This window comes from Mauremys mutica, chromosome 4 (genome assembly GCF_020497125.1).
Source record: "Mauremys mutica isolate MM-2020 ecotype Southern chromosome 4, ASM2049712v1, whole genome shotgun sequence".
Taxonomy (NCBI): Eukaryota; Metazoa; Chordata; order Testudines; family Geoemydidae; genus Mauremys; species Mauremys mutica.
In genome coordinates this window covers 124,613,882-124,685,653 of record NC_059075.1, presented here as the reverse complement: position 1 = coordinate 124,685,653, position 71,772 = coordinate 124,613,882, and the positions used below count along the sequence as shown (strand labels likewise).

General features: G+C 46.7%; 1 protein-coding gene across 2 annotated transcripts; it reads left to right on the top strand.

Moving 5' to 3' along the window:
* The first annotated feature begins 12,950 nt into the window (after positions 1 to 12,950).
* Positions 12,951 to 71,072, top strand: LMOD1 (leiomodin 1). 2 transcript variants are annotated; one of them, XM_045016866.1, is made up of 4 exons: positions 49,899 to 50,071; positions 55,602 to 55,756; positions 66,200 to 67,630; positions 68,717 to 71,072. In XM_045016866.1, the coding sequence occupies exons 2-4, from the start codon at positions 55,733 to 55,735 to the stop codon at positions 68,741 to 68,743; spliced, it is 1,482 nt and encodes a 493-aa protein (XP_044872801.1). In that variant the 5' UTR covers positions 49,899 to 50,071; positions 55,602 to 55,732; the 3' UTR covers positions 68,744 to 71,072. The 2 variants fall into 2 exon arrangements, with proteins under 2 accessions (XP_044872800.1, XP_044872801.1); XM_045016865.1 differs by lacking the exons at positions 49,899 to 50,071; positions 55,602 to 55,756 and adding an exon at positions 12,951 to 13,339.
* Positions 71,073 to 71,772: the final 700 nt, after the last annotated feature.

The following is a 71,772-nucleotide window of genomic DNA, read 5'->3' as shown; positions in this document are numbered from 1 at the left end:
AGTTTGTGGATCCCCAGGGAGCCGCAGACAAAAGGGTGAAAACACTGTTCTGTGGTCATGACAATCTTTTGCGGACCCCTTAGATATGGTCTGCAGAACACAAGTTGAAAACCACTGAGGTAACAGATCCCCCTGAGGACTGAGTTTTCAGTGCAAGCAAAGCAATCAACTGCTCAAGGAAATCACTGAGACAATGGGGAAAAAAACCTTTTTCTTTATTTTGCTGTTTACAGAGGTGTTAAAAGGCGGTCTTGTAAACGTAAAGATTTATTCTTATCACTGAATGCAGCAAGTTCATATTTGTCTTCATTGAGAAGAGGATAGTAGCTTTATTTCACATGTATTGTTGTGCTGCAATAATGAAGGCTGCCAGAAGGCTACATTTAGGTAGGACCCTGAGGGGAAAAAGAAGGGTAAGACACAGAGTGAGTGGAAAACCATGTTCAGTTCAAAGCTGCAGCCTGGCTGTGTAGCCTCTACTCCAGTTAAAGCGTGAAACATCTTTCCAACATAAAGTTCATTTCTTTGTATTAATACGTGTGGGTACATAATGAGCTGATCCACCCAATACCAGTCACTTGGGAGCTATGGGAATGCCATGGTGGCAATGGGATTCGGGTTCTCAGACAGCTGTTACCCTTTTCTCTAATAAATGGTGGACTGACTGGGGCAAATTAAATGCTAAGGGAACAAGCAAATCCATAAAACTCATCCTTTGGGGAGAGTTCTCAGGATGGCTTCCAACATCTCAGGTGCAGCTGTTTTTGGCTGTCACTGCCCAAGTGCCATAACTGCAGTGGCTACAGCCATAGACTCATAGAATCTCAGGGTTGTAAGGGACCTCAGAAGGTCATCTAGTCCAACCCCCTGCTCAAAGCAGGACCAATCCCCAACTAAATCATCCCAGCAAGGGCTTTGTCAAGCCTCACATTAAAAACCTATAAGAAAGGAGATTCCACCACCTTCCTAGGTAACCCATTCCAGTGCTTCACCTGGTGAAAAAGTTTTTCCAAATATCCAACATAGACCTCCCCCACTGCAACTTGAGACCATTAGTACTTGTTCTGTCATCTGCCACCACTGAGAACAGTCTACATCCATCCTCTTTGGAACCCCCTTTCAGGTAATTGAAAGCAGCTATCAAATCCCCCCTCATTCTTCTCTTCTGCAGACTAAACAATCCCAGTTCCCTCAGCCTCTCCTCATAAGTCATGTGCTCCAGCCCCCTAATCATTTTTGTTGCCCTTTGCTGGACTCTTTCCAATTTTTCCACATCCTACTTGTAGTGTGGGGCCCAAAACTGGGCACAGTACTCCAGATGAGGCCTCACCAATGTTGAATAGAGGGGAATGATCACATCCCTTGATCTGCTGGCAATGCCCCTACTTATACAGCCCATAATGCCGCTAGTTTTCTTGGCAACAAGGGCACACTGTGGACTCTCATCCAGTTTCTTGTCCACTGTACCCCTAGGTCCTTTTCTGTAGAACTGCTGCCTAGCCATTCAGTCCCTAGTCTGTAGTAGTGCATGGGATTCTTCCGTCCTAAGTGCAGGACTCTGCACTTGTCCTTGTTGAACCTCATCAGATTTCTTTTGGCCCAATCCTCTAATTTGTCTAGATCCCTCTGTATCCTATCCCTACCCTCCAGCGTATCTACCACTCCTCCCAGTTTAGTGTCATCTGCAAACTTGCCAAGGGTGCAGTCCATGCCATCTTCCAGATCATTAATGAAGATATTGAACAAAACCAGCCCCAGGACCAACCATTGGGACACTCCACTTGATATCGGCTGCCAACTAGACATGGAGCCATTGATCACTACCCATTGAGCCTGATGATCTAGCCATCTTATCTCACCTTATAGTCCATTCATCCAGCCCATACTTCTTTAACTTGTTGCCAAGAATGCTGTGGGAGACCGTATCAAAAGCTTTGCTAAAGTCAAAGGAATAGCCATGAAAGTGTAAGGGGGCTGTTGGCCCCTTACTAAAACTCAATGTGGTTTTTTTGGTCGCTGGCTCCCAGTTACCAAAATGAAGGGGAAGGGTCAATGGGAAATCAGGACCCTGAGATTGACAGTTCCCAGGAACAGTGGAGAGAGGCCAATGCTCCAGGTCAGCCTGATTGACAGGCAGGCAGGCCAATGAGGGAGTAGGAGCCTGGGATCCCATCCTCCACATGCACTGGAGCTGCTTGAGGCAGTGCAGGGCCAAGCTGAGCTGGGAGCAGAGCTGCAACAACAAAAGCCAGAGAAGCAGCCCAGGAAGCAGATCTGTCCTGGGAGGAGAACTACAGAAACCAGAGCCAGAGGGGCCAGAAAAAGCAGCCTAGAGAGCTGGAGGTAGAGCAGCAGCAGTGTTGAGGCAGGGTGGAGCTGGAGCTGAGACTGGGGCCATCCGGAGCTGGGTGTAGTGAACAGCTGGGCAGAGCAAGGGGGACCCTGGGCAGCGGGCCCAGCTCAGGGAGATGCCCCCAGCCAAGAGGTCTTGCATGCTAGACTTGGAGGGGGATCGTAACCCCAATGGGATGGGGGCGATGCTGGGAAGAAGGGTCCTGCCACCTAGTGCTTGAGGTTGTGCAAGTGTCTGACACACAGCATCCCTGCAGCACAGTCAGGGCCTGGGACGTGTGAGGAACAGACTGTGAATTTCCCTTACATTCCAGTGATGCTGGTTGTGACGTCCCCGTGCCACAGAGCAGGATTATGGGTTTTCCCTTAACCTTTCTCATTTTTCAAAATTGATTGCTGTTAAATAAATAGTATTTGCTTTGAACTATATGCAATGATCAGTCAGGGAAGTGTCCAGTCTGGAGAGCACATCCTGGAGTGGGGACACCGTAGCCCCTACCTTAAGTGACCATGACAAGGTTGGGGGTCGAGCCCCCCAGGAATCCTGGGCCCAGCTTTGTTGGAGTTACGAGGACTCTGCCACACAGCAGAGTAGAAGGGGAGCCCATTTTACCAGGATAGTGTATAAGCCAGGAAAGTTCCCCACAAACAATAGTGGGCCTATTCTCCCCCTTACAAAAGTGGTATCAGATAGGTTGGAGGGGGAATAGTATGCTGAGTGGTGTCCTAGCAGCTGCTGAGAAGACATTTCTGAAATTGTGGGCCCCAACATTATCAGAATCCCCTGCCAGTAAGGGATTGAATATTTTCTTAATTTAAAACAACCCCCAATATTAAAATTAAAAACTCCAAATGGGAGTGAGACATCAGGCATATGGGGGGAGACAGGAATGAAGAGGAATCAGGGCAGGCAGCCTCAGCCAAAAAATGTTTTAATTTCCCATCATCAGTAAATAGGAGATACTTTATCTGAGGGGCATTATGTGTGAAAGTACAATAAGACTCAGGTGAGAGGGGATATTTGTCCCTTGTTAAATAATGAGAGTGGACTGTTGGACCCAAAAGGTTCCATGACAATTGTGAATCACAGCTGTATGAGCTGGAAGCAGGTGGTGAAGAGAGACATTACTTGCTTGAGGGTCTGTCTGTCCAAGAGCATCGTATTGTAAAACAACAGAGAAAGCTTTTGACTTTGTGTCTGTTGAGTGAGTGATGATTTTAACCTCTGCTCTCTCTCTGGACATTCTGAAGGGAGGGGAGAATTTAACAGATGAGAGGGATTAATTAATTTCTAATGTTGCTCTGTTTGGCCATAAAGAAGGATGAAAGGAAGGAAGGATGGTCTTGGGGTTGGGGCAGTGGCATGGCAATCTAGAGGTATGGAATAAATTCCCATCTCTGCCACAGACTTTCTACATGGACTTGGGCAAGACACTTGATCTTACTGTGCCTCAATTCCTTATCTGTAAATGTGGCTAATAATGCTCCTGTACGTTACAGGAGTGTTGTACAGACATGCTCATTAATGTTTGAGAGGTGTTTAATTAATGTGGTGATCCTGATAAGTACACAGACTGATAGAACCTCACTTAAAATGTGTTGCTGCATGTGAGCTTCCTTGAAGGACATTTATTTTCCATATGGTATCATACCCATCTTAAGTCTTCATCTCTGACAACTCAATGCTGTCTCTGAACTGAATTCTCTTGGTGAAATTCATAATATCCATGAATGGGCAAATCCTTACACTTCTCCTAAATTTCCCTGGTACATGCATGCCTAGGCTCCTCTACATTAGTCCTTTCCTGATGTTCACAATGCCTCCCATTCTAGTACAAACAGTGAATTTCATTAATGTGCTATTTTACTTCTTCTAAATCATTAGTTAAAATGTTAAATAATACCAAACATAATACTAATCATTATGGTACCCACAAGATACTGCCCTTCAACTTGGCCTTTGCCTTCTTCCTGGCCTACTGATCTGTAAGAAAAGGTGTGACAGATAGAGGCTGAGAAAGTTACAGACGAATTTTAGGAATGCAGAGGAGCACCACACCAATACGTTTCTAGAGCCATTCTGCATGTGGTGAAGAGTGTCCAAGTGAATGTCTCCAGGGGCCCTAAGAGGTGCACACAGAGTGACAACTGCTGCACAGTTTAAAAGGATGCAGCATGAAGTCTGACTGGAGTTGCCCCCTGTTCAGGAATGCAAGGTGGGAAAGAGATCCCTGCACACACTTTCTGTGACTCCCTGTACCTCATTTTCACCACTTTTATATGGTTCTGATATGTTTTGTACAAAGTGTGCCTTGTGAGGTGTCATTTGAAAATTCATAATCTACTGAACATCATTATCCTGTTTAAATGTGTGTGTGACGGGTTGGATCACAGAAACCCCCTTGGGAACTGCCAACTGATGTGCCAAGACTACTTCTGCCCCTGCTTTCCTGCCCTGGCAGCTTAGGACTCCAGCACCCTGTCTTGTTGAGCCAGACATGCCAGTCTGCTCCAACACAGTCCCGGGGTCTGAACCACATGCCCCAAAGCTGCAGACTTAACTGAAAGCAACTAACAGAAATGTTCCTGTCTTTAGCACTCAGATGCCCAGTTCCCAATGGGGCCAAACCCCCAAATAAATCCGTTTTACCCTATATAAAGCTTATACAGGGTAAACTCATAGATTGTTTGTCCTCTATAACACTGATAGAGAGAGATGCTCCTCCCCCCCCAGTATTAATACATACTCTGGGTTAATTAACAAGTAAAAAGTGATTTTATGAAATACAGAAAGTAGGATTTAAGTGGTTCCAAGTAGTAATAGACAGAACAAAGTGAATTACCAAGTAAAATAAAATAAAACATGCAAGTCTATGTCTAAGAAAACTGAATACAGATAAACCTCACCAGTTCCAGTAAGCTTCCTTTTACAGACTAGTCTTCTTCTAGTCTGGGTCCAGCAATCACTCACAGCCCCTGCAGTTACTGTCCTTTGTTCCAGTTTCTTTCAGGTATCCTTGGGGGTGGAGAGGCTCTCTCTTTCGCCAGCTGAAGACAAAATGGAGGGGTTTCCCAGGGGTTTAAATAGACTTTCTCTTGTGGGTGGAGACTCCCTCCTCTCTCCTATGCAAAGTCCAGCTCCAAGATGGAGTTTTGGAGTCACATGGGCAAGCCACATGTCCATGCATGACTCAGTTTTTACCAGCCAAGCCACATTCCTGTGCAAGCTCAGACATGGATTGGCATCTTCAAATTCATTGCTGGCTTATGTGGTTTTTGACTGGGCACTTAATTTGCACTTTTCTCAAGAAGCTGACCAAATGCTCTACTAGACTAGTTAAAATCAAGCAAGTATACAGCCAATATTCCTAATTTCAAGTACAAAAATGATACATGCATTCAAATAGGATTAACAGATTCAGTAGATCATAACCTTTACAGAGATATGTTACATGGCATATGTAGCATAAAACATTATAGTTATGTCATATATACATTCATAAGCATATTCCATAAAGCCTTATGGGGGGCACCATCACAGTGTGTATCAACATTGTATAGGGAGCTATGAGACCTTGCTATGTGATTGTTACTGAAATATGATGTAGTTCTGGGTAACACCCTCAGACTATTTTCTCAAAGACAAAGGCAGACTTGTACACCAGCAAGGTGCTAAAGAGCCATTACCTACTTGGACATCCACCAGCAGGGGAGGAAGGTATAAACAAAGTATTTGCAATTCACCTGAAGGACAGCTTGTACACAGTGGAACTGCTGACCCCATGACCCAGCAAAGACTTTTCCAATACAAAGGGTCAAAATATAAGAAGGGTGGAAAAGGCCTCTGGCTACCTCTCCACTCCACCTCCCAGGACATGAAGGAATACCTGAAGAACACTGAACTAAGGGGCGTGGTCCTAGGCTGGAAAAAAAAAACACCCTGTGAAATACATTGCAGCTAATGGTGCGATGACCTATCTTGCTTTTAGAACTATTAGCCTGGGTAAAGTTTAGAAATTAGATTGTGGTTTTATCTTTTTATTTCTTTTGTAACCAATTCTGACTTGTACACATTATCACCTGTAAATCAGTTAAAATCTATCCTTCTCTAGTTAATAAACTTGCTTTACTGTTTTATCTAAACCAGTGTGTTTGTTTGAAGGGTTTGGGAAGCCTCCCCGTGAGACAAAAGGCTGGTGCACATTCATTACCCTTTGTTGGAATGATGGACTGCTTTATGAGTCTGTACAGTCCAGTGAGCTACTGAATTGTATAAAATGCATATTTCTGGAAGGCAAGGCTTGTACTGAGGGGAACGTGAGTATCGCCCTGTATCTATTCATGGATGGCTGGGCATAGTATTCATGTACTGAGCTGGGGGCGACTTTGCATGCTGGGAGTGATCAGAGCCAGGAGAGGTTTGCTGTTCACTAGCAAAGCATTGCAAAAGGCACCCTGGGCTGGAGAGTTAAGGGGACCTACCAGCTCAGCAGTTCAGGTTGCACCCTGGGGAATGTCACACTCCCCCCCCCACCCCCCCCCACCTGATATTGTCCCAAGAAAGGGCAGCCAGAACACAGGCCTGTGTGTAAAATACTCTGAATGTGTTTGGTGTATCTCCTAAGTATCTAGCCTACGTTTTCATGCACATATATTGATTTGTGTTTGTTATGTAGTTTACAAAGTCCTTTATGCGACAGATGCAGTGCTTTTTATGAAGCACAGAATATTCAGACTATTTTATTAAATTTAGAAATGTTACATGTATCTTTGTGGACTGGCTAGTGATTGAACCAGGAATACAATGGGAGCTAAACGATCTCCTGGAGGAACTAAAATCACAGAGGAAGTGTTAAATACATACATTCTCTACTAGTGCCAAGCACCATATCCTAATATATGGTAGACAAAATACACAGGAGTCAGAGGCCAGCAACCTTCCTCCATATTTTGCACACAGCTTTGAGAAGTGTGCTGTACCACATCCTGGCCAATCAATCACATTGTTGAATCCCAGTTGCCATTCCCCTGAAAATTGGCACCAGTCCCTGCAACATTTGCTTCGGCAATCTCCCTCCGCTCATCCGACCCAAGTGCCCCACAAACTCAAGTTTTCTTCATCGTACCCAACAAGTCCTGCAACTTGGCAGGGGCTGAGACTAGCTGACCCTTGTGGTCCTTTCTAGCCCCATGGTTCTACATGTCTAGGATCATCTTGATGAGATCAGGTATCACTCCAGTTATGCTGTGAATTTGGGCAATTACCTCCTTATTAGTCGTGTGCTAAGTACTGCTAACATGCAGCAATTGCCTGTGGAATTTCCATTTGAAGGCAGAGAACCTCTTAATGTCCTGTTTCCATGCATCCGACGAAGTGGGTATTCACCCACGAAAGCTCATGCTCCAATACGTCTGTTAGTCTATAAGGTGCCACAGGACTCTTTGCTGCTTTTACAGATCCAGACTAACACGGCTACCCCTCTGATACTTGTTTCCTTAATATCTCACATGCATACAGCAAAGTGCTGAAGACAGCAGCAATTTCATTTTACGCTTCCTGGTGTAGCGCCCCTCGCCACCTGGTTACCTCCTTTAATGCCAATCCGCTTACAGGTTTTGATGGACAGGTCTGGGTTCTTTCGGATCCCGCCACCCACTCAGCAGGGTGTATCTTCTTTCTTTTTAATATGAAATTATTTGGCTCCTTCCTGGCAGGGTCACTAGGGCAGCTTGGGTGGAAAATTCTACCTACAGAGTAATCCCCACTGACTTGCCAGATAGTTGGAGACTTCCAAGAAATAACACAAACACACAAAAATATATTCAACACAATAATTATATTAAACAGGAGACAAATACAACACAACAGGGTGAAACACTATTTTTAGGGTCAGCGGTGCCCACACTGAAAATAACTGACTTGATGTAGCAAATGTAAAATTAGTGTCCTGTTGGTACGCGTACTTTGCTGGGGCCCTTGATGACCTATAAACCACAGAATTCTTCTCTGCAGTGGTTTAGCCGTGTGGCTGACTGGGTTCAGTAAAGCCCAAAGGACTCACAAATGGGAGGAGGTGGTAACTCCCTCCACAGGTGTAATAAGCAGCAGGTTATAAAATCCTCAAACCCTCACTCCCTGGCTTGAGGACACAGTTCAGGGAGTAAGGGGGTCCCCAAAATTCCCTGACTAACTAACTAAAAGCTGGTGCACTCACAAACTCCATGAATGATCCTCAGGTTCGAAGATGACGCTGGACTCCTCAGTTACTGCAGAGGGGCTGCTGTCTGCTGGCAGGGATCCTCCTCAGGCAGGAACCAGGCTGTGTCGGTCCCAGGATTTCCCCTCACCACAAAGGGGTGCAGCGCTCAAGGTGTAGGTTATACAACTACACAAACATCCAAACTGTAGCCTCCTAGCCCAGCCTCCAGTCACATACTCAGCAGGCAGCTTCCCAGGACTAGCAGAGCTGACCAGGTGGTGACTGGTCTCACCCAGGGAGCTGGAGGGTGAACCCAGCCTGGCTGGGGAAATTTCCCAGCAAATGCTACAAATTGGGAATCACCAGTGGGGAAGGAAAAACCCAGCTGAGGGATCTGCTGTCAGGTCCCTAGAGGCCTGTTCTCAGGGGGAGCCCTGCATGCAGGCCTGGGACTCACCAGCTCCCCACACAGCCAGTCCAGCCCTTTTCCTGGCTGGCTCCAGACTGACTACAAAATGGCTTCACCTGCCCCTTCTGCGGCGTGAGGGAGACCCTGGTGCACGTTTACATAGAGTGCGCCAGGCTGCAGCCCCTGTACCAGCTCCTCACTAATCTCCTATTGCGTTTCTGGCTGCACTTTTCCCCGCACCTCCTTCTCCATGCACTCCCTATCTGTGGCCCCACGAAGTCGCGGGACCTCCTGGTCAACCTCCTCCTCGCCCTGGCAAAAATGGCCATCTACGTGACCAGGGAGAGGCGGTTGGCCAATGGAGACTCCTGCGACTGTGGGGCTTGTTTCCGATCCTTAGTCCGTTCACGTCTCCGGGCGGAGTTCCTCTGGGCGGCGTCCGCTGGCTCCCTTGACGCCTTCGAGGAGCAGTGGGCGCTGTCCGGGGTTCTCTGCTCGGTGTCCCCGTCAGGCTCCCTTCTTATGACCCTTTGACCGCACTCCTGTCCCTGTTCTTTTATTAGTTGTCCCCCGCAATTAGTGGGTTTCTGAGGCTCTGTGGCACCTCCCCTTAGGCTGGGGGGGGGGGGGGGTTCCGTTAGCATGGGGCGGGCTTTGCCCGCCCCATTTCCTGGAAACCCAATAGATACAAAATGGCTTCTCCCCGGGAGGGCCTGTCACTCCCTATTGGTTGCTGGGCAGACTCTGAGTCTGCCTTGGCTCCCCCTCCCTGAGCTGCCATCAGAGTCCCAGGAATCTATGTAATCTCTTTGGGGGTTACAGTGGTAATACCTTTGCTTCTCCAAAGGAGATTGAATGCTAGAACAGCAGTTACAAGTCCCATTCTGTGTCACATCTCTAAGTGATGTTTAGTGTTCATTGTAGTTATCCTACCTAGGTATTTGAAGTGCTCAGCACACTCCACTGCCTCCTCAAATGGTAACAAGTCTGAAAGTTTCACTCCAGGGAAATTGTGTACACTGGGTTTGATATGGTTCAAGAGGTCTGGCAAATAAAGAACAGCAAACTGTATAAAGAGGCAGCCTTAATCTGGGAGAAAGGTCACCACTCCCCCTTGATCCAAAAATGAACATCAGACTGGGAGAGAGGCCCTTGAGTAGGGGTTCTCAAAGTGGGGGTCAGGACCCCTCAGAGGGTCATGAGGTTATTACATGGGGGTTCACAAGCTGTCAGCTTCCACCCCAAACCCTGCTTTGCCTCCAGCATTTATAATGGTGTTAAATACATAAAAAAGTGTTTTTAATTGATAAGGGGGTTGTTGGTGTCCCTAGACCTACGTGAACCAAAGTTGTGACTCTGGGCCTGAGTGAACCAAAGTTCTTCCATGCTGTAAACTTTAACCAGCCTAAGATGCTAATAAATAGCAAGCAAAATGTGTAACTGTCAGCTTTCTTAGCTTGCAGCTGCAGGATAGCTCAAAACAGCAAAAAGCGGCAGTAAGACTGGGGGGAGAAGGGGGAGGAAAGTCTGCATGCGTCTGTGCTGTGAAGGCCATAGATAAATATGCGAATGAGAACAGTTCTAACAAGCTACATTATAGTGTTAAGTGTAACTGTTGCAAGGGGGAGGGAGAAAGGGGGAAAAACAAGGGGGTATAAATGCTGGGACCCCGCCTGCGTGCGGGTGTGCAGGATTTGAGATTGTAATTTCTCCCTTGCACCTTTTTTTGAGCTCAAATAAACTTGGTTTGCTTCTCCACGCTGGTGTGTTAATTAGTGTGACGCACACCGAGCAACGAACCCCACTGTTGCCCCTCCTCGGGCCCTTTGGGCCGGCAACAGGGTCCAACTCAGAGGCTTGCTATGTGAAAGGGGTCACATCAGTACAAACATTTGAGAACTCCTGCCCTTGAGCAAACATGAAATATTTTGTTGGCACTAGGTACTCTAGGCTGTGTATAAGCTGTTTATTTTTTTAAGAGATGTTGTCTTTATAATGGTTTTGTTCTGAATAAATAGTACTTTGCTTTCTGATGTCTGGCTGGTCACTGATTAACCCTGTCACCACCCCCGAGAGAACTGGACTACAGGTCCTGCTGAGAGAATCATGGTGGATTACAGGTCTAGAGGAAGAGAGTTGTGGGTCTCTGCTCTGAGAAAGGTGACAGCTAAAGACCTGAGACTTAAGGGGGGGAGAGATCATCCAGGGGGCCACAAAGGGGTCAGAAGTGCAGTTAACTTGGGAACAGATATTTTAATACACCAAGCACTCACACTGGCATACTATAGGGAAGGTAGGCCATTTAGAGCTATGCTAATACCTCCATAAAAGAAAAATATGATTAAGAGCCAAGATGATGTGAAGATAAAACTGTCAATTACAAACCTTTGACAGCTTCCGGAACTTATAGTCATCCAGTCTGCTTGCTGCAGATCTGGTCAGGTACCCTTTCCAGAAGAAGATACCCATTTTCCCACTTCGTCCTCCTCAGCGTCTCACTTCTTTCAAAACAGTGGGTTTCTCTTTTTTTTTTTTTAATTTTTTTTTTTTGACAGCCACTGTTGCTCACTGTGATGGGCTGAGACTCACCAGCACAGTGCCTCCTGCTGGGCATCATGGCAATTAGCTCTTTCCAGCCTAGAGTGCCCTCTGTAGGCCAGTGACTCATCTGCTGCTAGCCCTGTGTCCCTCCCAGACCCTGGTGCCCTTCGCCCAGGGGTTCTGCCCATCACAGTACCCCCTTGCTCTGGGTCTCCCTTCCCAGGGGAACCCCTACCCTCTAAAACCATCTTGCCTTAGTGGCTACTGCCAGTCATCATCTAGCCCCCACTCCCTAGGGCAGCCTGCAGTCTGTAAACCACTCATCATTGGCAAGGGTGTTAGGCAAAGGCAGCAGGTCCTATCTCTGGAGCCCCAGTACCTATTTGACCGTTTTAGCAATGCCTGCAGCCTGGGGGTTTTCCTGCCTGGAGCACCCTCTACCCTTCCCCAGCACTGCTCCACCTCAGGTACCCTTCTCAGCTTCCAGGCAGGCCCCGGCCCCTGACCCCCTCTCCCTCACTCAAGAGAGAGTGTATGTTAACTTCTAGCCCACAGCCCTCTTATAAGGGCCAGCTGGGCCCTGATTACACTGGCTACAGCTGTGGCTGCTTTCCCCCATCAGCCTACCTTTTCCCAGCTACAGCCCTCTCCAGGGCTGCTTTAACCCCTTCAGGGCCAGAGCAGGGTGACCACCCCACTACACTCACCCAATACACATACCAATCAGGCAATAGTTATCTGCAATTTTACAAAAACCGTAGCCAGAAATATCCAGTATACTCATGGATTTTTTTGGAAGGCAGGAATTGTATGCGCTTCCAAATGAAAGAATGCAGATTTGCTTTAAAAGGACGGGAGACTGTAAGTGATTTCAGGGAACTGTAAATATATACAGGGAACATTTTGTGAAAATGAAAACTTTCTTAATTGCTGTGCAGGCATATAATGGTCTCCCGCATACTGTTATCAAATTCAGCAGAAAGCTGAGAATTGACAGAATGTGAGTTCCAGCTACACATTTCACCCCTGTGATGGGGAAGCAAACTGTGTGTTACAAGTAGCTTTAATGCCTTTGCTATCAGATCTTGAAGCTGCATATGGATGCATTCTAAAGATCTGCAGCTCTGGTTCTTTCCTCCCTAAGTTCAAAGCCCCAGCCTAGCAGCTTGTGCATTTTTGCATATTTTCTCACTGTGTTGTCCCATTGCCTTTAAAAGGCTAAATGTTCAGTACTAAATTTGGTCATGCAGCTCTTCCAGATTCCCTGGAATGTCCTCAGGTTTCAAACTCCTCTGACAGAGAGAAAGCCTGCCTCCTGCTTTTCCTGATTGGTTTTTCTGAACCAGGCTGTACAGCTGTTAAATGTAATTGGCCAGCTATTGTACCAACCCAGGTCCTCCCTTTATAACCAATTTATCCGGGGTTGCAGTAAGTTAGAGCTGCTTAGATTTAACACTTCAGCACCTGAACGGTGGGGACGGGGGAAGTAACTTCTGGTCTTCTATTACTTAACTAATTTTCCTAGATTCTTTGGCTTTGCACATCATCATAGCTGTGCTTCACCTAAACTGCCAAGATGTCCAGGGTAGCAAAATACAGAAGGCAAGTCAGTGAAGATCCAGATATTGATAGCTTATTGTCTACGTTGTCTCCAGAGGAGATGGAAGAGCTAGAAAAGGAGTTGGATGTGGCTGATCCAGATGGAAATATCCCTGTGGGGCTCAGACAGAGAAACCAAACTGACAAGCACTCAACTGGCTTATACAACCGAGAAGCAATGCTCAACTACTGTGAAAAGGAGACGAAGAAACTTATTCAGAGGGAACTGTCAGTGGATGTAAGTCACATCTGCCAGTATTTGAGTTGTAAACAGGGACATTTGGAGAGAACTCCATCAGGCTAACTTAGGGGACAGAATAGAAACTAACATTTATGAATAATTGATATGTAGGAAAGTGAGCCAGCATGCTCCATGGCTGGGTTCTGAGAAATCTAAACAGCATCCCTTTCTATTCAGGGGATGGGCAGATGCATTGTGAAGGGGTCAGGGGAATTCTTGAAAGCCCAACATTATTCAGAAGTACAGAAGCCCTTGCTACTGCCCAGAAATTTATTTCTGTTTGACTTTGGTAATCTACTAATTAATGTAAGGTTAACATCCTTTGGCAAGGCTTTTATGGGAAACAGCTTTTCCCACCAGAACACACCTCAAGATTTCAGTGCATTAAAACAATCCACAGTTGTGTGTTTCTCCACATTTGTTCTCTTTGGTTTTGGAGAGTTCCACTACCCCAGTCTTTTCAGTTCATCATATACAAATATTTGAAAGATTTATTGGAATAGCAGAAAAGGTGGTAGGTGGGTTTGCTGTCCTATGAAAATCAGTGTCAGAAGTAGGTGTTGCAATGTACTAAGCCAGTGGTTCTCAAACTTTTGTACTGGTGACCCCTTTCACATAGCTAGCCTCTGAGTGTGAGCCCCATTAGAAATTAATAACACTTTTTTAAAAAATATATTTAACACCATTATAAATGCTGGAGGCAAAGCAGAGTTTGGGGTGGAGGCTGACAGCTCACAACCCCGTTTGAGACCCCCTGCACTAAGCCATTTGGTTTGTGATTTTTTACTGTAAACATAATTCAACTGAAGTTCACTCTTGTTAGAGTTGGGTTTATTTATACTTTTTTTCTGTTTCTCTTTCTCTCTACCTGGAAAGTCTCATCAGTTTCTCAGGTACTGTGAATTTCTCTCTTTCAATGGCTTGCTCTCAGCCTTGAATCTGATGAGTAGTTTGGCTTGTGGCTTCTTGTATGTAGCTTTGATGGAAGCCAATTCCATTTCTCTGCAACATTTATTACCCTCTGGAGTAGGAATACACAGCATTTGCTTCAGCCTTGGGAGGGTGGGGAAATGTTGGCTCGTATTTGCAATTTTCTGCAAGGGTTTTTTTTGTTATGGCAAACTAGAGCCGCACCCAAAAGGCTGAATGATAGGTCCCTCTACTTGTCTTCAAGCTTCCATGTCCCAGGCCTGACTGTATATGCTGTAAGAGGACAGGGCTGAGGAATATAAACAGTGTAAGCATAGTAAAGGCTTATGTGAAATACCCATTTTAACAGTCTGTATTGACCCTAATTTCTTACTTGTTCCAGTTTATCTAGGAACACCTTGAATCTGCTAGCTCACAGCTGAGTAATCAAGCCCTAGACTAGACTGTAAACCCTTTGAGCCCTGGATTGTGTCATCTTATGTATTTGTATGGTATTTGTTGTAATAGAGCCTCAATTCTGGTTAGGGCTTCTGGGTGCTGCCAGAATATTAAGGGGAAGAACATTGCAGATTTAGAAGGAGCAAACGAGATATTTGATATCTAAAGAGTTAAATATTTCTCTCTCCTCTCCCCACCCCCCATGGTTTGAATACCTGGGAGATTTGGTCTCACTCTGATGTGGCCTGGCCGTTTTTCTCTAGCAGGGCACTCACTGACTTCCACAATGATCTATATGGGACATTCTGTGTAGGTTGATGGACTTCTGCCCATTCCCAGAGCCTGTACTTAACAACTCACTGTCTAGATACTGTGGCTGTAAAGTACAGTTCACCTTAGTACCACAGGTCCAAATTTATTCTCTCACTTGCTGACTGGCATGCAATGGGAGATGTGCTCTTTGGCATGTAAACCAGGCCAAATGAAGAATTCCTGTTATCATAAAACAAATGGTTGTGTAAAGAATGGAATCTTGAGTAGGAAGGTTATATTACCCCTGTGTTTGGGTCATATATTTGGAGCAACTACAACTGGAATCCAGTGTCCAGTTCTGGTGCCCACAATTCAAGAAGGATGTTGATAAACTGGAGAAAAGTCATGAGACTGATTAAAGGATTAGAAACCCTGCCTTACTGTAAGAGTTCATTCTCAATAACAAAAGAAAAGAGTTTGTTGATCAGTCCTATAAGGTCTAGATCAACAAAGGTCCTCGGGTGCCTAAGTCCAACTTAAGCATTGCTGATATTGTGTGTGCACCTCATGCTAGGGGTCAGGGCACTCAGCTGGGCTGGGGGAGACCCATGTTCACATCCCTGTTCTGCCTGATTTGGAGAAGGGACTTGAACCCAGGTCTCTAATAGGATGGCTTTTTGGTGTGTTGTTTTTGGATACATTTCACTCCTGGACAGCTTAGGCAGCTTGTTGGCTTCTGAGATCCCTTTCTTGGATGTCTAACTCTCTCAACGCATTGTATAGGGAGCCTGGACACCTAACACAGGGCTGAGAATTCTGTGGGGTGGCCAGGCACCTTGGAATTACACATTACAGTACCTAAGTCCCTTTTTGGAGCCCTAGGTACCTACATGGGGAACAGCAATTTCATGACAGAGGGCTCTTAAGTCTAGCAGACAAAGGTCTAACAAGATCCACTGGCTGGAAGGTGAAGCTAGACATTCAGCCTAGAAATAAGGTCCACATTTTTAACAGTGAGAGTAATTAACCATTGGAACAACTTACACAGGGCTGTGGTGGGTTCTCCGTCACTCACAATTTAAAAATCAAAACTGGATGTTTTTCTAAAAGATTTGCTCTAGTTTAAATAGGAATTAATTCAGTCCATTGGCCTGTGTTATGCAGAAGGTCAGACTATATGATCACAATGGTGTTTTCTGGCGTTCTGGTCTATGAATCTAACAAATGATGTTAGGAAGGGCTTGTGACAGTCAGCGTTCTGCAATGGCATGCAGATAACCCAAGTTCACAGTGAGCATTCAAGAGCTGTCATTTGGAAAGCCTAAATAATCAGGCTGCATGAGATGCGCTGGTTCTCAATAGATTGTAAGAAGGCTTCTGCTACTTCTTGTATTTGGCATCTATGACGATGGCACATAGTTTTTATTCACAGGCAACACCAACCATGAACTGGAGTTAGATGAGACAGTATCTGTAATATAAAGGAAGAGGAAGGAAAACGTGATTTTTCGAAAACTAGAAAGCTAGGAATGTTGTCATTAAGGTTGAACTTTAAATAAGTTGGAAATTCACCCCAGGGGTGTGGGTATGTGTGTTGTAGGGGAAGGACTTTGTGGTGGAGTGGGTGAGGGGAAGGACTGTGGGAGTGACTCACTTTTCAGAGTAGAAGTGCACAGTAAGAAGAGATTTGAAGGAGGTCAGTTGCTCTGTGGCTGGAAAGATGGGGCTGTGGTCCTGGCATCTTGAGGGTGCTGCTTTCTCTCTTAGTTGACCCTCAGCCTGTGGAATACAAAGGATATTGGCTGTTGGTCAAACTCTTAGGTAAAATTGGCCCCATTAGATTGCGTTGCAGTAATTGGATATTGTGGAGCTAACTTACTTCTTCTATTTCCATCCCTGGAGGGAAAACAAAAAATATCCCTCCAGCCCTTCCCCCGTCTTGGCATTGTTAGGAACTGGAGATTAGCACTTGTAAAATACCAAGTCCCAGCACTAACAGTTCAGTGCCTTCTGCTCTGTCCTGGCCCACACAGATTGGGATAGAGCTCATATGACCACAGTGGCTATCACCGAAAGCAGGCCACTTTCGTTACTCTAGAACAGGCCTGCACAACTCGTAAAGCGGTGAGGGCCATATTACTCCAAAGAAAACAGCTGAGGGCTGAACCCTCCGGCCCTGCCAACCCCCCCCAACCCCCCTGAAATACCACCCCCCCCCCCAGCACCGCCTGCCCTGCGGAAACAAACCCTCCTTCCCCAGCGCTGCCCCACTGAAACAGCGGTATTGAATCTTGGTATTATGTTATAGCGGGCCCCTAAGGTAGTATAATTAAGGTAAAAGAAAAATGTCTTTTTGCTAGTAGAATAAGATCTCCCCCCCCACTTTGTAATCAATTGCCCTGTTGAATGAATGAGGTGCGAATGAGGAAGGCAGGCACCTCCAGACAGCTGCAACCCTTGGAGAGGGGATGGGAGCCACACCAGATCAGTAGGACAGGTCAGCCACTGACTCCTCGCTCGCCTCCCACCCCCTCACTCCCCCGGCTCGCCTACTCAACCCCCACCACTGCCCGCCCGCTCACCTCCTCAGCCTCCCAACCCCCCTGCCTCACCTCGTCACCCCCTGCCACTGCCCACCCACCTCTTCAGCCCCCCTCCCTCACCCACCACTTGCCTACTCACCCCCCACAGCCGCACAGTGAGCCCACCTTCTCATCCCCCGTGGGCCGCATGCGGTCCCCGGGCCGCATGTTGTGCAGGCCTGCTCTAGAATTTAGGAGGCATGTACAAAATTACTATTATTTTGTTAGACTGCTTTAGCATACAGGACACAGTTGGAGCTTTCTGATTTGCTCTGTGTCATCAGTTAATGCAATGGCAATAATGCCCAGTTACTACACAAATCACTTTCCCTGTGTATAGATTTTATATCATGATAATCTTTGGCTGCACATTTGGAGCTACTATTGCATCTTGTGGAGGGGGTGAAGTCACTTAGCTTTCAGCTTTGTGCTTTACAAGCCCGCATGTATTTGGTCTCATGCTCCTGATTAAATAAATCAAGCAAAAATGTTACAAGCAGAAAACAGAATTGGAAGCACGGGGGAGGAAGGGACAGGGCAAGGACCAACAAGGGAAGGGCGTAAAGTTTCTTTTGATTGTAATGACTTTGGAAACATCTTAAAGATTTTACTATCTATTGGCTCTGAGTTTCCAGTAACTGGAAATCAGACCATTTTTTCCTCCCTTCCTTAAACTATAGAAAGTGCCTGAATCCGAAACATTGTAGAAAAAGGACACGAATATTAAATATTCAGGGGGATTTTCTTTCTAGCTCCATGTTAGAACCTCATGCTGCATGACATTATTGCTAAGCAGCTAACTTTGCAAGGCAGCATGGGTGTTCACAGGTCCAATGACAGGCAATACAGAGCCCTTACAACCTCCCCACAGCTTGCCTGGTTTTGTTTAACATTGCAGTGCCTTTAACAAGAATTACAGGAGGAGGGCTGTTCACGCTAACCCAGGCAGTGGCAAGAATTTTGCTAATATCTCAAATACCAATCTTTTAAAGAGATTTTGACCAGACTGCTAGGCTAAAATGATACTTACCAATGTGGGTGTGGATTATAGACACATCCTACTTTTCCTGCCGCCCCTCCTCCCCTTCTTCTTAGTAGCAGAGTATTAATATTTATGAGAACTCTTTGAAGCACTTGGAGACAATTCTAGCTCTGCTGTAGCTCTTCTTTGGGAAGAACTGATCAGTTTTCCTGGATCTGACAAAATATACAGGAGCAAACTATGGTATTGTGCAGAGAGGGTCTCAGCCCTGCTAACCCTTGAAGTATCAGATTTTTTTTTGTTTTCTGAGGACTAGCTCCAGATACCCCAAAAGCCTGCTGAATCTTGGAGGAGTGAGGTGAAAAGGGCAAACTTGGGTAACCATGAAGCTGTTTATAAACAACCCAAAATAGAAGTGAGCTTCTCTGCACTGGGGAGCCAAGTCCACATCTTGGTTATGCATTAATGAACCTTTGTTTCTTGTTGCTAGTGAGTGAAAATATCTCCCAGTTCAGTCATTAGCCTTAGGAACATGTCTCTTTAGAATCACTTAACAGAACCTCAGACCTGAACAGAGATCCATGTATCAGGGGGCTTATGTGAAACTAGGCATTGAGGTGAAATTTAGGTCAGGGATCTACAAGATTTCTGGTAGCAGAGGGCTCTGTAATCTAGCAGACAAAGGCAGCACAAGATCCAATGGCTAGAAGCTGAAGCAGGCCAGAGATGTGGGGCACATTTTTAATGGTGAGGGTAATTAACCATTGGCATAGTGTACCAAAGGAGACGTGATGGATTCTCCATTGCTGGAAGTCTTTAACCAGGATTAGATGTCTCTTTCTAAACAATAAGCTCTAATTCAATCACAAGCTATGGGCTCGATCTGGAATCACTGAGTGAAATTCACTGGGGATATATATGTGGGGAGAGGGGAGGCTGTTCTTGTGGGGAGAGTATTACTGAGCACCAGGAATTGTGCTTTGGGTTTCCTTTCTGTCTGTCTGTGTCTCTCTCTAGTTTTGGGGCTTGAGGAACTGGGTAAAGAGTTGTCCTGCTGGGTTCTGTCTAGAGTTATTTCTGCTAACTATTTGCTAGATCCTCTCCTCTTCGTTTATGTTCTGCACATGCACTATCTCTGGGGACTTTATAGGCAGGAAAGGGGGTGTATGTGACAGGGTGACACACACACACTTCTTTCAAATCCAGATCTGTACCCTTAGCCCTCCTGCTCTGTGCGGTTTATTAAAGTTGTTTTTAATCCACTCAGTAGTGTGCTCACATGACACTCATGTGCCGACATATTTGGGTTAACAAGGTTACCCCCAGGGGATAGCACCTGGTTTGGTATGTGCTGCCCTCGCCATTGGATTCATGTGGCGTCTCTCCTGAGACCCTGGAATTCCCATTGCTGGAGCAGGGAACCAATGACCCCTACCTCTCTGTGCTCTGTGGCGTGCCCCAAGGGCTTGTTCCACCTTCCTGGCAAGTGTCATGAGCAGCTTAGGAAGGGTTATATGCTGATGCTATGGCACTCCTTGGAATCCTGCTGGTGACTTGGGTGCAGGGATAGGTGACAAGAAATGGAATTGCTCCAGAAAAGGGTGGGTGCCTGTAGGCTCAGACTCTAGGGCTTAGAACAAAGGGACTTTGGTACTGTAATGCTGAGCACCTTTAGGGCCTCCGCTCCCAATGGAATCCACACCCCTAGGTCAGTTGCCTAGGCTCCCCATACAATGCATGGGGAGAGATACAAGCGTAAGAATGGGATCTTCAAAAGCCTGCCTGCCGAGTGGGGAGCCACCCAAACTAACCAATGAAAATGCCAAGGAGAAGGGTGTGAGCTAAGCCCCACCCTTCAAAGGAAGCTATGGGCCTATTTGTGCTTGGGGCTTTCTGCTGTGAAACCTCTCCTGAGGTTCGATGCCCAAGCTCCTTTTTGCAAGAAACAGGACAGGAAGCCTCCCATACGACCATTAGCCCAGTGAGCAGAGTACACTTGCAGATCCACTTCCACCCACTGCCTACTGGGGAGCAGGAATTTGAACTTGGGTGCCTCAGCTGAGCTCTCTAACCCCTGGGCTATAGACTCTCTTTGTCTGGCTCCCTGTGTATTTAACTATTTATATACAGTGGAACAGCTTCAACAGGAGAGAGAGAGAGGGTGACCCGCCCCAGAGCTTCCCATAGTCCATTAGTCAGGGCTCTAATGTTCAAATCCCTGCTCCCCAGAGTGGGGAATTGAGCATGTCTCCCTTGTCCTGGGGAGTGTGTGAACCAGTAGGCTAAAGGCTGTTGCTACTTCTCCCTCTTCCCCAGTCTGTTTGGGGAGGTCGAGGCATGCTCTGAGCATGCCTTCTGAATTGGGCCCCCAGGCAAGAGGAGGAGGGATAACTAGTTTGAAGATCCCACTGGAGCTTGGGCAGGAGGTAGGTGCCCAGGCACCCAAACTGAGGTGGCTGTGCACAACCTCACTGGCAGAAACATCGGCACTAGGGTTTCCAGGTGTCCAGTTTTTGACCAGAACGCCCAGTCGAAAAGGGACCCTGGCGTCTCCAGACAGCACAGCTGACCGAGCCATTAAAAGTCCATTGGCCACAGCAGCCAGCTCCACATGGCTCCCAGAAGCACCCGGCATGTCCCTCCAGTTCCTAAGCACAGCTCCACACGCTGTCCTGCCCTGAGCACCGGCTCTGCAGCTCCCATTGGCCAGGAATGGCAGCTGATGGGAGCTGCAGGGGCAGTGCCTGAGATTAGGAGCAGCGCACAGATCCCTCTGCCTGTCCCTAGGCCTAGGAGCCAGAGGGACATGCCAGCTGCTTCCCAGGAGCCACATGAAGTGAGCGGTGCCTGGAGCCTGCACCTCTCACCCCCTCCCATGCCCCAACCCCCTGCCCCAACTCTGAGCCCCCTCCCATACTCTGAAACCCTTGGCCCCAGCTTGGAGCCCCCTCCTGCACCCCAAACCCCTCATCCCAAGTCCCACCCCAGAGCCCTCACCCCTCACCCCAATCTCCTGCCCCAGCACCTGAGCCACTTCCCGCACCCAAACTCCCTCCTGAAGCCCGAAGCACCTCCCACACTCTAAACGCCTCATCCCCAACCCAGAGACCACTCCTGCATCCCAAACCCCTCATCCCTGCACTCACCCCAGAGGCCACACCTCCAGCTGGAGCCCTCACCCCCTCCTGCACCCCTACAGCAGAAACCCGTGGGCCTTGGTGCTTCCTCCACCCTCCATGTCCATATACTGACTCTTTGTTTTGCTTCTCTGCCCCTTTTACACGTGGTGGGAATTTTAGATTCTCCTTTAGAGTCCTCATCCATCCACAGCCTCACTCACAACAATAACTCTATGCTTTTCACACCAACCTGAGCAGAGACTGCATTTTCTTCTGTGTGTGAAAAGTGCTAGTACATTGGGGCACTATCCTAGTAACAAAAATAAATACTGTTTTATGAGGGTTCTCTTCTAGGGACTCCCAAACTGCACCGTTAGACACTTCAGATCAGCAACCCACTTTCCAGTCATGGAGCCTGGAAACATAAGCCAGAAGGAGTGGAGTTTTGCCTGAGTAAGCACTTTGGGATTTGGCCCTGGAATAGCAGGGGCTTCTGAAAGCCAGGAGTGAAGCTCATTGGGGGACCAGGAGTGGAACAGCAGTAGGTATTGCAAGTCAGGGTATTGGTAAATTGGCAAATGTGCAGAGCAGCTGCTGACTGTCCCTAAGGGTCTCTGTATTTCTGAGCACTAGATAGCCTCACAAAACTTAAAAAATGAACCCTCCCCAAAAGAGAATTTGAGCTACCTCTGCTGAGTTTTCCAACACCTCTGTTATTCCCAATCTTTGGGAATGGTCCTCACATACCCTAATATTCAGAGGACAGACTCTTTTCAGAGCAATTAAACCTTCAAGTGCCTCCTATTGCTCCCATGTCCTACAGGAGGTTTTGTCTGAACCAATATGCTTGAGGATTTCCCTATGCTTTGGAGCAATACAGTTTATCTGTTGTTGAATAACATTGCTGCTGGGCAGAACTTTGCTCTTTCGTGCCATGTTTCAGTATTAACAAGCACTGAAAAGGGATCTCAGAAGTAGTTTACATACTCCAAATGTACTGCATCTGAGGAGTCTAGCTTTCAGAGAACAGTTGGAGAATGTAGAGCAATGGAAACACTGGGTGTTATCCCTAACTGATGTAATATTGGCTGAAAATCTCCTTTAATTTTGACTGGATTGCCCCAAGGAACCAATTCTAAGAGACCGACATGCATCCAACAAAGTGGGTATTCACCCACGAAAGCTCATGCTCCAATATATGTGTTGGTCTGTAAGATGCCACAGGACTCTTTGCTGCTAATTCTAAGAGAGGCACCAATATATGAAAACAATATTCAGCTGGAGAACAGCAGTCTATAGCACCAAAAACGTATACTTGAGTTCCCAGCAAAGGTCTCCCAAAGGTTCCTACTACTCTCTCTGAATTGTTACTTGGGCTGGTGCAGTACTTCATGCTGTGCAATCCTGAATACAGGATTAATGCTTGTCATCTTTGGAAGACGATGCCACCAAAAGCTAAATCTGTGAAACTTTAACTCTGTGTGGAAGCTGTGGAGATCCGAGAGAGTTTCTTAAATTGCATGGGCATACTCCTGAGCTTGCTATTTTATTTTTTTTTCCTGAGTGTTTAGAAAAAACGTGCTCCAGATTTGAGTAGCTGGGACAGGCTTGAGTGAAATCATAAAAGAAGAAAACAAATGGTTGTATCATTTTCTAAACATGTTAATGATTTTGTGACTAACACTGATGCATTTAAACTCTGCTACTTTTGTTTACCAGCCATTTCTGTAGACTTGCCAGGCATGTTCCTTCACTGACTCTGGACACCATCTCTCTTTCTCCCCTCCTCCCCCCTCCCCAACTTCTCCTCCTGTAGACCTTGCTCTGGGCATTGTCATGGTCTCCTGTAACCAGGGCCGGTGCTACCATTAAGGCGAACTAGGCGGTTGCCTAGGGTGCCAAGATTTGGGGGCACCAAAAAGCGGTGCCCCCAATTTTTTTTTTTTTTACAGTGGTTCCTCCCCAAGCGTGCGATCACTGCTCTACTTTTCCCGCCTCCCAGGCTTGCAGCGCCGATCAGCTGTTTGGTGCCACAAGCCTGGAAGGGGAGGAGAATTAGAGCGGGGGCGGCGTGCTCGGGGAGGACGCGGAGCAGAGGTGAGCTGGGGTGGGGAGGTGCTGCACGGCTCCCTGGGGGGGGAGCTGCCGTTGCGGGGGGGGCGCCTCAGAGTGGAGTGGGATGAGGAGCTGCTGCAGGGCGGGGGGGGGGGGGGGGGGCGCAAGGTGGAAGTTTTGCATAGGGCGCAAAACTTCCTTGCATTGGCCCTGCCTGTAACCTCACTGTCTGGGGTTCATTTAGCCTGGTCTGCAAAGCAATGAATAGGCTGTAGCAATGACCATGGGGGTGTGCGAGGTTACCCTCCCTAGCTGCATGTGGATCACCCACTTTCTGTGAAATTGGGGAAGGAAGACAGATGCTGCTGTGGGTCCAGGAATGGGGGAGAGGCAATGGGACATGCATCCCCCCCACACTAACACACAGAGAGAGTACACTGAAAAGTGAATGCAGACTGGACACTAATGTGTGTCTGTTCTGGATAGGGGCTATTCCAGCAGACAGCAGCTGGAGATGGAACAGGCAGAGACCACTCTCAATCCCAGGGGCCTATATGTCTCTTTCTTACAATAATGTTTACAAAACACCAAAATGAAGCCTTTGGATAAACATTCTCTAACAATCTGGAATAGAACAACTAATCCCCTTTCTTTCTCTATTAGCTTTAATTATAGGGAATTAAATCCACTCCAGCTTCTGGAATATGGAATAGGCAAGGTATCATAACCTACAATCAGTTCTTTAAAAACAGGGGAAAGACACTTGAGACTTTGCAGGTATGATATCTAGCTCTCTGCAGTACCTGTTTGTGTCTTCAGATCCTTTAGAAAATACAGATACTTTGCACTATATGGCTATATTAGTAGTTTTGGGGGTTTTTTTTGTTTTTGTGGGGGGGGGGGGCTCATTTCATCTTTGTTCACCTAACTTCTTGATTATCAAACAGAGAAGAATGTTTTATTATATTAAATTGCTCATAAATGGAGTTTACCAGCAGCAAAAATGTGCAGATGATCAGTTTTACACTCCCCCTGTAACTACAGAGAAGGGTACACATGGACTCTGTTCTCAGCCATTCTATATGTGGTTGCAGAACAGACATACATCCCGTACTCTCTGTCATGAATCATAGAAGATTAGAGTTGGAAGAGACCTCAGGAGGTCATCTAGTCCAACCCCCTGCTCAAACCAGAAATAACCCCAACCAAATCATCCCAGCCAGGGCTTTGTCAAGCCAGGCCTTAAAAACCTCTAAGGATGGAGATTCTACCACCTTCCTAGGTAACCCATTCCAGAGCTTCACCACCCTCCTAGTGAAATAGTATTTCCTAATATCCAACCTAGACCTCCCCCATTCCAACTTGAGACCATTACTCCTTGTTCTGTCATCTGCCACCACTGAGAACAGCCGAGCTCCATCCTCTTTGGAACCCCCTGTCAGGTAGTTGAAGGCTGCTATCAAATCCCCCCTCACTCTTCTCTTCTGCAGACTAAATAAGCCCAGTATCCTCAGCCTCTCCTCATACGTCATGTGCCCCAGCCCCCTAATAATTTCCATTGCCCTCTACTGGACTCTCTCCAATTTGTCCACATCCTTTCTGTAGTGGGGGGCCCAAAACTGGATGCAGTACTCCAGATGTGGCCTCACCAGTGCCGAATAGAGGGGAATAATCGCTTTCCTTGACCTGCTGGCAATGCTCCTACTAATGCAGCCCAATATGCCATTAGCCTTCTTGGCAACAAGGGCACACTGTTGACTCGTATCCAGCTTCTCGTCCACTGTAATCCCCAGGTCCTTTTCTGCAGAACTGCTGCTTAGCCAGTCGGTCCCAAGCCTGTAGCGGTGCATGGGATTCTTCTCTCCTAAGTGCAGGACTCTGCACTTGTCCTTGTTGAACATAATGAGATTTCTTTTGGCCCAATCCTCTAATTTGTCTAGGTCCCTCTGTATCCTATCCCTACCTTCCAGCGTATCTACCTGGCTAGATGGTCGGGCTCAACGGGTAGTGATCAATGGTTCCATGTCTAGTTGGCAGCCGGTATCAAGTGGAGTGTCCCAAGGATCGGTGCTGGGGCCGGTTTTGTTCAATATCTTCATTAACGATCTGGAGGATGGTGTGGACTGCACCCTTAGCAAGTTTGCAGATGACACTAAACTGGGAGGAGTGGTTGATATGCTGGAGGGTAGGGATAGGATACAGAGGGACCTAGACAAATTAGAGGATTGGGCCAAAAGAAATATGATGAGGTTCAACAAGGACAAGTGCAGAGTCCTGCACTTAGGAGAGAAGAATCCCATGCACCGCTACAGGCTTGGGACCGAATGGCTGGGCAGCAGTTCTGCAGAAAAGGACCTAGGGGTTACGGTGGACGAAAAGCTGAATATGAGTCAACAGTGTGCCCTTGTTGCCAAGAAGGCTAATGGCATTTTGGGTTGTATAAGTAGGGGCATTTCCAGCAGATCGAGGGATGTGATCATTCCCCTCTATTCAGCACTGGTGAGGCCTCATTTGGAGTACTGTGTCCAGTTTTGGGCCCCACACTACAAGAAGGATGTGGACAAATGGGAGAGAGTCCAGCGGAGGGCAACAAAAATGATTAGGGGGCTGGAGCACATGACTTATGAGGAGAGGCTGAGGGAACTGGGATTGTTTAGTCTGCAGAAGAGAAGAATGAGGGGGGATTTGATAGCTGCTTTCAACTACCTGAAAGGGGTTTCCAAAGAGGATGGATCTAGACTGTTCTCAGTGGTAGAAGATGACAGAACAAGGAGTAATGGTCTCAAGTTGCAGAGGGGGAGGTTTAGGTTGGACATTAGGAAAAACTTTTTCACTAGTAGGGTGGTGAAGAACTGGAATGGGTTACCTAGAGAGGTGGTGGAATCTCCTTCCTTAGAGGTTTTTAAGGTCAGGCTTGACAAAGCCCTGGCTGGGATGATTTAGTTGGGTTTGGTCCTGCTTTGAGCAGGGGGTTGGACTAGATGACCTCCTGAGGTCCCTTCCAACCCTGAGATTCTATGATTCTATGATACCTCTCCCCCCAGCTTAGTGTCATCTGCAAACTTGCTGAGGGTGCAATCCATTCCATCATCTAAATCATTAATGAAGATGTTGAACAAAACTGGTCCCAGGATTGACCCCTGGGGGGTCTCCGCTTGATACCAGCTGCCAACTAGACATGGAGCCATTGATCACTACCCGTTGAGCCAGACGATCTAGCCAGCTTTCTATCCACCTTATAGTCCATTCATCCAATCTATACTTTTTTAACTTGCTGGCAAGAATACTGTGGGAGACCATATCAAAAGCTTTGTTAAAGCTTTACTTATGTTCTTTCCTTTTTTTTATTTCCCCCCATTTTTTTAAGTTTAACATGAAAATTATTGTAGACAAAGTAAAGGTTTGCTCTTTGTGTTTTAGAAACATGACAAGCATTGCAATGAGGGGTATGATCTCCTAGACAGCAAAGGAACAGCACAGTGGTCTGGTTAATAAGGAAAAGGGTGAACTATGGAAATAGGAAAAGTTTGCAGTTTAATGAAAAGCAGGAACAATTAGGATGATATGCACACAGATATGAACTGCATTTTCATGTAAATTCTGTATAAGACAATGGCATAAAAATATTTTGTTTCTAATGCTATTCGGAAAAGAGACATTTGAAGGGTTTGTGTTTTCCAAAGGAACTGGGTGAGTTGCAGTATAAAGTTTGGCCAGAGGTTCTTAGGATGTTCCAAAAACGAACTTCCTAGCTGAAAAATCTTAGTTCCATCTATGAGAACAAATGGAGGGAGAAAATGGCTCTGAATTTCTAACCAAACTATAAAAGCATCTTCATTCCATATTTACATATAGGACAGCTATATAGGACTGCAGTGAAATACATGGAGACACTGTATTGTTAAATTTATATGGACTGAGCTCCCACTGATGAGGGAATTTTCTATTTATGGTTAGCTGGTAAGCTGACTTAAAGCATCTGAATTCCCTTTCTGCTCTATATGTATCGCTTTCCCCCCCCCCTCAGCATTATTATATCATTTATACATTAAAATGGCCTCTCTGACTCAACTCCCAATGAGGCAGTCACACTGAACCAGCTGTGTCACTCAATCCTCCCCATGTCTCTTTGGGCACTGTGGCACTTTGGAGCATGCATACTCTCAGCCTGTATTTCATAGGAGATGACGTTTTCAGGGCAATTGTATCTTCCCCCATGGTAACATGTGCAGTGTGGGGATAGAAGCATCAAATGAAGAGGGTTCTTTTCAAATGTTTCCAAACCAATTGTGAATTGATGGTGGAAAAACATCATCATGGTGAAATATCACATGATGAAGCTGCATGATCCCTTCTCAGTTCCCTCACTACCTTTACCAAAAGCTTAGTGGCAAATAAAATAACACCCACAAAATCCCTAGGAAATAGCTAAATTGCAAAAATAAGGGAATGAAGGGGACCATGAATATACCACCTCCTGCTGAGAGAACCAAGATCAGGTCACTTCTGATTAGGACTTTCATACTTGTGGAAGAGGCATGTTTCCATTTGACTCATCAGGCCAGATTGAGCAGCAACCAGAACTGGGACCAGATATTTCACTTGTATCCATCTGTTTTGAATGTGCTGTAAAGTGTGAGGAATTAGGTGAGTTTAGGTGGTGCAGCAGTGGGCCAACCGAAGAGGAAATGTAAACAGACCAGTTATCAACCAGCGTGATCAGGCTGAATTGGTAGGTGCCAAGACACTTGGGACAAGCCAGAGTCCAGCACTTTTTTTAGAAGTTTTACTCTCCATAGGCCATCTCTCCAGATGAAGATAACTGCAGTTTGTTCCATTTGATGCAAAAGTCTCACCCCTTGGCCCACAGACCATGTGCCCCTTCATTTGGATGACCCTACTTTATTTAAGTATCATGTTCTGGGTAAAAGTTTCAGAAGTCCTCAAAATCCAGGGCCTCAAAGGTATTTAGGTGCATAACTGAGGGAGGAGAAAAATAGGCTTTTCTTATAACCTCTATCCCAGTGCACAATGACATGAAAGAGAATCTCTTGCTGACCCTCCCCCCCCCCCTTGAAGAAGTAACACAAGCCATTATGCAAACTAAGAAGAACAAGGCAGAAGGGCCAGATGGCATACTAGCTGAAGTCTACAAGTTTGGAGGTGAAGAACTGGTAACAAAGCTCCACAAACTTTTTCTTCATATCTGGTATGAGAAGATTCCAGAAGACTTGAGAAATGCTAACATTGTTATAATCTTTAAGAAAGGAGATAAGTCAGAGTGTAGAAACTAGCAAGGCAATGTCTTGATAATCTACAGCAGGAAAAATTCTTGCCTTAATTCTTGATCTTAATTACCACTTCAAAAGTTTTTTTCTCCTGCTGATGATAGCTCATCTCAATTGATTAGACTCTTCCTGTTGGTATGCATACTTCCACCTTCTCATGTTCTCTGTATGTATAAATATCTCCTGTCTGTGTGTTCCATTCTATGCATCTGAAGAAGTGAGCTGTAGCTCACGAAAGCTTATGCTGAAATAAATTTGTTAGTCTCTAAGGCCTTGTCTACACTACAAGACTATTTCGAATCTACTTAAGTCGAATTTGTGGATTCGACCTTATGAAGTCGAATTTGTGTATCCACAGTAAATACACTAATTCGAATTTCTGAGTCCACAGTAACGGGGCTGGCGTCGACTTTGGAAGCGGTGCACTGTGGGAAGCTATCCCACAGTTCCCGCAGTCCCCGCTGCCCATTGGAATGCTGGGTAGAGCTCCCAATGCCTCCTGGGGGAAAAATGTGTCGAGGGTGCTTTTGAGTAACTGTTGTCATTGAACCGTCAATCACGCCCTCCCTCCCTGAAAGCTCCGGCGGGAAATCTGTTCGCGCCCTTCTCTTGTCAGTTACAGCGCGTACGCCACAGCACTGCGAGCATGGAGCCCGCTGCGATCATCGCTGCACTTATGGCCGTTGTCAACTCCTCGCACCTTATCGTCCACCTCTTCCACAGTCGGCTGCTGAGAAATCGGGCGAGGAGGCTCCGGCAGCGCGGTGAGGACAGGAATTCACAGAGTGGCGCAGACCTCTCACAAAGCAGGGTACGCCGCGCCGTGGAGATCATGGTGGCAATGGGTCAAGTTCATGGTGTGGAACGGCGATTCTGGGCCCGGGAAACAACACGGACTGGTGGGACCGCATAGTGCTGCAGGTCTGGGATGAATCACAGTGGCTGCGAAACTTCAGGATGCGTAAGGGCACTTTCCTTGAACTCTGTGACTTGCTGTCCCCTGCCCTGAAGCGCCAGGACACCCGGATGCGAGCAGCCCTGAGTGTGCAGAAGCGAGTGGCCATAGCCCTCTGGAAACTTGCAACGCCAGACAGCTACCGGTCAGTAGCGAACCACTTTGGCGTGGACAAATCTACCGTGGGGGTTGCTGTGATTGAAGTAGCCCACGCAATCGTTGAGCAACTTCTCTCAAAGGTAGTGACTCTCGGAAACGTCCAGGACATCATAGATGGCTTCGCCGCGATGGGATTCCCAAACTGCAGTGAGGCTATAGATGGGACTCACATCCCTATCCTGGCACCAGCCCACCAGGCCAGCGAGTACATTAACCGAAAGGGCTACTTTTCAATGGTGCTGCAAGCACTGGTAGACCATAGGGGACGTTTTACCAACATCTTCGTTGGGTGGGCGGGCAAGGTTCATGACGCGCGTGTGTTCAGGAACTCTGGTCTGTTTAAACGCCTCCAGGCAGGTACTTTCTTCCCGGACCACAAAATAACGGTTGGGGATGTGCAGATGCCTACAGTGATCCTCGGGGACCCAGCCTACCCGCTAATGCCCTGGCTCATGAAACCCTATACAGGCGCCTTGGACAGAGAGAAGGAACTCTTCAACTACCAGCTGAGCAAGTGCAGAATGGTGGTGGAGTGTGCTTTCGGACGTCTCAAGGGGAGATGGCGGAGCTTACTGACTCGCTCGGACATCAGCGAAAAGAATATCCCCGTAGTTATTGCTGCTTGCTGTGTGCTACACAATCTCTGTGAGAGCAAGGGCGAGACCTTTTTGTCCGGATGGGAGGTTGAGGCAAATCGCCTGGCTGCAGTTTACGCTCAGCCAGACACCCGTGCCGAGAGAATATCCCAGCGGGAAGCGCTGTGTATCCGGGAGGCTTTGAAAGCAAGTTTCCTCGGAGAGCAGGGTAACCTATGACTCTCCACTTGCTTTCAAGAGAAACTGACCCTGGGCCTGTGTCTGTATGTGTCGATTTCGATCTGCGGTTACATACCCCGTTCTCCAAGTTTCCCCCACTTCCAAAGCACGTTTTAAAGCAAATTAATTGTAACACTCATTATTAATAAATCTTTGTTTTACTTTGCATTTCTGTTCAGGTGTTGAAACATGGACGCATACTGTGCTGGGCACGGTGTGCACTGATGTACAGACCGCTTGTTCCATAGAGGAATGACATCCTCCTGCTCCTACATAGGTCTCTGGGGTGGGGGACGGTTGCAAGTGGTTGTGCAGGAAGGGGAGGGTTTGCAGGAAGGGGTGGGTTTGCAGGAAGGGGCGAGTGGTGCCTTCTTTGGATAGGGGTTTGGATGACGGCAGTGGGCTGCGGGTTTGGGCGTAGGGAGGGGTGTGGGGGAAGGGTGAGTATCTGTCCGTGGATGAGGGCTCTTGTTGGGGCTCAGGGCAGCGGAGAGGATCGTTGCTACGGTGGAAGTGCATGGTAAGGGCAGCGTGCCTTAACATTAAGGGGGTGGCAGGCGCTAGGACCCTGGACAAGCATACACATCACAGAATGACCCGGGGCAGCATACACCACACAGAGTGACCCTGGTGCCTACTGACTGCAGTGTGTGTGTGCCCTGCAGTTGATCATGCCCCCAAGTCTGTACCCTGGTAATGTAGGCTATACCGTGCAATTATAAATCCCCTTCCCCCCCCCCCATACACAAAAAAATCCTCTGACATGAAAGACGTGACCAAAACAGTGAATAACAGCAAACAGCTTTTAATAATCTAATACACAGTGGGGGGATGAAACTTGGATTTGGGACTGGGTGAGCCTGTAAGGGAAGCACTTCTACAAATTTATAGCGTGAGAGGTGTGTGGTACATTAGCGCTATGCAGTGGTGCAGTGACAGTTCTCACGGCCCCTACCGCCCCTCCGTCTTGTACTTTTGGGTGAGGGGGGGGGCAGGACTTCTTGGCGGGGGAGGGCGGTTGCAGATACACTGCAGGGGGGCTCTGTCCTCCTGCCTGCGGTCCTGCAGAACATCAACAAGGCGCCGGAGCGTGTCCGTTTGCTCCCTCATTAGCCCAAGCAGCGTTTGAGTCGCCTGCTGGTCTTCCTGCTGCCACCTATCCTCCCGTTCGATGTGTGTGCGATGCTGTTGACATAGGGTCTCCCTCCACTGTCTCTGCTCTGCCGCCTCGGCTCTGGAGCAGGCCATCAGTTCCGCGAACATCTCGTCCCTAGTCTTTTTCTTTCGCCGCCTAATCTGCGCCAGCCTCTGCGAGGGGGATGCCGGGGCAGTCCGGGAAAGAGCCGAAGCTGTGTGATGGGAAAAGTAAGTGATTTCCTTGAACAGATACATGTTTGCGAACAGTGAACACAGTCTAGTCAGTTTCTCTGAACAAGACCATACAGGGCAACAAGTCTCACGAGATCTCAGGACAAGTTCGAGATTTCGGAATACGCTCTCATTGGCTGCGGCATTGCACAGGAGAGCGGACAAGTGGGGAGAGACAGCTGAATCCGTCTAGCAGACAGTCCTGGTAAGCCTTACAGTACATTCTGCTTATCAGTTAATGGATTGCCTTTAGCGGGAGGGCACAGCTATCTGGAAATCATATACTCTGACCCTTTTCCAGCCACTCCCGCCAGTGCACGGGAAAGATCAATGTATGCTTTTCCTATGTGGCCTACAACACGTGGCTGTTAAGCGAGGGTCATTGTTATGCAAAGTAAAAGTCAACCATTCACAACAGTAACAATACACTAATTGCCCTAATTAGATGCAGCATTTCATGAACGAGATCACCCTGAGGCGGGTCCCTCGGAGTCACAAAGAGCGGATGCTAAGGGAAGCCCTGCAGAGACCAGGACCATATGCGGCCATGCTTGTGGAGGCGATGATTCCCATGTACATAAGGATGTCCTGGTGCGGAAGAGTGTGCTTCCACGGAGCACCCAACAAGGCACCTCTCCCCAGGAACCTCCTGCAGAGGCTTTTCGAGGACCTCTATGAGACCTTTGTTGAATTGTCCCTGGAGGATTATTGTTCAATCCCTATATGTGTGGACCTACTTTTCATATAGTTTTTCATTGAAAATTTTATATATAGTATTTCTATTTTTTTTATACCTGTTTTATAAAAAATAAATGTTTACATGTTTATAGCACTTACCGCCTGATCCTTCCCCTGATTCAGAGTCTGGGTTAACGGCCGGGGAGGGTTGGTAGGGGATCTCTGTGAGGGTGATGAAGAGATCCTGGCTGTCAGGGAAAGCGGTATTGTGTTCGCTGTCGCCTGCGCCGTCCTCCACAGACCCTTCCTCATCTTCCCCATCGGCGAACATCGAGGAGGAACTGTCCAGGTTCACTATGCCATCCACTGAGTCCACGGTCACTGGTGGGGCAGTGGTGGCAGACCCACCTAGAATGGCATGCAGTGCCTCGTAGAAGCGGCATGTCTGGGGCTGGGCTCCGGAGCGTCCGTTTGCCGCTCTGACTTTTTGGTAGCCTTGTCTCAGGTCCTTGATTTTCACGCGGCACTGCATTGCATCCCGGCTGTATCCTTTATCATTGCTTTGGAGACCTTCTCGAAGGTCTTTGCATTCCGCTTGTTGGAGCGCAGCTCCGACAGCACAGACTCCTCGCTCCACACACCGATCAGATCCAGGACTTCCCGGTCTGTCCATGCTGGGGACCTCTTTCTATTCTTGGATTGGCCGGACTCCTCTGCTGGAGAGCTCTGCATCGTTGCAGGTGCTGCGGAGCTCGCCCCGATGTCCAGCCAGGACGTCAGATTCAAAGTGCCCAGACAGGAAAAGGAATTCAAATTTTCCCGGGTCATTTCCTGTGTGGCTGGTCAGAGAATCCAAGCTCGGACTGCTGTCCAGAGCGTCAACAGAGTGGTGCACTGTGGGATAGCTCCCGGAGCTACTAAGTTCGATTTGCATCCACACCTAGCCTAATTCGAGCTAGCCATGTCGAATTTAGCGTTACTCCACCTGTCGGGGTGGAGTACCGAATTCGAACTAAAGAGCCCTCTAGTTCGAATTAAATGGCTTCCTGGTGTGGACGGTTGAGCGGTTAGTTCGAATTAACGCTGCTAAATTCGATTTAAAGTCCTAGTGTAGACCAGGCCTAAGGAGCCACAAATACTCCTGTTCTTTTTGAGTATGCTGATGACTGTGCTATCCTTCTGCACACCGAGAATGACCTTCAGTCTACACTGGATTTTTTTTTTTTTTTTGCACAAGCTTACCGAAACCTAGGACTCTCACTGAATAGTGAGAAGCAACCTGCTTCAGGCCTTGCACTTGATCCACCACAAATCACCATTGAGGGACAGACTTTGGAGACAGTTGAGCACTTTTGCTACCTCAGTAGCCAACTTTCTCAAAATGGAAAAATTGACAGTGAGATCCAGCACAGGATCCCGTGCGAAAGTGCTTCCTTTGGGAAATTGCTCTGACGCATTTTCACGGACTGTGACCTATGACAAGATGCCAAGTTTCAGGTGTATAAGACAATTGTTGTTCATACACTCCTCTATGAATGCGAAACCTGGGTGACCTATCGACAGCACCTCAAGAGTCTGGAGAGGTACCAGCAATGATGCCTCCAGAAGCTCTTTCTCGTCAAGTGGCAAGATCGCTGCACTAACACCCTCATCCTCTCTGAAGCCAGTGTCACCAGCATTGAAGCAATGATCCTCCTGCACAAACTTCGCTGGGCCAGACATTGTGTGCGGATGCCAGACTCTCACCTCCCAAAACAGGTCCTCTACTCTTAGCTCACCCACGGTGGTCAGAGAAAACGCTACAAAGACACACTGAAAGCGTATCTTAAGAAAACTGATGTGAACATCACAATCTTGGAGGAGGAAGCCACCAACCAACCCCAATGGTGCCATATCCTTCATCAGGCAGTGGCTCGCTTCCAGGAGAAGCACCTTGCCCTTGAAGCTGGAGAGAGAGAGAAGGAAGGAAAAAGAACTTTTTCCCAGCAGGCAGCTGGCCTGCCATGAAATGTCTGTACCTATGCAGGTGGATTTGTGGTTCCAGAATCGGACTCCTGAGTTATCTCAGGACCCATATGTAAATCCGTGGTAGAGATCACCCTCGAATCGAGGGATCACCAATCAGCCCAGTGTACAGCACACTCACCTGGGATGTGGGAGACCTCAGTTCAATTTCCCCCTCTGTGTGATGAGGAGAGAGGTTTTGAGTAGGGATCCCTCACCTCATAAGTGAGTGCCCTAAGCACTGGACTATGGGATAGTCTGAAGTGGGTCTCCTTAAGTCTCTTGTTGACTATTAACTGGGCCAAGGACACAGTGTGATTGACTCCAGGGGGTAGGACACAACTGATTTATTCTCACTCTATCTCTTGCCCAATTAATTTTGTAACTAAAGTGTCTTCAAGAGGAGAGGGGGGGCAAGCCCCACACAGGAATATCCCAGAGCACCATGGTTAGGGCTCTCAAGTCATTCTGTGCATCTGGGTCTCAGGCAAAAGTATTTATGGGCCAGGTTTCCAAAGGTATTTAGGCACCCAAAGATGCAGATAGGTGCCCAGTGAGATTTCAAAAGTGCCTGACTCCCTAGGAGCCTATGCCGTGTTGACAGTCCCACTATATGGGTATCTTTAGGCACCTCAATATCTTAAAATCTGGTCCTAAGGCACTTTTGAAAATAGTACTGTCTATCTCTACTGAACCTCCCAGGCATTCCAAGGGGGTATTCCTGCTAAGCCTCACCTTCTGGGCCAATGTGTCTTTCACTTGCCCTTGGCACCAGAACCAGGGGCTGGCACAGATGGCTCTGCCAGTGCCTATTCATGACTGTCCTTGCAAAAAAAAAAGTCCAACTCCAAATAGCCTCCTGAATTTCAGTTGTGTTTCTTAATTCATAGATTTCAAGGCCAGAAGGGACCATTGTGATAATCTAGTCTGACCCCCTTTATAACACAGACCAGAGAACTGCCCCACAATAATTCCTAGAGCATATCTGTTATACGAACATCCAATCTTTATTTTAAAATTGTCATTGATGGAGAATCCACCACAACCCTTAGTGAGAGTAACTACTGCAACAACTTACCATTACAAAAATTATGCCTTATTTCCAGTCTGAATTTGTCTAGATTCAGCTTCCAGCCATTGGATCATGTTAGACCTTCCTCTACTAGATTGAAGAGCCCATTATTTTATTTGTTCCCCATATAGGTACTTATAAACTCTAATCAAGTCCCTTCATTAAGCTAAGTAGATTGAGCTCCTTGAGTCTGTCACTACAAGGCAAGTTTTCTAATCCTTTCATCAGTCTTGTGGCTCTTCTCTGAACCCTCTGCAATTTTCTAACATCCTCCTTGAATTGTAGACACCAGAACTGGACACAGGACTCTAGCAGGGGTCACAGCAGTGACATTTTTAATTTAATTTTGTTTTTATTTAATTACTTATGCAGCTCCATTTCCACAGCAACTAAACACCCCACAGTCAATTTAAATTCAACACATATGAGTTGGCCAAATGACTGACTCGTAATTATACATCACCAGGCATGCTGCAATGGTAAATTCTTATTAAAGAATTGGAGCTGACAGTGACACAGTGCCTCAGAGGCTGGCAAACCTGAGCTCCAGTGGTCAGAGAGATCAGATTCTGCAGGGGAAAGCTCTGCACAGGAACCACACCTAGATGATTCATTTCTAGGCTCTGGGAAGGGCCATACTCGTTGCCGGCACTGCCTAGTGGTCAGGTGGGTGTGGGGCAGGTTGTCTTCCTCCCAGGCATCCTCCTTTCTTGCTACTGCCTGCCCTTTGTCACTCTTTCTGTCCAGTGACTCCGCCCTCCAGCCAGGTCTTGTGTTCAAATGCATCCCTTTTGGGGTGTATATAAGAGTCCAATAACAGAGAAGTCTTGGGGATAACCAAGAGACTCAGGGCTTCCCCCTTGGGCTAGGGTTTTATGGTCCAAACCCTTGTATTTTCAGGGTTTTCCTCCAATTAGGGTTCCTTCATCAAGGATAGATCGACTTCTGTAGCTGTCCTTCTGTAGGGGTTGATAGTGGAGATGCCCACCCTCTCCACCAGGCTTTGATCCAGGTCCCAGTGGCAGATAGCTAAGTCCTGCACCCTGGAGTGCTCTGCAGCTGCCTCCTGGATCACACCCTCCCAATCCCCTCTCCTCCCACCAGGTAAAGACAAGAACTAAACACCAGCTAGAGTCTCTGGACTTCAGAGAAGTACAGGTCCCTTCTTTGTGGGCTCAGACAGGTTGCTACAGCCAGGCCTCAGGCAGCAAGGGCTCATGGGGTGCAGGTCAGCTCAGCTCCCCGTTGGCCAGGCACTGAGCCACTCTGCCCCCCTTGTATGCTCCTTTTCCAGTTTGTGTAGGGGTGGTGTGGTGGGGGCACCTGGGCCCAGAGTAGTTCTTTAGCCCCTTCCTTTCCAGTGTGGGGTTTGTACGCCCCATCTCAGGAGCAACCATGTCCTGTAATCATAACAGTCATAATGGGACAAACAAACAAGGATAAAAGCAGACTCAGGGATTCTTGGACTCCAGACCAGCTAGGGCTTCATGGATCATAAACAAGAGCTTGAGTATCAGAGGCATAGCCGTGTTAGTCTGGATCTGTAAAAGCAGCAGAGAGTCCTGTGGCACCTTATAGACTAGCAGACGTATTGAAGCATGAGCTTTCGTGGGTGAATACCCACTTCGTCGGAATGTGAAAGCTGTGCAGACTGCAGGTATTGTACACCTGCAACAGCACAACCTACTGGAGGGCCATTGCATTCTGCACTAGCTGAGGAGATGTATTTACAATATTTGTTAATGGGAAATAAGTGAAGTGAAGTGGTAACATTTGCAGGTGCCACAAAAAGTCACTTGGTTAGTCACTATAAGGGAAGACCGTGGAACCTCACAGGGACAGAACAAAGCTCCCTGAATGGAAGCCATGATGGCTGATCAAATTCAGCATTGACATGTGTAAGATAATGCATGTTGGAAGAAATAATCTGTAGTACTGAGACCCCCCCCTATTGGGCTCTATATTAATTATAACCACTCAGCAAAGGGTGTGAGCACCATTGTAGACAGCTCAATAAGGACCTCTGCAGTCAAAAAAGCAAGCAAGATATTAGGGTGCATAAAGAGCAGGGTAGAAAAGAATGTTGAAAATGTGATGATGTCATTCTATAAATGAATGATATACCCTCAGTTGGAATACTGGGGCCAGTTCTGGTCACCACATCCCCAAAAAGATACAGCAGAAATAGAAGGAGTTTAGGGTTTGGGTAATGTGAATGATCAGAGGCCAGGAGAGACTGTCATGAGAGGAAAGACTGAGACTATTTGGCTTAGTGAGAAAAGGGGGGAGGGATAGCTCAGTGGTTTTAGCATTGGCCTGCTAAACTGAGGGTTGGGAGTTCAATCCTTGAGGGGGGCAATCTGGGGATTTAGGTGGAGATTGGTCCTGCTCTCAGCAGGGCATTGGACTAAATGATCTCCTGAGGTCCCTTCTAACCCTGATATTCTATGGAACACAATGAAGGTGTATAAAATAATGAATGATTTGAGAAAGTTGATCTGGTGTTTCTATTTACACTCTCCTAATACAAGTTGAAAGGTAACAAATGTAAAAGTTTTAATTAAAGAATGCATATGTAACCTGTGGAACTCATTGCCTCAAGATATCAATGTGTCCAAGAGTTGAGCAGGTTTCCAAAAAGAAATAGAAATTTTAAATATGGATAATGAGAACATCCACAACAGATTAGATAGGACATAAGAATATAAGACTAGCCTTACTGGGTCAGACCAAAGGTCCATCTAGCCCAGTATCCTGTCTTCCAACAGTGGCCAGTACCAGGTGCCCCAATGGGAATGAACATAATGGGGAATAGTCTAGCGATCCATCCCCTGTCACTCATTCCCAGCTTCTGGCAAAGAGGCTAGGGACACCATTCCTGCCCATCCTGGATAATAGCCATTGATGGACCTATCCTCCATGAATTTATCTGTGCATTGTGTAAATAAATACTTCCTTTTGTTTGTTTTAAATCTGCTGCCTATTAATTTCATCAGGTCACCCCTGGTTCTTGTGTTATGCGAAGGGGTAAATAACACTTCCTTATTTACTTTCTCCACACCAGTCACGATTTTATAGACCTCTATCATATTCCCCCACCCTTAGCTGTCTCTTTTCCAAGCTGAACAGTCCCAGTCTTTTTAATCTCTCCTTGTACAGAAGCTGTTCCATACCCCTAATCATTTTTGTTGCCCTTTTCTGAATCTTTTCCAATTCCAATATATCTTTTTTTAGACAGGGCAACCACATCTTTATGCAGTATTCAAGATGTGGGCGTACCATGGATTTATATAGAGGCAATATGATATTTTCAGTCTTATTATCTAGCCCTTTCTTAATGACTCCCAACGTTCTGTTCACTTTTTTGACTGCCAATGCACATTGAGTGGATGTTTTCAGAGAACTATCCACAATGACTTCAAGATCTTTCTTGAGTGGTAACAGCTAATCTAGACTCCATAATTTTATATGTATAGTTGGGATTATGCTTTCTTTGCATTTATAAACATTAAATTTCATCTGCCATTTTGTTGCCCAGTCACCCAGTTTTGAGAGATCCTTTTGTAACTCTTCGCAGTTTGCTTGGGTCTTAACGATCTTTAGGAATTCTGTATCATCTGCTAATTTTACCACCTCACTGTTTACCCCTTTTTCCAGATCATTCATGAATAGGGTGACCAGATAGCAAATGTGAAAAATCAGGACAAGGGTGGAGGGTAATAGGAGCCTATATAGGAAAAAGCCCCAAATATCAGGACTGTCGGGACATCTGGTCACCCTATTTATGAATATGTTGAATAGGACTGGTCCCAGAACAGACCCCTGGGGACACCAGTATTTACCTCTCTCAGTTCTGAAAACTGACCATTTATATCTACCCTTTGTTTCCAATCTTTTAACCAGTTACCAATCCATGAGAGGACCTTCCCTCTTATCCCTTGGCAGCTTACTTTGTGTAAGAGCCTTTGGTGAGGGACCTTGAGGCTTTCTTAAAATTTAAGTACACTATATCCACTGGATCCCCTTGGTTCACATGCTTGTTGACGCCCTCAAAGAATTCTAGTAGATTGGTGAGGCATGATTTCCCCTTACTTCACCAACAAATTATGTTCATCTATATGTCTGACAATATTGTTAAGAACATAAGAACACAAGAACGGCCGTACCGGGTCAGACCAAAGGTCCATCTAGCCCAGTATCTGTCTACCGACAGTGGCCAATGCCAGGTGCCCCAGAGGGAGTGAACCTAACAGGCAATGATCAAGTGATCTCTCTCCTGCCATCCATCTCCATCCTCTGACCAACAGAGGCTAGGGACACCATTCTTACCCATCCTAGCTAATAGCCATTTATGGACTTAGCCACCATGAATTTATCCAGTCCCCTTTTAAACATTGTTATAGTCCTAGCCTTCACAACCTCCTCAGGTAAGGAGTTCCACAAGTTGACTGTGCGCTGCGTGAAGAAGAACTTCCTTTTATTTGTTTTAAACCTGCTGCCTATTAATTTCATTTGCTGACCCCTAGTTCTTGTATTATGGAAATAAGTAAATAACTTTTCTTTATCCACTTTCTCAACATCATTCATGATTTTATATACCTCTATCATATCCCCCCTTAGTCTTCTCTTTTCCAAGCTGAAGAGTCCTAGCCTCTTTAATCTTTCCTCGTATGGGACCCTCTAAACCCCTAATCATTTTAGTTGCCCTTTTCTGAACCTTTTCTAGTGCTAGAATATCTTTTCTGAGGTGAGGAGACCACATCTGTACACAGTATTCGAGATGTGGGCGTACCATGGATTTATATAAGGGCAATAATATATTCTCAGTCTTATTTTCTGTCTCCTTTTTAATGATTCCTAACATCCTGTTTGCTTTTAGGACCACCTTTATTTTAATAAAGCAAACATCCTGTTTGCTTTATTGACCGTTCTTTATTATAGTTTCAACCGGTTTGCCCGGTACTGAAGTCAGGATTACAGGCCTGTAATTGCCGGGATCACGTCTGGAACTTTTTAAAAATTGGCGTCATATTAGCTATTCTCCAGTCATCTGGTACAGAAACTGATTTTAAATGATAGGTTACAGACTACAGTTAGTAGTTCTGCAATTTCACATTTGAGTTCCTTCAGAACTCTTGGGTGAAAACCATCTGGTCCTGGTGACTTATTACAGTTTAATTTATCAATTTCTTCCAAAACCTCCTTTAATGATACCTCAATTTGGGACAGTTTCTCAGATGTCACCTAAAAAGAATGGCTCCGGTTTGGGAATCTCCCTCACATCCTCAGCCGTGAAGACCAATGCAAAGAATTCATTTAGTTTCTTCACAATGACCATGTCGTCCTTGAGTGCTGCTTTAGCACCTTGATCGTCCAGTAGCCCCACTGGTTGTTTAGCTTCTGATGTACTTAGCAAATTTTTTTTTAATTCCTTTTTGAGTCTTTGGCTAACTGTTCCTCAAATTCTTTTTTGGCCTTCCTAATTGTACTTTTACATTTCATTTGCCAGTGTTTATTCTCCTGTCTGGGAGGAGGGGCTCAAAAAGGAAACAGGCAGAAGGGAGACTGCAGACTTATAGATTCATAGACTCTAGGACTGGAAGGGACCTTGAGAGGTCATCGAGTCCAGTCCCCTGCCCTCATGGCAGGACCAAATACTGTCTAGACCATCCCGGATAGACATTTATCTAACCTACTCTTAACTATCTCCAGAGATGGAGATTCCACAACCTCCCTGGGCAATTTATTCCAGTGTTTAACCACCCTGACAGTTAGGAACTTTTTCCTAATGTCCAACCTAAATCTCTCTTGCTGCAGTTTAAGCCCATTGCTTCTCGTTCTATCCTTAGAGGCTAAGGTGAACAAGTTTTCTCCCTCCTCCTGATGACACCCTTTTAGATACCTGAAAACGGCTATCCTGTCCCCTCTGTCTCCTCTTTTCCAAACTAAACAAACCCAATTCTTTCAGCCTTCCTTCGTAGGTCATGTTCTCAAGACCTTTAATCATTCTTGTTGCTCTTCTCTGGACCCTGTCCAATTTCTCCACATCTTTCTTGAAATGCGGTGCCCAGAACTGGACACAATACTCCAGTTGAGGCCTAACCAGCGCAGAGTAGAGCAGAAGAATGACTTCTCGTGTCTTGCTCACAACACACCTGTTAATGCATCCCAGAATCACGTTTGCTTTTTTTGCAACAGTATCACACTGTTGACTCATATTTAGTTTGTAGTCCTCTATAACCCCTAGATCCCTTTCTGCTGTACTACTTCCTAGACAGTCTCTTCCCATTCTGTATGTGTGAAACTGATTGTTTCTTCCTAAGTGGAGCACTTTGCATTTGTCTTTATTAAACTTCATCTGGTTTACCTAAGACAATTTCTCCAATTTGTCCAGATCATTTTGAATTATGACCCTATCCTCCAAAGCAGTTGCAATCCCTCCCAGTTTGGTATCATCTGCAAACTTAATAAGCATACTTTCTATGCCAACATCTAAGTCGTTGATGAAGATATTGAACAGAGCTGGTCCCAAAACAGACCCCTGCGGAACCCCACTGGTTATACCTTTCCAGCAGGATTGGGAACCATTAATATCTACTCTCTGAGTACAGTTATCTAGCCATTTATTCATCCACCTTATAGTAGCCCCATCTAAGTTGTATTTGCCTAGTTTATTGATAAGAATATCATGTGAGAGCATATCAAATGCCTTACTAAAGTCTAGGTATACCACATCCATCACTTCTCCCTTATCCTATCAAAGAAAGCTATTTGATTGGTTTGACATGATTTGTTCTTTACAAATCCATGCTGGCTATTCCCTATCACCTTACCACCTTCCAAGTGTTTGCCGATGATTTCCTTAATTACTTGCTCCATTATCTTCCCTGGCACAGGGAAGCTATTTCTATAAACTAACTGGTCTGTAGTTTCCTGGGTTGTTTTTATTTCCCTTTTTATAGATGGGCACTATATTTGCCCTTTTTCCAGTCTTCTGGAATCTCTCCTGTCTCCCATGGTTTTCCAAAGATAATAGCTAGAGGCTCAGATACCTCCTCTGTTAGCTTCTTGAGTATTCTAGGATGCATTTCATCAGGCCCTGGTGACTTGCAGGCATCTAACTTTTCTAAGAGATGTTTAACTTGTTCTTTTTTTTATTTTATCTTCTAAACCTACCCCTTTCCCATTAGCATTCACTATGTTAGGCATTCCTTCAGACTTCTTGGTGAAGACCGAAACAAAGAAGTCATTAAGCCATTTCCAAGTTTCCTGTTACTATTTCTCCCTCCTCACTGAGCAGTGGGCCTACCTTGTCCTTGGCTTCTAATGTATTGATAAAAAGTCTTCTTGTTTCCCTTTATTCCTGTAGCTAGTTTGAGCTCATTTTATGCCTTTGCCTTTCTAATCTTGCCCCTGCATTCCTGTGTTGTTTGCCTATATTCATCCTTTGTAATTTGTCCTAGTTTCCATTTTTTATGTCTCCTTTTTATTTTTTAGATCGTGCAAGGTCTCATGGTTAAGCCAAGGTGGTCTTTTGCCACATTTTCTATCTTTCCTACCCAGCGGAATAGCTTGCTTTTTGGGCCCTTAGTGTCACTTTGAAAAACTGCCAACTCTCCTCAGTTGTTTTTCCCCTCAGTCTTGATTCCCATGGGACTTTACCTATCAGCTCTCTGAGCTTACCAAAATCCGCCTTCCTGAAATCCATTGTCTCTATTTTGCTGTACTCCCTTCTACCCTTCCTTAGAATTGTGAACTCCATGATTTCATGATCACTTTCACCCAAGCTGCCTTCTACTTTCAAATTCTCAATGAGTTCCTCCCTATTTGTTAAAATCAAATCTAGAACAGCTTCGCCCCAGTAGCTTTTTCAGCCTTCTGAAATAAAAAGTCTGCAATGCAGTCCAAGAACTTATTGGATAGTCTGTGTTATTTTCCCAACATATATCTGGATAGTTGAAGTCCCCCATCACCACCAAATCTTGGGCTTTGGTTGATTTTGTTAGTTGATTAAAAAAAGCCTCTTCCACCTGGTTAGGTGGCCTGTGGTAGACTCCTAGCATAACATCACCCTTGTTTTTTACCCCTTTTAGCCTAACCCAGAGACTCTCAACACTTACATCTCCTATGTCCATCTCCACCTCAGTCCAAGTGTGTACATTTTTAACGTATAAGGCAACACCTCCTCCCTTTCCCCCCTCTCTATCCTTCCTGATCAAGCTGTACCCATCCACACCAACATTCCAATCACGTGTATTATCCCACCAAGTTTTGGTGATGCCAACAATGTCATAGTTGTATTTATTTATTAGCACTTCCAGTTCTTCCTGCTTATTACCCATACTTCTCGCATTTGTATATAGGCATCTAAGATACTGGTTTGATCTTGCCTCCCAGTTTTGCCCTGACTTCTAAAAATGGGGTTTATTAGAGAAACTGAACTCTCCATGTGCAACGCATCCAGCAGCCTAATCGGATCTCTGAGCACTTGCTTCACAATACCCACAAGGAAATGGAGCTATTTCTATCAAATGTCATTTTTGACAAAAGAACTAAATTTTAAGGTCCATTCACTGCATTCAGTTCAGCAAGCAAGGCCAATTTAGGCCTAGACTTAGGGCCAGGAAAAGGTTAGTCTCTGGAGAACAGTGTTCCAGTCCTGGAGGAGCATGTTTCAGGACTATTGGCCTGGGGAGCAGAGAAAGGTGCTGGACTCTCTCGGCCTGACCAGAGAGGAATTGGAATAAGTTTGTGCCCCTTGTTAACATAAATGAAAGGAATGGCTAAAGAACAGAAAATAAGCTTTTCATGGGTTAGGTACGTGCAGGGTTGGCAGGAGGCCAGGCAGGGTCTGAACAACAGCAATGGCATCCCTGCTTGACACTGGAAGCCAATGTCAATTTGCCAGTGCCAGAGTCACACTGTGTCTTGCCAAAAAATGTAAATATGCCAAAATGTAAGTCAGCAGCAGTCTGAGAATCACCTTATTAGGGAAACTCTAGAAACAGGATCTCTGGTTGTCAAGGCAGTGCACCAAAGCATTGGGAGGGTCTTCAGCATATGTGGGAAATGGGCTTAGCTGACCAAAGGGAGGGCAGATCCCCACTGGAGAATGGATATGGTCAGAGGAGCTCAGAGTGAGAAATGCCAGATTTCCTTGGGGGTGGGGAAAATCGATCCCATAGGACCTTGCTACCTTATGAGCAGATTGGGACCCTTTGCTCACACTTAGTCATACTTTATTCTGTTAGTAGACACACTGATTGTAATGTGACTGTTTTCAGACTAAGGTGCTACTTGGCTCCGTATAAGCAAGGGCATCCTCATCTGGCCTTTAGAGCCCTCTGTCTCTAGGACCTGCTGCAGTAGCTGTCCCTAAAAGTGCATTTTCAGGGGCAAGCTGAGCCCCACTTTAGATCTTGCTCCCTCTGGTGGCCATTGGGAGTTGGAGTTTAGTAACCTTCAGAATATGGCCAAGGACACATCTTTTTGCCAGGAATTTGGTTGACTATAGCCTATGCCTGGGTTATTTATGCTTGGCTGGGGAGCACAAGGAATGGAGCTGTGTGTCCTCTCTGTTGTGGACAGTTTGAGTTAATTAATCTCTCCCATTTGCCCAGATGTTATGATAACAGGTATATGAAAATTCAAAGAACCTGCCTTTACTTGTTGGCAGCCTCCCTCAGGTCTCTGTGGGAAGGAGAAGGCTCTGGCAGAGGTGCTCCCACTCACCATCAGCTTTTCTGGGCCTGCGTCTTCCCTTGGTCACGGCTACCCACATCCCTACAGCTGGCTCCTGCTCCTCCCCTTAGTCTTTGTCCCTTTCCCCTGGCTCCTCCCCTTTGTCAACTGCTCTCCATTTCCACCTCAGCCAGGGCTGGTGGGGCTGCTCCGCACTCTTGGTTCTCACTGAGCATTCTTATCCCACTCTGTCTTCCTTTATGCTGGGTCCTGTCTAACATGAGGCTGTTATGTAGATCTTGAGACCTTCTGGTGCTCATCAGGCCTTCTGAGTAGCATCTGTAGAACATGCAGAAGCATCTTGGGGAAGCAGCTGGGCTGGTTGGTTGCAGGGCAGTAATTATGATTAAATCCCTTCATTAGAGTGACACACCAGCTTCCTGCACATAGTGGTCTGCTCGGGAGAGTCCCGTCTCACTCAGTTTCTTGCTAGCTGCCTCTTTAAATCCCCAGACCCTCTCCAGGCTCTTGCGAGACCCCTGATTCACTGCCTTGCTCTCTTGCAAATTCAAGATGGCGTCAGCACCTGACAAAGCTTTGCCATTCACTGTGTGGATTCCCCACTTTTCCTCCATAAAGCTCAGAGATAGTGAGCAGCAGGGAACATTCTGTCAGCTGTAGAAGGCTTTTAACAATACAGTGGGCAGAGGAGAAGAGGGACAAATGTTTGTCTCAGGTTTTGCCAGGCTGCCCTACGGTCTCTGTGCTATTCAGGTTTGCTTGCAAGGCACAAACTCCTCTCTGGAGATTATCTGCCCAGGAGAAGATAAAACTCCTGCCTGCCACTGGCCATGCAGAAGACAGTGCCCTTAATAATAGCTGGGTGAGTCAGGGAAGGGGCTGTCTGTTTAAATCAATGAGAGCTAGGCACCTAAATATGTTTTAGGATCTGGGCCTAACTCCTGCTCCTTGGTTGATGAGAGGTTGAGGAAAACGAAGTATCTTTCATTTGAACTCCAGTTTACACACACAAACTACACTGATTTGACTAAATCGGTTTCTAAATTGATTTAGTTAAAGTTGTGCACTTGTCTCATGTGGATACTCTTAATCCACTTTAAGAGTGGCAAATATCAATTTAGGGTAATTCAGTAACAAAGAGAAGAAGCTAAACGGGTGTCAGCCATTCCTAACCCAATTTAAGACCATCCACTCAAAGGGGTTGTGCTGATTTAATTAACTCAACTTAGACATCAATGTTGTTAAATCAGTGCAATTTCTGTGCATGGACAAGGCTTGGATGTGCAGAAAATTGCCTCCCAGTTTCTCTGTGGACTCAATGGTATGTGGTCCTCCACTGCCTTCCTTGAGAGCAGATTTCCCCAAGTGACACATAGATTTGGATCTGTCTATTTTAGGGGTTAGTGAAGCTCCCATCACTGGAAGACATTAGCAAGGAGTTTCTGGAGCCCTGGATCACTCAGGAGTTGCCAGTCCATAATTTCCAATGCTCAGTGTCCTGATGGTAAAAGATGATGCTGTTTGGAAGGTACCATCACACAGATCCCTAAGCAAACAACACAGTGTGATGGGTTGGATCACAGAAAACCCCTTGAACTGCTAACTGATGTGCTGAGACTAACCCTGAGCCCATTTTCCTCGGCAGCTTGGGACTTCAGAACCCTGCCTGGTTGTGCCAGACACGCTAGCCTCCTACAAACACAGACCCAGGTCTGAACAACGTGCCCCAAAAGGCTGCAGGCTTAACTGAAAACAGTGTTCCTGTCTCTAACACCCAGATGCCCAGTTCCCAATGGGGTCCAAACCCCAAATAAATCCGTTTTGTCCTGTATAAAGCTTATACAGGATAAACTCATAAATTGTTTGCCCTTTATAACACTGGTAGAGAGGTATGCACAGCTGTTCCCCACCCCCCACCCGGTATTACTACATACTCTGTGTTAATAAATAAGTAAAAAGTGATTTTATTAAATACAGATAATAGGATTTAAGTGGTTCCAGTTGTAACAGACAGAACAAGGTGAATTACCAAGAAAAATAAAATAAAACCTGCAAGTCTAAACCTAATACAGTAAGAAAGTGATTACAGATGACATCTCACTCTCAGAGATGTTCCAGTAAGCTTCTTTTATAGACTGGCCTCCTTCTAATCTGGGTCCAGCAATCACTCACATCCCTGTGGTTACTGTCCTTTGTTCCAGTTTCTTTCAGGTATCCTTTTGGGGTGGAGAGGCTATCTCTTGAACCACTGAAGACAAAATGGAGGGGTCTCCCAGGGGCTTAAATAGACTTTCTCTTATGGGGGGAGGGATAGCTCAGTGGTTTGAACATTGGCCTGCTAAACCCAGGGTTATGAGTTCAATCCTTGAGGGGGGCCACTTAGGAATCTGGGGCAAAAAAATTGGTCCTGCTAGTGAAGGCAGGGGGCTGGACTTGATGACCTTGCAAGGTCCATTCTAGGAGATTGGCATATCTCCAATTATTACCTTTATTACCCCCTCCTCTCTCCTATCCAGAATCCAGCTCCAAGATGGAGTTTTGGAGTCACATGGGCAAGTCACATGTCTGACATGAATGACTGAGTTCCTTACTAGCCAGGCCACATTCCCAAGAAAACTCAGATGTGGATTGGCATCTCCAAGTTCATTGTTTTCTTGATTGTGCACTTACTGAGAATAGTCTTTTCTAGGAAGCTGACCAACTGCTTCACTGAGGCTACTTAAAATTAAACAAGTACATAGGCAATACTCATAACTTGGAATACAAAAACAATACATGCATACAAATAAGATGAATATAACCAGTAGATCATAACCTTTGCAGAGAGCTATTACATGGCATATCTAGCATAAAACATATTCCAGTTATGTCATTTAATTTCATAAGCATATTTCCATAAAGCATTATGGGGTGCAACATCACACACAGTTGTCTCCAAAAACTCTGGATCAGCTCTGATTTCACAGCCTGATGAGAAGATCTTACTCACCTGACACAGAATCAATCTAGCAATCAGGTTGGAATGTTTTTGGAAGACCCCAAATTGTTTAGCATAGGATCTTTTGGGTTTCACCATCTTTAAAGATAGGATAATTCATCTTACAGTGTGTAAGTAACTAGATTTTAGGAGGATTTAGCACTGGTGAAAGGTGCAGACTTTGACATCCCTGGACAGTGTCTAGAGGGATGTGCAGCCAATATCTGAACAAGGGGCTCCTACAAACAATTTCCCCTTAACTGATAAATCCCATGTCCCATGGTGCATGTGCTTTACAGAGAAGGAAGGAAAGTCTAGGAAATCTTTTCATTTGTTTACTCATTTAAACCAAACCCCTCTCTGAATCAAGGAGGGAAGCAGCTCCCCTTATCAAACAAGTTTACGTTTAGCTGCCAATTCCTGGCAATGTTTACATTTTGTCCCTGAGAACCAGGAAAGCTCAGCAGAGTGCATGGAGAGTGGAGCAGAGCAGTGTGTTCAGCTTATGCCAGCTGGGGGCAGATTGGAGGGGCTCTGCAGACACGTTCCTAGGACATGGTTTGAAAAGACTGGCTCTTTGGTGTAATCTGGTCTATTCTAAAGGCAAAACATTCTCTTCAGATGTACTTTTACGAAGCCTGTGGATCCGTGCTCTCTGCCAGGAATGATGTAACAGAGAGGCAGGGAAATCACCCCTGCCTTCCCGTCTGTTTGACTGCAGGATTTTAAGAGAGTCCCCCCCAGCACATCACAGGTGGCAGCATGTAACTGTTCTTCACATCACCTGCAGCAATATATCTGCCTCTGCCCTGAAGAGACCACTTCTAGGCACATAGGGGAATTTCTGTCTCCACAATCCAGTCACTCTTTGATTCCTGTGCTGAGACAGCTAAGTAGGGTGCCGTTTGCTGAAGGCTGTGTGATTTAAGCATCCAGGTTATCATCCACATCATTACTGGTGTTCTTTAGCTAGCCACTCTCCATCCCTGGCAATTTGTAAATCGAGATGACTCCTTTTTCTCAGAGCTCTGCTCTAGGAATTCTTGTGGGGCAGGTCTCTGGGCTGTTACACGCGAGTTCAGACTAGATGTCACAATGGCCCTTTCTCACCTTGGAACCTAGGAAGCTATGAAACTGTCACAGCACCTTTGTGACACTTTGGTATTCAGCCCAGACCAGTAAGGGGCTGCTGTGGCTAATAGCCTTGACACCACCAGCTGGCAGACAAGCATGCAGGCCACGCCCTGGCTTTCACCACCCAGTTACTTTTTGTAGTGACCCCAACACCCTTCCAGTTCTACATTTCCCCAAAGTCAGCTGCAGCTGTGACAATCTGCTGGGGGTCCCAGAACGGTGAGTGACAGCACTACCCCTCTCAATCTCAGCAAAGGAGAGTTGCTGCTGCTCAGCTGTGAGACAGCTCTCTGACACCCCAGCATGTCTGCCTGGCCAGCAAACTCCTGAGGGCTCTGCCAATCCAAGCTTTGCCTAGCAAGTAACAGACAGCGATCCCCAGCTCCCGAGTTCCCCAGAGATATCTCCCTGCAGTGTCCAGCCCATGCCCATAGGACTCTGAGGAGTTATTCAGTTTGTTGCTCTAGTAAAGAGACAATACACTGCAGCACATTAAGTGAACTGGGGTTTGACAAACACTCTGATTTCAATCATAGCCTGAACTGGCTTATAGTAAAAGTAAAACAAGTTTATTTAACAAAAGGATTAAATGATACCAAGAGTAAGGAATAAAGTTAGAAAGGGCAACAATCAATGCCTTACTAATCTGTGCACCAGGCAATGATTTTTGGGACCAGTGTGTTACCAGATCATGACATCCGTTTGTTAGGTGTGGTGAGTGTGTCTGACAAGAGTTGCTGACACACAGTAATGAACCACCAGTCCACCTCTGAGTCGCAACCTTCCTATGCAACATGTGCATTTTAATTGACTTCTACACAAAGGGCCTGTCTACACTACAGTTCTAAGTCAACCAATGTTAGGTCAACTTACAGACACTGCAGTAATTACTGCGTGGCTGATGTTCGCGCTACCCTCTTTCTATCGGCAGTGCGCATGCTCACCAGAAGCCCTTCCACCAACTGCTGTCTCTCAGCTCCCCGCTGGGAGCCCAGCTCCCTCTCTGGGCTCTCAGCTCCCTGCTCCCAGCTGAGAGCGGAGGGGCAGCCACCTAGGCTATTCAGGGAGCCTCGAGGCACCAGTCAGGGTGGGAGTGGGGAGCCAGGAGCAGCCAGACTCTAGCAGCCAGGTTTTCTTGTCAATTTCATGGTTCCAGCATGGAGAGGTGAAATTGAAAATAAGGCCATAAGCCTATGTTAAGTAACACAGTGTCTACACAGACACTGTGTCACTCTAACAACACCGACATAAGCCCTATGCCTCTCGTGGAGGTGGAGTTATTATGTCGCTGTAGTAGGGCATTTACATTAATGAGACAGGACTGTGGTGTGTACACTGACATAAGTAGGTCAACATAAGCTATAAGCTAGATAGAAAGCTGGTTAGCTTGTCGGGCTCAACGGGTAGTGATCAATAGCTCCATGTCTAGTTGGCAGCCTGTATATAGCAGAGTGCCCCAAGGGTCAGTCGTGGGGCCGGTTTTGTTCAATATCTTTATTAATGATCTGGATGATGGGATAAATTGCACCCTCAGCAAGTTTGCAGATGACACTAAACTGGGAGGAGTGCTAGATACACTGGAGGGTAGGGATAGCATATAGAGGGACCCAGACAAATTAGAGGATTGGGCCAAAAGAAATCTGATGAGGTTCAACAAGGACAAGTGCAGAGTCCTGCACCTAGGACGGAAGAATCCCATGCACTGCTACAGTCTAGGGACCGAGTGACTAGGCAGCAGTTCTGCAGAAAAGGACCTAGGGGTTACAGTGGATGAGAAGCTGGATATGAGTCAACAGTGTGCCCTTGTTGCCAAGAAGGCTAATGGCATTTTCGGCTGTGAAAGTAGGAGCATTGCCAGCAGATCGAGGGATGTGATAATTCCCTTCTATTCGGCATTGGTGAGGCCTCATCTGAAGTACTGTGTCCAGTTTTGGACCCCACGCTACAAGAAGAATGTGGAAAAATTGGAAAGAGTCCAGCAGAGGGTAACAAAAATTATTAGAGGGCTGGAGCACATGACTTATGAGGAGAGGCTGAGGGAACTGGGATTGTTTAGTCTGCAGAAGAGAAGGAAGAGGGGGGATTTGATAGCTGCTTTCAACTACCAGACAGGGGGTTCCAAAGAGGATGGATCTAGACTGTTCTCAGTGGTACTAGATGATAGAACAAGGAGTAATGGTCTCAAAAGTTGCAGTGGGGGAGGTTTAGGTTGGATATTAGGAAAAACTTTTTCATTAGGAGGGTGGTGAAGCACTGGAATGGGTTACCTAGGATGGTGATGGAATCTCCTTCCTTAGAGGTTTTTAAGGTCAGGCTTGACAAAGCCCTGGCTGGGATGATTTAGTTGGGGATTAGGTCCTGCTTTGAGCAGGGGGTTGGACTAGATGACCACCTGAGGTCCCTTCCAACCCTGAGATTCTATGACCTAACTGTGTAGTGCAGACCAAGCCTAAGACCCAGATCCTCAAAGATATACTGCCATTAATTTCAGTGAGTGTTAGGCACCAAAATAGCTTTGAGAATCTGAGCCTAAGTGTAGAGCAGTCACTGCACAGAGACAGGGAGCGGTAAGATAGCACTGTATTCTATTTGCTGGCCCACCGCAGGATTCAGGAAGAAGCAATGTGGGTCTTTAGCCCTTAGTTATTTTTTTAAAAACATTGACGCAGTGTGCTGCACTTCACCTTCATGCCAATCTTCTGCTAAATGCCACAGACCAACAGGTGAATCTCCAGAGTCAAACGATGTCTGTTTAATAACCCCTTCAAACATCTGTCTCTGACAAACAAACTTTGTAGTAGAAGACTGGCAGTCTGTACTGGGGAGGAACCACTAGCTTCTAATGCTCAGATTCCAGACAAGTTCTGAGTCTCCTTTTCCTTTTAAGGAAACATCTGAGTGGGTTTGGGAGTGCAATCACCAGCAAGCAATAGCAATACTCATTTTAGTCTATTTAGAGGAAACTAGCAGTCATTTCAGTTCATCAAAACACCAATGATTAATCAGCCAAGCACCCGGCTATTTTTGTTAGACTTCTTTTTAAAGGTCTGACACTGGGTATGAAAACACTACCCTAATTAGGGTGACCAGATGTCCTGATTGTATAGGGACAGTCCCAAATTTGGGGGCTTTTTCTTATATAGGCACCTATTACCCCCCACCCCATCCCGATTTTTTACACTTGCTATCTGGTCACCCTAACCCTAATAATTATGCTCCAGGATGACTAAGGAAACACACTTAGATGGGAGATTTGCATTGTCATTCATTTTTAGACCTATTAGAAGTAAATGTGTCAGAGCACTATGGAAAAGCCTAAACAGATGAGGTGTGAACAGGGCAGCAGAGATGAAGCAAATTGGCAGGGTGCAACAAAGCAGGAGGGCCATACACTTTAAGAGGCTCTAGCATTCTGTGCAGCCACTCATGTTCTTCAAGGCTGATTGTTGAGAACTCAGTGACTGAATGAAGCAGAGTGTGTCAGACTCCTTCACTTGGCACTGACCACCTTGTATAGCAGCAGTGTGGCTAAGGCAGTGGCCTAGGTGCAGCAGGTGGGGGTTTAGTTCCTGGATGTGCATAGCTGAACAGAGTTTAGAGGCAGGAGAGGCCATTATGATAAACTAGTCCAATGGCCTGAGAATCCACCCCCAATGATCTCTACTGTATCAAGCCCCTCACTTCTGGATGACCTAGTCCAGTGTTTTTCAACCTTTTTTTCATTTGTGGACCCCTAAATTTTTTTTAAATGGAGATGCAGACCCCTTTGGAAATCTCAGACATAGTCTGTGGACCCCCAGGGTTCTGCAGAGCACAGGTTGAAACCACTGAGCTAGAGGATACATTTTAGAAGAAGACATCTAGCCCTGATATAAAACTAAGTGAGAGAGAATCCAGCATAGCCTTTGGGAGTTGTTCCAATGGTTAATTACACTCACTGTTAAAAACTTGCACCTTATTTCTAATTTGAATTTGTCTAGCCTCAGCTTACCTTGTTACACCGTTATCTTGTTAGACTGAAGATCCCTAGACTGTCAGAAAACTTTTCTCCACTAGGTACCGGATGGTCTGTGAGCAAGTCATCCCTTGACCTTGTTAAATTAAATAGATTGAGTTTGTTTATTCTCTCACTGTAAGGTCTGTTTTCCAGACCTGGAATAATTTTTGTAGCTAAACGGCTTTTTTAAAAGTGTTGGCACAAGAACTAGACACAGCATCTAGTAAGGATCTTGCTAGTGCAGTATTCAGTAGTGATAACACCACCCCTACTTCTGCTTGGATTGTAGTTGCTTCCTTAGCCACCTCACTGCACTGGGGCCAGGAGCTCCCAGTACGGTGCTGTGGCCACAGGGGTAATGAGGAATCTCACGTAGGGTTAGAGGGGGTGATTTTCCCTCTGTATTTGGCACTGGTGCTACTGCTGCAGGAATCCTGTGTCCTGTTCTGGTGCCCACAATTCAAGAAGGATGTTGATAAATTGGAGAGGGGACATGAGAATCATTAAAGGGTTAGAAAACCTGCCTTCAAGTGCTGGGGCAGGTCTACATTCAAAACAGTGCATTGGCAAGCTGTGCTGCTGTAGTGCTTAAATGAAGAAGCTCCTATGCTGATGTAAGAACTTCTCCATTGGCATAGTTACTCCACCTCCCCGAGAGGAGGCAGCTGTGTGGAGGGAGGAGGGATAGCTCAGTGCATTGTTTGAGCACTGGCCTGCTAAACCCAGAGTTGTGAGGTCAGTCCTTGAGGGGGCCATTTGGGGCTTTATTTGGGGATTGGTTCTACTCTGAACCAGGGGGTTGGACTAGATGCTCTCCTGAGGTCCCTTCCAACTCTGATAATCTATGATGGGAGATGCTCTCCTGCCAACATAGCACTGTCTACATGGGGGTTGAGGTCTGTGTAACTACATCACATGGGGATGGATTTTTCACACCCCAGAGTGATGTGGTTATACCACTATTGGCCAGGCCTACATGACAGACCTGAGATTCAAGGATCTACTGTGTATTTAGACCACTATGTTTCCCTCCCAGAGTGACTGATTGATATTTTAGCCACATTAAAGACCTCAGTGTTCACAGATTGTCAAACTACCATTACCAGTTTCCAGAGAGAAATTTTTTTGCACTGGGCACCTGCCACATTGGCCTCTGAAATCTCTAGGGTTGCCTCTTTCTTCCCCTGTTCCCCAGCTCCCCTCAAGCAAATCTAATTACCCTCCCCTCGTGGGTGACTGTGCTTGGCTTTGGACATTAGGGAAGAACAGTGATTTCAGAGAGCTCCAGAAGAAGTGATGTGAAAATCATTTTCAGAGCCATGACTCCAATGATCTCAGCTTTGCCAGGATGGAGACTTCACAGCCAGTTTATGCCTCTTGGAAATTTTGTTGCTCTCCCCAGGATGAATTCTGCCATTGCCAGAGCAAAGAAACTCAAGATGATGCTTATTGGAGTCTTTGTGAAGATGAAACTTGTAGCAGACCCTGCAGTGGGCCCAGGAGTTAAACATGCATGCTGGTATCTGGAGAGATGGGAATGTGATGGAGAACAATGGCAATTAGGTGTTACTGTGCTGGAAGCGATAGGAACTGTTGCTTCTATTGCAGATTTGCTAAGCCTGGACCTGCCCCGTGTTCTATTTTGCTCTAGTCTCTTCAGATTTGGGGGAGACCTATCTCCTACTCTTTCTTTCTGCCACTCCCAGTGCAGGACGTGTTCCAGCTTCTTCTCTCTCACATCTTCCTTCACAGCCTCCCTTACTCCAGGGAGTCCTCATTATTTGCTGCTCAGCCATATGGCGCCAGGCGGCCTTGGGTCCCAGGTGTGCCCAGACTGTTGCTGATTTGAACCTGAAGAACTTGGAGAGGCTCAAGAGTCTCCAATGTGCCAAACTGCACTGACTGAGGTGAGAAAGAAAGAGATTTCAGAGCTGCTGGCATGTGGAGTGAGCAGCTGGCACTTGCATAAAGAGCTGAAATGATCAGGGGAGACGGGATTCCTTCTACTTGAGGCAGGAGAATGAGTGGAACTCCCAGAATGCCAGCTATTACCAGTGCCCATCTGCTTGGGTCACATCAGAGTGTGGGGGGCAAACGTTCTTCCAGCCCCCACCCATGTCCATGAATACTATTATTATTGATTCATATTTCAGTAGTGCCAAGGGCCTTGGGAGGAGTGGGACCCATTGTGCGGGTACAGACAAACTGGGACACTCCCTGCCCCAAGACGCTCACAAGACAAAACAGGTGAACACAAAGAGACAGACACCAACGTGCAAATGGCTAACTCTGTCCAACCTGACCCATGAGATCAGTATCAGAGGGGTAGCCGTGTTAGTCTGGTTCTGTAGAAGCAGCAAAGAATCCTGTGGCACCTTATAGACTAACAGACGTTTTGCAGCATGAGCTTTCGTGGGTGAATACCCACTTCTTCGGATGCAAGTAGTGGAAATTTCCAGGGGCAGGTTTATATATGCAAGCAAGAAGCAAGCTAGAGATAACGAGGTTAGTTCAATCAGGGAGGATGAGGCCCTGTTCTAGCAGTTGAGTGAAAACCAAGGGAGGAGAAACTGGTTCTGTAGTTGGCAAGCCATTCACAGTCTTTGTTTAATCCTGAGCTGATGGTGTCAAATTTGCAGATGAACTGGAGCTCAGCAGTTTCTCTTTGAAGTCTGGTCCTGAAGTTTTTTTGCTGCAGGATGGCCACCTTAAGATCTGCTATTGTGTGGCCAGGGAGGTTGAAGTGTTCTCTTACAGGTTTTTGTATATTGCCATTCCTAATATCTGATTTGTGTCCATTTATCCTTTTCCTTAGAGACTGTCCAGTTTGGCCGATGTACATAGCAGAGGGGCATTGCTGGCATATGATGGCATATATTACATTGGTGGACGTGCAGGTGAATGAACCGGTGATGGTGTGGCTGATCTGGTTAGGTCCTGTGATGGTGTCGCTGGTGTAGATATGTGGGCAGAGTTGGCATCGAGGTTTGTTGCATGGATTGGTTCCTGAGTTAGAGTTACTATGGGATCAGAGTATCCTTGGTCATGTAATAGTATCTCCCAGCATCATGCCCCATGTAGCTAGGTGATATGGCTGTGTAGGGGCTCAGTGGGGGTGGGGGCCAGGTGGTATGGCTGTGTAGGGGCTCAGTGGGGTGGGTTAACCACACCAGCGAGAGTGCCACACCGAAGTGCAATGAGTGAGGGAGTTTCCACCCACTCAAATTGTGTTGTAATAGGAATGTGGTGCTGTCCTGACTATGGCTTCCCTGGGATAACAGTGTCTCTGAGACTGCACTGATCTTGTGCTAATGCTCCCAGCGAGAGGAAGTCCCTGCGCTTGTGCACCTGCCATCTACATGTGTGATGAGCCTGAGGCTTATTCCACCTCATGTAACAGGACACAGGAACGCCTCCTGAGCTATGCAGCGAGACACAGGCTGGGGTGCTGGGTGATGTCCTAGTGTCTGGGGGATACTCGCAATAATGGGGACATGGGGTAGTAGCTAAAGCCAAGGAGGCAGGGTCTCTGCCAAGAGGAAAGGGCTGGAGGAGCAGTGATTCATGGAGGGGTAGCTCATTACCGGGAGGCTGGAGAGGGTGAATGGAGTTGCTGTGGAGAAGGGAAGGTGTTTCTCTGGCAAAGGGTGGTGTTGGAGATGGGACATTGTGGATAGAGCAGGAGAAGGGGATTCCTGAGGCAAAAGAGACGCATTTACTGAGGATGGGGCTGGTACCAAGGGGAGCAAAGGGATCATATTACCATGCAAGTGCCCCTCACTGGGAAGCTGGGACAGGATCGGTGTATGATGGCTGCGGGAGAACTCCTGGGCCTGCTGCTGAGATCCCTGATTTGGAGACAAGAGTGAGCCTCATTTGCTTCTGCTTGAAGCAAAGAAAGTGTCTGGCAGCAACCAACATGGATTAGTCATTTTTGTTCCAGAGCTGGAGATATCACCACCTAGATCTCAGAAAGGGGCTCTCGCCTTGGTTGAGGGGAAATGCCACCGCCCAAGGTGAGCTCAAGCTGCCTGCTCCCAGCAGCTGCATCCAGAATGAGAAGGAGGAGGAGCTGGGCTGTGGGTTGGTGAAGCCCCAAGGCTGCCTCCCAGAGCAGCTAAGCATCTCCTCTCCCAGGTGGGTGGCTGCAGGAGCTAGTTTGCATTCCAGGCTGGAGCACATGGAATTGGCAGGAGAAGCTGCTGCAGGGCTGTTGCTCAGTCTGGTGTATGCGCTTCTGCTGCTTGTTTAGATCTGAGATGAGCAGCCAAGAAGTCTCTAAATGAAATAAACAGAACTCCCATCCCAAATGGCATCTGTGTATGCTCCAAGTACAAACAGTCTCCAAGGGCAGCTCCACACGCACTTAGAGCCAGGCCAGATTTTTCCACAGAAAAACGTCTGTCTTTGTGGAATTCACTTAACCCTGGGTTTGCGAACTGCACATTGCACAGCAGGGAAACAGTTGGGATGGAGATGGGCCTGAGTCAGAGCCGAAGATCTTTGCAGGCAGGGGCGTTCAGAGCTGGGGGCTGGCCCATTATACAGAAGGGGAACAGTGTTGACTGCAAACTTCCACAGAGGTCAATGGTCTTTGGACTGGGATTTTGTGCTGGCCCATCTCCAGGTTCTGGGCTTTGGTTGCAGTTCAGTGCCAGAAGCTCTGGAGTTCCCTGCAGCTGAGACCACTATTAGCAGGTTCCTACATCAGAGCAGGACAGAGCCCCATTTCTTCTCCTTTCCCCTACACCTCAAAGGGCTCCCAGTGATGGTGCTGCCTCTGCCAACTCCTCCACACCACTCTGTTCAGAAACAAATCTGTGGTGTTGCCAAGTCCTCTGGGGCATGCTTTTCTCCCCCCTTGCAGCGCTAAGCCCTGCAGGTCAGAGCAGCAAGGGGACCCATGTTAATTCATATAGGTAAAGCTCTGAGCCCAGCTGAGCACCTACCTGTGTGGTGGGGGCAGCTCCCTGTTAGCTATAGTGCAAGGCAATGTTCCTCTTTGCCTGTCGTCAGACAGAAAACCTTTCCCACCTCGCCACTAGGCTCAGCCCACTCTGTTCCCTTCTGAACTCTTAGAGGAGGCAGAAACTCTCCCAGGATCAATGAGTGACACACAGATCTGATCCCACCCCTCATAAGCTACCTAGTGCACAAAGACAGAACGAAACTAACTTCAGTGGATCCCAAGGAGCAGTCCCACTGCACTTCGTGAACCACGGGAGAGTACAATGCAGGTTAAACTAACAGGCCTCAGGCCCAGAATTGACAGGAAGATTTTAATTCACCCAACAAACAAACAACCCAAGCCACCTCTCCAAATGTGGCCTCCAAGTGACAGATGCTGGGGTGCTGTGCAAGCGCCGAGCAGTCTGATCATGGGGTTCCAGGGAGCTGTAGAACAGCTGCCCTGGATGTTTGCTTTGAGTAGACTGGCTGTGTTGTGTCTCTGTGAGGCACATAAAGAATAGAAGACAAATCCTAAGCCACAAGAAAACATTATTTGAGTCAAATGGAGATCCTCCAGGATATGGAAATCTAACCCTCATTAAGCCAATGAAAAAGAGCCTAAACAACATCAGGATATTTGTACAAGGAATAGGGAGGCTAAGATGGGTTTTGAAGAGCAAAAAATAAACACAAACTACAAGAAATTCTTTAAGTGTGTCAGAAGCAGGAAGCCTGCGAAAAAACCAGTGTGTCTGCTGGATCACCAGGGGTTAAAAGGACTAGGAGCAACTAAGGAAGATAAGGACATTGGTGAGAAGCAGCATAATTTCTTTGCATCAGTCTTCTCTGTGGAGAAAGTTGGGGAGATTCCTACTACAAACACACTCTTTCCTGGTAATAAAGATGAGGTACTATCAGAGAATGAGGAGTCAGAAGAGGACAGGCTGGGAAAAAATAGATACATTCAAAAGTGGTATGGCAGCCTCATGTTACAACTCTAGTTGATCTACCCAGCTGAACATGTGCCAGACTGCTGTGGGGGAGCCACCCACTTAATCCCATGTTTCTTTAGCTTGGTGGGGCTGGGCACTGTTAGGCCCTGCTCTAGGCATGCACTCCAGCATGGAAGCTTGGAGGGTAACTCATGTTGAACCAAGATTTAGAAACATTTATATAAGGTTCTAAAGGCAATCTGAGGAATTACAGACCAATAAGCCTTACATTTGTACCTGGTAAATTGGTTGAAATTATGATCAAACATAGAATAATAAAATTGTAAGATCATGCTACATATAAGATCTAAGCAGCACTGCATCCTTTCTGCTAAGGAAAATCATGTCTCACTAATCTATTAGAAAACTTTGAAATTGTCAGTAAAGTAGTGGATAAAGAACTGATTGACAATTTAAACTTTCAAAGGCCTTTGACAAGGTCCTACACAAAAGGCAACTAAAGAAGCTAGCTAGTCATGCAATGAAAGGAAAGTATTGTCGTGGATCAAAACAAAGAATAGAACTAACTGACCATTTTCATTCTGACAAAAAGTGAACAGTGAGGGCCTGACGTTCTGTACTAGGCCCTGTCTTATTCACTATATTTATTAATGAGCTGGAAAGGGGCATGAGCAGTGAGGCAGCAAAATCTGAAGATGACACAGAATTCTTTAGGTCAGTGGTTCCCAAACTTGTTCCACCACTTGTGCAGGGAAAGCCCCTGGCGGGCCGGGCCAATTTGTTTACCTGCCGCGTCTGCAGGTTCTGCCGATCGTGGCTCCCAGTGGCTGCGATTCGCTGCTCCAGGCCAATGGGAGCTGCTGGAAGAGGCGCGGGCCGAGGGACATACTGGCTGCCACTTCCAGCACAAGCAGCGGAACAAGTTTTGGAACCACTGCTTTAGGTTAATCAGGATCACAGAGAACTGTGAGGAACTTCAAGGAGGCCTAACAAGCTAGGGGAATGGGCAACACCATGGCAAATTAATTTCAGTGTCAATAAATGCAAAGTAATACCCACCGTAGCGGAAAATGTGAAGTACTCATGCACCTTTCAGACTGCTATACTAACTGCATCATGTCAGGAATAGGACCTGGATGTCATTGCCGAAGCTCAATGAGACTTTGGCTCAATATCCATCTGTCATCAAAGAAGCAAACACAATGTTAGGAGACATAAGCAACGGGATGGAGAATAATACATAAAGTATCATAATGTCATTATAGAAATCAAAAGTGCTGCCTCAGCTGGATACTGTCTGCAGCACTGATCTCTCCATCTCCAACAGGATATTGCAGAACCAGAGGGCATTCAGAGAAGGGCAACTAGAATGATCAAGGGCCTGGAAAAATTCTCCTATGAAGAAAGATTGAAAAGTTTGTAATTGTTTCATAAAAAAGGCAATGAGGATAGGAAAAAATGATTAGCCTAGAGAAGGGAGATTGGGAGCTTCTTTTGTCCCTTCTCACAACAGAAGAACAAGGGGACACAATTAAAATGAAAGGTGGGAAATTCAAAACTGATAATAGGAAATATATTTTCACATTACATGTAATTAGACTGTGGAACTCACTAGATTTTAGTCCATTTAATGTGTGCCAGGTTAATTTGATACCATTCTAGTTTTATAATCAAAATGTGGTGCGGTTCCAAATCATAGAATCTCAGGGTTGGAAGGGACCTCAGGAGGTCAAACACCTTACCGAAGTGTAAGTAAATTACATCAACACTAAATTACATCAACACTATTATTATCAACCAAACTTGTCATCGCCTCAAAAAAAGATAGTTTGGCAGGATCTATTTCTATAAACCCATGTTGTTTTGGCATTAATTATATTAGTTAGTTAGTATCCTCTGGCATTTGGGGCAGCGACGAAGCTCCTCCACTCCTGTCTGTTTCTGGCAAGTCTTTCAATGGTTCCCCAGCTGTGCCCCAGGTTTTTCAGCTCAGCTTCCACAGGTCTTTGCCATTTTGTTTTCAGGCGGCCTCGTTTTTGCTTGCCTTCAGGTGTCCAGCTTATTGCTACTCTGGTGATGGAATCAGTTTCCATCCGAAGCACATGGCCAATCCATCTCCAACGCCTCCTGGCAATGATAGTGTTAATATCTTCTTGGCTGCACTGTGTGAATAGGTCTTGGTCTGAGATTGTTCTGGAGGATTTTTCTGAGGCAGCTTGTGAGAAATGAAGACAGTTTGGACATGTCATACTTTCTCATTCCCCAGCATTCTGCACTATAAAGTATAAACGCAGCTCTGATAAATCTTGAGTTTGGTTTTGGTGTTGTATTTTGATGATTTCCAGACTGTATTTAAGCTCCTGAAGGTGTTCCTGGCTTTACTGATTCTGTTCCGGATGTCCTGGCTTGTTCCACCATCCTGCTGATGGTGCTACCCAAGTATGTGAATGTTTCTACATTGGTGAGAATATAATTCTCTATCCATACTTGTGATGGTGAGGCAATATTAAGGGTCATGATATCTGTCTTATTATGGTTGATTTTCAGTCCGATTTGCTAGCTAAATGTATTGAGTCAGGTTGTTTTTTCTTGTATATGGTGTTGGGTATGTGATAGGAGAGTGAGATGATCTGTGAAGTCCAGGTCTTCAAGGGATAAGAAGGGTGTCATCTGATGCCTCTTGGCATGTCTTCTGTTGTGCGCCGCATTACCCAGTCGATGGCAATGCTGAAGAGGATTGCAGACATGATACACCCCAACATACTCCTGTTTTGACTTCAAAACAGCTCACTGTGATCAACATTGCATGTAAAGTTGGAATAGAAGCTTTTGATGATGTTGATTATACGGTGGGGGATTCCATATGCCTGCAGAATACGCCATAGGCTGGTCCTCTGAATGCTATCAAAAGTCTTCTCAAAGTCTATGAAGTTTATGTAGAGTTGCCATTGTCATTCTGAGCATTGTTCTATTATGTTTTGTAGAGTGAGGATCTGGTCCGTCCATCCACCCTTTCCAAAAACCAGCTTTCTCTTTCTGAGAATGCTATCAACTGTCTCTGATATACACTGGACTATGATCTTACGCAATACCTTGCTTGGCACAGATAAAAATGTGATACCATGCCTGTTATTACAATCACTGAGAGCATCTTTCTGTGGTATCTTCACTATAACCCCATTGGTCCACTCATCTGGCACTTTTTCCCTTTCCTAGACTGATGTAAACAGAGGGGTCAGGATAGATGCTACTAACTCAGGATTTACCTTGAACCTCAGGATTTACCTGCATTCAAGTTGTCCTTGCCAGGAGCTTTCCCATTTTTTAAGGATTTGATGGCATGGATGATCTCTTCCTTAGTTGGGGTGTCTGTGTTGATATCAAGATCTTTTTCTGCCTTCCAGATGTTTGTTTCCTCTTTGCTCCCTGTTCAGCAATCCTTTGAAGTGCTCTGTCCAGCATATTTCTTGTTCTTTTTCTGTTGTCAGTGGGTGGCCTTGTTTGTCGCTGATGAGTGTGTTTGTTGGTGTCTGCCGTTTGCACTGATAAGTCGCATCATTTTGTAGACAGTTCTTGTTCACCATGAGTAGCTGCATCCTCTGCTTGTGTTGCCAGATTATCAATATAATGTCGTTTGTCCACTCTCACAAGGTGTTTGACCTCCTGGTGTGTCCTGATATACTGCTTGTGGTATTTGTCCTTTAACTTCTGGGATTTTGTGTCTAACACTTTTTTCTTCAGAGCTCGTCTGGTTTCTGTGATGTTCCATGTGCTGGGTGTAATCCACTCCTTCCTTCTCTTCTGCCTGTAGCCTAGACAGCTTCACTGCTCTGTTTATAGATTGTTATTACTTTGTCTCACTTCTTGTTGATTCCCTCATCTGGGTTCCCCTCCTCTTCATCGTCTGCAAGTGCCTGAAGCCTGTTCTTTAACTGTAAAATGAAGGCTTTCTGTATTTCAGGGACCTTTAACTTGTTAACATGATAACATCTATGTCCCTTGTTTGGTGGACCCACATTTCTCAGTTTTAGCTTGATGGAGGCTGTCACAAGGTGGTGTCGCTGCCAACATCTGCACCCCTTCTAAATTTCACATCTGTCAGTGAGCGTCACCATTTGCCATTGATCATCATATGGTCAATCTGGTTCTTATCTCTGCCATTTGGAGAACACCATGTCAGCTTGTGAATTTCATGATGTTGAAATAGGATTTCGCCAATGACTGGGTTGATCATATTGCAGAGATCAACAAGTCTCTCTCCGTTTTCATTCATGGTGCCACTCCCATGTCTTCCCATTGCTCTGGCATTGTTTGTGTTGTCCTTACGACCTTGGCATTCAGGTCTCCCATGACGATAGTTAGGTTGTGGCGTGGTATTTCTCTAACTCCGCCTGTAGTGTAAGGTAGAATTTGTCCTTTGCTTCTTCATCACTATCATTTGTCAGAGCATAGCACTGGATCAGGGTGATATTATTGTGTTTCCCTTTCAGTCTGGCTCTCATAAATCTGCTGCTGATGAACTTCCATTCAAGCAGGGACTGCTCCACTCCCTTCTTCAAAAGGATAGCCACATCCTCATGGCGTTGTCCATCATCCCGTGCAGAATACAGCAAAGTTTCTCCTGAGGCTATTGTTAGTCTTCCTGATCCCATCCATCTGCTCTCGCTGACACCCAGGATGTGTAAGCTGTAGTGTCTCATCTCTGCTGTGACCTGATTCGTACATTCCATCTATGTTCGAAAAAACAAGTTTGGTTTTTGTCTTGATGTTGAGCACTTCAGTCTTCATGCCAGTTTCTTCCATTAATTAATTATATTACCCTCCTTTAAATATTTATTAATCGAGTCCCATTTCAGCCACTCCTTTATTTTGTCAATTTCTAACAAATAGGGATTAGTATGAGACTGTCATGGGGGATGGGTTATCCCACATCTGCTACTGGAGGTTTCCTGCACCTTTCTCTGAAGCATCTGGTGCTGACCATTGTCCAAAACAGGGTACTGGGCTAGATGGATCCTGGGTCTGATCTAGTCTGCAAAGTCTTCTGTTCTTTTCATGAGCTACCAACATACTGCATGTATCATACAATGCCTGATTAGTGTGTTTGGATGCGTATTGTATACTGTGGGGACCCAGATTAATACCGAGAGTTATTAATCTACCTTTGAAAAACCTGAATAGCAACAGAATTTATAACTGTTTTGCATTAAGCAGTTACTGACATTATAGTAAATAACAGAAACAGAATGCTCTGTTACTCTGTTATATTTGCTAGACAGTTACGGGAGTTTGTGACCGGCGTCCTAGTGGGGAGCCAGCTGTGGTCACTCAACTAGGGTGAACTGCAAAGAATGGTGCAGACAATCCCCATAAAGCTGGTGGATATTCCAATACCTAGATTTACCAAGCCAGCATAAAACAGCTTCTTTATTACCTCACTGGTTACTCAGAAGTCCTAACAACACAATTCCCTTAAAGTGATCCAGCCTCAGGCCTCCATACAGGTATCCATGTCAAATATGATGAAAATTTCTGTAAATCATATTTCATCATATAAAAGAAAATGTTCTACCAATCCCAAAGGATCGGACACATTACCTCCCAGGTTAATGAATGTTTCAGACCTTACACAAATATATGCTACAGCCAATTCTTATTAACTAAAATCTAAAGGTTTATTTATAAAAAGAAAGAAAGAGAGAAAGGTGAGAGTTAAAATTGGTTAAATGGAATCAGTTACATACAGTAATGGCAACATTTTTGGCTCAGGCTTGTAGCAGTGATGGAATAAACTGCAGGTTCAAATCAAGTTTCTGGAGTACATCCACAGCTTGGATGAGTCATTCAGTCCATTGTTCAGAGCTTCAGTTTGTAGCAAAGCTCCTCCAGAGGTAAGAAGCAGGACTGAAGACCAAATTGAGTTGTTTCCAGGCCTTTTATAGCTTTTGCCATGTGGAGGGCATTCCATTGTTTTTACTGTGGAAAATCACAGCAACAAGATGGAGTTTGGGGTTACACAGGAAAGTCACATGTCCGTGCATTTTGCCTAGTCACAGCAGGACATTCCATTGAGTATCTCCCATGGTCCATTGTCAGTTAAATGTTCTTTCGTTGGATTACTCAGTTTGAATAGTCCCTCCAAGATGTGCAGGCTAATTACTTGGTGGGCGTTCCCCCAGGAGCAAACATTTGAAATCCAAGTATAGAGCCAATACTTATAACTTCACATACAAAACTTCACATACATGCATACAGATAGCATAATCATAACCAGCAAATCATAACCTTTTCATAGACACCTCACTCAACAATTTTTGTACAATATTTGCTGCAAATATATAACAGTGATTGCAACAATGAAATATCTGGTCATATTTTAATCAGATAACATCACAGAGTTGTATCTAATAGTTTGTTGTTTCTTTCTCTAATTTTCTTTCTCATTAGGAAGGGACGCCAGCAGAGAGGAAGAGAGACCCCAGGAACCTGGAAGGAAAGGGCAAGGAAGCTCGTTCCCAAGACCTTGTCAGGAAACGAGACTTTGATCTGGGAAAAGAACGTAACAAAGGAGAATGTGCTCAGAAAACAAGTTACAAAGGGAAGGAAGAATTAGAGAGTAAATGCAATGAAAAACCCAAAGGAGAAAAGGCCCCCAAGGACAAAGACAAGGCCATTGACAAAAAACTCATAGGAAAGGACAGAAAGGAAGAAGAGAAGAGTGCAGCACCAAAGAAACAGCTAGGAAAGGACAGAAAGGAAGAAGAGAAGAGTGCAGTACCAAAGAAAGAGCTAGGAAGGAATAGAAAAGGAGAAGAAAAGAGAGAAAAGGAGAGTAAAGAAGAAGAAAGGTGTTCAGCTTTAAAGAAATACTCAAAGGTTGATGGTAGGGAGAAATCACTTACAGACTCCAAAGGTGTCACTGAGGAAAAGGCTCCTCCAGCACCAGAGACAGAGCCTAAACAGATCCCAGAAAACAGCTCCTCAAAACCTGTGGATAGCCCCCCAAGCCAGACCAAGGAAGAGGAAGAAGCAGCTTCCAGTATTTTTGATGAGCCCTTAGAAAGAGTGAAGAATAATGATCCAGAGATGATGGAAGTCAATGTCAATAACTCCGACTGCATCACCAGTGAAATCCTGGTGCGCTTCACAGAGGCCTTGGAATTTAACACTGTGGTCAAAGTGTTTTCACTGGCCAATACCCGTGCTGATGACCATGTTGCATTTGCCATTGCCATTATGTTGAAGTCAAACAAGTCACTAACCAGCATCAATCTGGACTCTAACCACATCACAGGTAAAGGGATCCTGGCCATCTTCCGTGCCCTGCTGCAGAACAACACCCTGACAGAGCTGCGTTTCCATAACCAGAGACACATCTGCGGGGGGAAGACAGAGATGGAGATAGCCAAGCTGCTGAAGGAGAATACCACCCTCCTGAAGCTGGGCTATCATTTTGAATTGGCAGGTCCCCGCATGACAGTCACAAACCTGCTGAGTAGGAACATGGACAAGCAGAGGCAGAAACGTCTGCAGGAACAGAAGCAGGTTCAGGAACGTAGTGAGAAGAAGGACCTGCTAGAGGTGCCAAAGGCAGGCAGCTTGCTAAAGGCGTCCCCCAAGCCTTCGCCACAGTCATCCCCAAAATCTTCCCCGTGGTCTTCCCCTAAAAGTTCTCCTAAGAAGGGTGGGCCTCCGGCTGCACCTCCCCCACCCCCACCTCCACTAGCCCCACCCCTGATCAATGAAAATATAAGGAATTCTCTCTCTCCAGCCACCCAGAGGAAGATGGTGGAGAAGGCACTTCCTGCTCAGGAGAAGAACTCAAGGGACCAGCTGTTGGCAGCCATTCGATCCAGCAATGTCAAACAGCTAAAGAAGGCAAGTGAGGGACAAGGAGCTGGGATCTCCACAGAACATTACCAGGTTCATTGGGTGACCCAAGATTTCAGGTCTAGCTTTAGATTCCGACAGCCCCCCCCCCCCCCCAGCATTTGATTCCAAGCACATTTGGACACCACGTTCATGTCACCTGAGTACTGAATAAAGGGAGGCTAACCTGCTTTGGAGAGCCTCTGTGTGCTAGCCAATCAGAAACAACCTCTGGAATGGAATTCTGGCACATTAGTCAGTTCCCTAGATCCTCTCGCCGTTTGCCTTGGCAAAGCCTGGTAACCCCAAAGCAACTGGCTGAAGGCTCCTGAGCAGTTTTGCTGTATTCTTTTCAGCAGCCAAATTCTGGTCCCACCCATTTAAGTCAATGGCCAGTTGCTGGGGGACCAAGGTTTGGCTTCAGATGAGTTTAATAGCCTGAAACTTCCTGTGAGTCACCAGCCGACAGTGGTGACTCTGGGGCGTTTCTACACTCTGAGGTTGAGGATTTTCTACAACTTCTCCCTCAATAACCCAGCCACAGATAACTGGGCATGTGCTCAGTGTAGTACCCAGAGGCATGTGCCATAGGACTCAGCTGAGCCAGGTGTTAGTGGGGTGAACATCTGTCTTTTTCGCCATCTCAGCCCAGTGCCGGTGTCCAAGCCCAGGTGATACACGACAAGCTCTGTCTGGCTCAGTGTGAGGACAGAGATCTCCTGTTAGTGTCAAGTGTGAAGGCTGGTGACTCAGGGAACAGTAATGGGGTCCCCTGTCTCTCAGCAGTGGCTTGGGGAATTGCAGGCCCCACCTGAGTTGCCCATATTGCAATTGGTTTTCTGGTATCAGTGAGAGGCACAGACTGAATGGACCATGGAGACTGAATTCCCCTTGACCCTCTCAAGCTGGGACAGGGAAAAGAGCCCTTAGCTGCCGCTGCTGCCTGCCCACTGGAGAGAGAGTCACTCCCCATGCTACTAATGCAACAACTGGCTCACACTCAATTCATTTAAAAATAAACAAGCCCAACCCATTCCAGTAACTCCCTGGTTCCAGTCCTGTGCCGAAGGGTAACCAACCCTTTTATCTTGGCAGGTGGACGTCCCAAAACTATTGCAATAGAACATCGAAGCTGGATCTCCCGCATGGATGAGACCTGTGGCAGAAAATAGGACGTTAGCCTTTCTTATGACTGTTTACATGACCAGTCCTTGGGGACTCTGCAGTGGCCACCTGCCTGCCCCAGAGCTGGAGGAGCAGTGTTCTCTGTGGGGTCCAACTGAGGGGGGCAGCCCTGAGAAGGGCCCTGGGGTCATTGGATGCAGTGTATGCGGCAGACCTGGTATTCATTTTTACAATTTAAAAAATCTTAAAGCTCTTTCTTTTAGCCAGCACCAGCGTGCGACGTGCCAGTGCAAGATGGGGGCAGGGTTGCAAGAATGGGGGGAGGGTGTTTGTTCCTGTTGCTGCTGACAGAGTTTGGAGCGTGAGTAGTTACCAAGTGCAGCAGATGCAGGATGGACGTCCCTGAATGTCTGGGTCCACATCTCCAGAACTGCGTGGCTCTGCCAATACAGAACAGCACACGAACAGCAACCTGCACCCCGAAGAGCCTTGCTTTGCTCTCGGCTTGGAGGCTGTCAGGCAGAACTGGCAGCGGGACATTGTCTAGAGTGACGCAGAGCCAAACTCAGGAGAATGCTTGGGGGAGAAATGAATTGCCACCTCTCTGCGGGTTCAGGATCTCCAGTGCCCTGAAAAGGAAAAGGGAGCGTACGGTGCAAGGGGAGAGATGCTGACTGCCACAGACAGTTAGTATTGGCAGAATGTGTTGGGGGGGGCTGGGGAGATACACCTGATGCTGATATTTTATGCAAAGAAATAACTGAAATGTGCAGAGGGCTGGCCCAGAGATGTCACCTCCCCCCAGTATCTTCAGGGCTCAGTGCAGCCACTGTCTAGTGCCATGCTTTACATGACTGATCTTGCTGTCACTGTGCTGCTGCCCTTAGTGCTGGACACGCATGGGACGAGGCTTCGGGACTGGCAAGCAGAAAGCAGGGTTTTTGCTGAGAGAACACTGCTCCTGGTTTTCAGACCCATTTGTCCTTGAGGGAGGCACTGGGAAGGATGTGCTTGGCCTGCAGGCTGTAGCCCAGCATGCCCAGAACCCTCACTTTGCATGTGACATGTGTGTGCTCTAGCTCAGCTTTGTCAATGGCCGTGGGGCTGTGCGTGCTCCCCACACACCTGGCCTTCAGCCGAGCACAATGGAGGGCAGGTTCAGAGGTGGCACTAGCACATGTACCTCAGGGGCAGCCCAGCCTGGCTGGCGCATGCTCTGCTTTTCTCGGGGGTGCAGGCAACTGGATTTGTCTTGCTATTGGTTTCACAGACTGTAACTTTCCAAGGAGGCTCTGAACTCCCAGGAGATTTGTGGGGCCTTAGCACAGGAACAGCTGCAGATGCAGTGCTGCTTTCCAATGGCCCCTAATCCCCTGGAAGAAATAGCTCAGGGTTAATGATCAGAGTTGCTTGTTGTGCACCACTCAGTGTGGAGTGAATAAGTGTGTGAGGATGAGGGGCCTGTGTGCCAGTGGAGGGGGGTGTCTGTCAGTGGAGCAGAGAAGGGTGGGGTCTGTGCTGGGCGGGGGAGCAGAAGGGTGGGTCCTGTGCTGGTGGAGCAGAAGCAGGAGAGTCTGCGCCAGTAGAGAGAGCAGGGAGGTCTGGCCCACTGGCTCGGGGGGGGGGGGCGGTGCCAGAGGAGCAGAGGAGGGGCTGCGCCTGAGGAGCAGGGGGGGCTGTGCGTGAGGAGCTGGGGAGGTCTGTGTCGGTGTAGCGGGGGGGGGTCTAGGGTATCACACCCTGGGGTCTGCTCTTGTGTGCCCCATGCCCACCTGTCCATGCCCATTCTCTAGGCTCATCGCTTTGCGTGCCTTTAAATCCCAATTGGCCAAATGCTGTGTCATTTTCACAGTAGACCAGGTACCCTAAACCACCATTGTCGGGGAGATGGGCCCTGAGAACTGCTCTCTGGGGAGGGAGCAATTCCCTGCTGAGCTGTTCTTGCCAAAGCACAGGGCAGGGCCCCAGTGGAGCGCTGTCCCAGGCCCAGGCTGTTCTCAGAGCCCTGTCAGATGGCCAGCGATGAGAAAGCAGGGGGCTGTTGACGTGCTGCTGACCTGTGGCCCTCCTGAGCCTGGGTGAGATGAACTGAGGGGCGATAACGCATCAGCATGAGAGGAACCTCCCACTGCTCAATGTCACAACGTAGCACCTGACTCCACAGGAACTGGCTTCTTCCTTGCCCTGGGGGGTGCTCAACCACTGCTCTGCCCCAGGCTCTGCCCCCACTCTACCCCTACCCCTGCCCTGTCTCTTCCCGCCCAGTTCTGCCCCCAATCCCAAGCACGCCCTGTCCCTGCTCCTTCCACTCCCCCAGCACCTCCTGCACACCACGGAACAGCTGATTGCAGTGGGCGGGCAGCGCTGGGAGGGAGGGGGACTAGTTGATCAGCGGGGCAGCAGGTGGGTGGGAGGTGCTGGGTGGGGGGAAGAACTGGTTGCTGGTGGGTGCTGAGCACCCACTAATTTTTTTCCTTGGGTGCTCCTCCCCTGGAGCCTCCAGCCCTGGAGCATCGATGGAGTCAGTGCCTATGCCTGACTCACCTGCTGGTGCCTGTAGCTGCGCCCAAGTCCAGAAGCCATCTCAGGTCCTGCAAGTCCCAGTTTCTGAAAGGGGGCAGCAGGCGTGGCCAGCCCAAGGCACAGCTCTGCCAATGTGTTGATCAATATGCAGGTGTGCTCAGATGGGGCCTCGTCTGCCTTGCTGTGCTTGGTCGCCAGGGACTGGGCCTTTGCAGCTGCTTGGTACGGCCAGTGTGAGCGCAGTGGGCTCAAGGCGTGGTGCGGGCCCAGATGCTGCATGGTGCAGTAGCACAGTAAGCTGGGCAGGGCCCATGAAAGCAGAACGCCAGCCATGGGCACTGGCTGTTATGGAGTAGCACTGGAGGGGCTCTGTTCTCACTTCTCCCTGCTGATGGATAAATACATACGGCTGGTGTAGTTGTTCTGCCATTGGACAGTGGGAATATGCTGCAGCGAGCTCGGGCTCTCACACACTGCACAGGCAGGCTGCCAAGCATGACTTG

Bases quoted from the DNA above. Each gene is read 5' to 3' on its own strand.
- LMOD1 (XM_045016865.1), top strand. From the start codon at position 13,079: ATGTCCAGGGTAGCAAAATACAGAAGGCAAGTCAGTGAAGATCCAGAT. The intron at 13,340-66,199 runs GTAAGTCACATC...CTTTCTCATTAG, and splicing joins AGAGGGAACTGTCAGTGGAT to GAAGGGACGCCAGCAGAGAG. The intron at 67,631-68,716 runs GCAAGTGAGGGA...TTATCTTGGCAG, and splicing joins ATGTCAAACAGCTAAAGAAG to GTGGACGTCCCAAAACTATT.